This window comes from Vicia villosa, linkage group LG3 (assembly GCF_029867415.1).
Source record: "Vicia villosa cultivar HV-30 ecotype Madison, WI linkage group LG3, Vvil1.0, whole genome shotgun sequence".
Classification (NCBI taxonomy): domain Eukaryota; kingdom Viridiplantae; phylum Streptophyta; class Magnoliopsida; order Fabales; family Fabaceae; genus Vicia; species Vicia villosa.
In genome coordinates, this window is record NC_081182.1 from 182,281,065 (window position 1) to 182,353,153 (window position 72,089).

A 72,089-nucleotide genomic window follows, 5' to 3' on the forward strand; every position below is an offset into this window, starting at 1 on the left:
CTCAGACAGAGTTCTAAATAGTGTATATACAGTTTATATTTGACAGTAATTTAAATGAAAGATGTAAATTGAAAGCTGTAAAGCCTAACCTGGATGAAGAGGAGGCCTTTGAAAGATGTATGTACAAAAAGGGGTTGGGACTTAGACTCAAGGAGAGGCCCATGTGAAATTGATTTGAAATTGAAGTTGTTTTGGAAACAGATTGAGAGTTGATTGAAAACAGTTGAATTGTTTATTGAAAACAGTTTTGAAGTTTTTGTTTTGAAAACAGAAGAAGTGAAGATGGACACTAGGTCACATAGGTATATGAAGAGTTTCACCAGGAATAATGCCCTTCATTACCGAGAAGAAAGTTTTGAAAAATAGATGAGGAGTTTACTGTTTATTTAAAAAGGGATTTAAAAACTGTATGTACAGAAAAAGATGTTGGGACTTAGACTCAAGGAGAGGCCCAAAAATATTTGAATTGATTATTGTTATGAAAACAGTTGATTAAAAAAGAAATTGAATGTATTAAAAAAAGGGTTGGGTCTTACACTCTATTAGAGGCCCAAATGATTTTGAATTATTGAAAATTATAGTAACACACGATCAATGTCAAACTGGATGTTATGACATCCACAATTACGTAGCACAGATAGTAGTAACAGAACATCATAAAAACAATAAAGAACACACAGAATTGTTTATCCAGTTTGGTTCAAACAACCTACTCTGAGGGCTACCAAGCCAGGGATGAAGTCCATTATTAGTAGTATCAATTCAAAGTTAAACTCCCCCGTTTACAACTTCTCACTTAATCACTACCCAATGACCCTTCTACCTAGGTTCTCCCTAGATATGGAATATCTCCATTCCACTCCCCCTCAATCACAACAGTGATTACACATAAACAAATAACAATTACAGAGAGAAGACACTCTCCAAAAACACACCTTAATCTGCTTAAAAGCTTCAATCAAGAGACACACACTCGTGCTTAAAAGCTTAGAATGACATTACACATACACACCTTATTCCAACGCAATCATCAAGGAAACCTGCTTGGATCACACGAGATAGCTACAGAACAACAGTTCTTCACAATACAAAATCTTCTGCCTGTGTTCCAAAATAGGATTGTAGTCCTTTTATATGCAGTCTTGGGCCTTGTGCTTTTTAAGAAACAAATTAGGGTTAACCAAGTTAACCTAATTCACACGCCATCTGTCTGTTACAAAATGTGCTGTCAGCAGGATCTTCTGGACGAAATATTCAGCACTCAATAAAGGGTTTCCTAAACTGATAATTGAGATAAATCAGGAAACACATTTAATAAATAATAACAGCTCCTGCTGTCACACACAGATGTCATGATATCAATCATGACATTCACTACAAAACCTGTATTAGCTTCACACATATGCAACCTGCATAATACAATATCAACCAGGTATGTTTTACCATTAATGCAGCCAATCATGAAAACACCTTCAATCTCCCTCTTTGGCAAATTTTTGGCTAAAACAACCTGTCACACCATACCAGAGAAATACTTGTGAAGGATAGAAAAACACTTAGAAAGGGGGGGGGGTTTGAATAAGTGTAGCTTTAAAAACTTGACAGATAAAAATAAATTGCACAGTTATTTTTATCCTGGTTCGTTGTTAACTAAACTACTCCAGTCCACCCCCGCAGAGATGATTTACCTCAACTGAGGATTTAATCCACTAATCGCACGGATTACAATGGTTCTCCACTTAGTCAGCAACTAAGTCTTCCAGAGTCTTCTGATCACACACTGATCACTCCAGGAACAACTGCTTAGATACCCTCTAAGACTTTTCTAGAGTATACTGATCCACACGATCACTCTAGTTACAACCTGCTTAGATAACCTCTAAGACTTCCTAGAGTATACTGATCCACACGATCACTCTAGTTCCTTACAACTTAATGTAATCAATTCTAAGAGTATTACAAATGCTTCTTAAAAGCTATAATCACAAACTGTGATATTTCTCTTAACGTTTAAGCTTAATCTCACTAATATATTACAACAGCAATGTAGTGAGCTTTGATGAAGATGAAGATTCTGAGCTTTGATTTGAACAGCGTTTCAGCAAGTTTAATATGAGTTGTTTTGGTGTAGAATCGTTAACCTTGCTTCTCATCAGAACTTCATATTTATAGGCGTTGGAGAAGATGACCGTTGAGTGCATTTAATGCTTTGCGTGTTCCGTACAGCATCGCATTTAATGTTATACGCTTTTGTCAACTACCTCGAGCCTTGTTCACGCTGTGTCTACTGACGTAGCCTTTAGTAGCTTTTAACGTTCCTTTTGTCAGTCAGCGTAGCTTGCCACTTGTACTTTCTTCTGATCTGATGTTTGTGAATACAACGTTTGAATATCATCAGAGTCAAACAGCTTGGTGCAAAGCATCTTCTGATCTTCTGACCTTGAAGTGCTTCTGAGCGTGATACCATCAGAACTTCAGTGCTTCTGTTCTCTTGTTCTTCTGATGCTTCCATAGACCCATGTTCTGATTCTGCTTCGACCATCTTCTGATGTCTTGCCAGACCATGTTCTGATGTTGCATGCTGAACCCTTTGAGACAAAGCTTCTGAGCGCTGAATTATGCGTACTCTTTATATATTTCCTGAAAGGGAAATTGCATTGGATTAGAGTACCATATTATCTTAAGCAAAATTCATATTATTGTTATCATCAAAACTAAGATAATTGATCAGAACAAATCTTGTTCTAACAATCTCCCCCTTTTTGATGATGACAAAAACATATATAAATGATATGAATTTGCGATCAGAAAGAACAGACGGCAAAAGACAAATTACACAGCTATAGCATAAGCATATGAATATGTCTCCCCCTGAGATTAACAATCTCCCCCTGAGATAAATAATCTCCCCCTGAAATAAATACTCGAAGAACTTTAATAAAAGACTTCCCTGATTATTTCGGTAGAGACGATCATATAAGCTTCTGTCTTTAGAGAATTCATAGCTTCTGACTTCTGGTTCCATTGGACAGCTTCAGAGCTAGAATTTCCTTAGATCCCTAGAACACTCACAGCTTCTGATTCCTGCTTCCATCTAGGACAGCTTCAGAACTTGAATTTCTTTGATCTTCTGAACATTCACAGCTTCTGATTTCTGCTTCCATTCAGGACAGCTTCAGAACTTGAATTTCTTTGATTCTTCAGAACATTCACAGCTTCTGATTTCTGCTTCCATCTAGGACAGCTTCAGAACTTGAGTTTTCTGGATCTTTAGAACATTCGCAGCTTCTGATTTCTGCTTCCCTCGGATAGCTTCAGAGCTTTGAATTTCTACCAACATCACTTCATGCTAGATTTGTATCAGAACATTGTTGAATGTACCAGAGCATCATCAGAGCATCTCTACATCCTGAAATGTTACAGAACAAAAACTAAACGACAAAAGTCAGCATGAACGAGTTAGAACATAAAATATATATTCGAACACATTATATGTATCAGAGCCATATAGGCTAAAATAATGTATCAGAGCAAATAGAATTTTGTCAGAACAAATAGACAAATATGGATCAAATTCTACTATTAGTGCTTCTGATCTCTGAAGCTTGACAGCACTCAGCTTGCTTCAGTTTCCATGGTTTTGCTTCTTGTGTTTGCTTTGAAGATTCTCTATACTTCTTTATACCTGCAAAACACTTAAACCATATAGAACTTGCAGTTCTTGTTAGTGAATGTGTGGGAACTTTACCCAGCAACTGATAGATTAATCAAATCATTTATCATTTATCTTCTCCCCCTTTTTGTCATATCATCAAAACGCAAAAAAGATTCAGAGACAAACAAAACGAAACACACGGAGGAAGAAGATGATTTCATTGAAGTTCAAACAGCAGGTACGGAAGTACATGAAGATAAGAAAGATCAGATGCACAAAGACAGATGCAACGAAAAGAAAGAAACAACACAGACTCAATCTAAGATGGCCCTAGTCTTGACAAGATCTTGGTCAGCATCTCTTGAACCTTATTGTTGTGTCCTTCTTGCCTCACCATGAAAGCGCTATACTCAGCATTGAGTGAGCTTTGCTCATCCCGTCTCTTCTGAATTTCTTCCAGAGTCCTTGCAAGACGAGAAGATTCATCAGAAGAAGCTTCACCGCTTTCAACCACAGGAATAGCAACTTGATCTGTAGCTTCCATGGATAGATCATTTGCAGGGATTTCCTCAACAGGATCTGATTCAGCAACATGATCTTCAGCATCTGCTTCTTGCATAGAAGCATCTCCATATTCTGCAGCAGGAATTTCCGAGTCTCCATTCTCAAGTGCCTGAAGAATGGCAGCTAGATTCCTGGGAGCAGAAGGACCTTCAACTTCTGGTGGGTCAACAACTTCTGGAATGACCAAGCTTGGGTCTTTCTCAGACGGGTTTTCCCTCAGATAGTCAAAGAGAGTCTTGAAGTCTCCTAGCAGAACAGGATAATTAGGAACAAAGATAACAATATCCCTGCATGGATTTGCTTCCATTTCAGCAGCCAGTCTTAATTGTTCCATCTCATCCAAGAAGGGCTTCTCTTCCAACAGATGTCTTCCCTTGAGACTAGCAAACCAGAAGTCTTCATAATTCCTCAGAATTCCACGAGGCCGTGGGGCAGTAGCTACACAGGCTTCCTGAAGTTCTAAAAACAGAGCATCTGATTCTCTGCGAAAGATCCTCCAGAAGTTCCGCATAGCAACATCATTCAATCCAGAACTTTCAGCAATTCTGAGAGTATCAAAGGTACTTCTGAGATTCCTCTTTATGTTTTCAAAAACTACACCAATAGGATATACAGGGCGGAATTTTATTTGGGTTTTTGAAAAGGCAGGGTTGGAAGTGAAGTACAGATGAGGTTCTCTATCCAACCTATAAAAAGATTCTGCTTCAGTATCAGAATCTAACACTATCACTTCAGCTTCAGGATGAGGCTTGGGAGTGTAGTTGCAATCACGGAGCAGCTGCTCATGTGATGCAGAGGTTGGAAGAGGAGAATCACAAAGATTGTTTTGAGAGGTGGAGGGAGTATGTTCAAGAGTGGCATTGAGAGAAGGTTGAGATGGAAAGAGAGTTTGAAGGGGGGGTATATCCAGAACAGGATTTATGGTAGGTGGAGAGGAAGGAATGGTTATAGGAGAAGATGGAGGTGTAAGAACATGGACAAAGACAGGTGATTCTGATGTGGCTTTTTCTGGTTCAGGTGTAGGGACAACCTCTATTGGTGCAGCTTCTGAACAAACAGCAGGAACAGAATCAGGTTCAGAAATGCATATACCTTTGGAACCTCTCAGAAAAGCTTTGGCCACATCCTCAGTCTTCTTCTGCTTCTTACTCTTCGGCTCTTCAATGATCTTTGTTTTGCCGCTAGCGATTTCTTTCCTTCTGACATATGCCAGAACTTCTGGTTGATTCTCAGCCTCTTGAGAGATATTTTCTTCATCAGATTCTTGAAGAATCATCTTTCTTTTTCTGATTTTCTTCTTCTCAACAACTTCAACAATCTCAGCATTGTTATTTGACTTCTTCTTCTTTTTCTCAGCTTCCTTCTTTTTCTTCTCAAAATCAGCAGAGACAGCCTTAGCAACCTTTGCAATGACTTCTTCTGGGACCACTTCTTTATTGGTGGTAGCAGCAGGATGATCAAACTTTCTTTTGGTCCTTTCTTCCTTCTTACGATTCACTTTAATAGGAGCACCTTTGTCTTGATCTTTAAGACTCTTATCCTCTTTTTGTGACTTCAGATACTTAGTTCTGACTTCAGGTACCTCACTATTGAAGAAGGTTTCAAAGTCAGCTAGTACTGGTTTTCTTCTGATTCTTGTTCCAGCTAGAGGTTGAGGAACTTTGAGGATAGTGTCAATTATTTTTATCTTCTTTAAAGAAAAAGCATTCAGACAGGCTCCAGAGGTGACAACAAGGTTTTTGATAATACCTTCAGACTCCAGACTCTCAACAATCTTGGAATGCACCAGAAGGTTTGTAATAATTCTACCAAAAGGAATGATTGTTCCACCATTTTCTTTTCTGAAAGCGTTTCTGGAATCCTTTACTGCTTTCCACATATGGTTGAAGATAATGTAAATTGCATCAACCTTCTTCTGAGTGGCAATGCAATAAAGAATATACCTTTGATCATTACTGATGAAATCCGAGGCATGTGTTGCTTTCCTATGGTAGAAACACCCAAGAAGGATCTTTGTCCAGATTCTGTAGACATCTTTCAAATCCTTGACGTGTTTTGTTTTCTTGACATTTAGATAGAGAGTGGATAGAACATCTCCCAAATCTGCCCTTTGATCAAACTCATAAACCCCTTCAGGGTTTTTCAGATCAAACATCATTCTTAGGATGTTTTCAGTAATAACAACAAACTTTCCATGGACGAAAGAAAGTATAGATTTTGGAGCAACCACAGCATGTGCCCAGAACTCCTTGACAAGATCCGGATAAACTGGACCAACGAACTCAGCAAACAACGAGGTCCATCCTTGAAAGATGATGTCTTCTTTAAGGTGAAATTGGTTTTCTTCAATGTTGTCAAAGTCAACCATGAGTTCACACAGAACTTCCAATTCATCTTTAGGAATGGAGCATGCAACAACAGGAGTGAGTTGCAAAGTTTCTTCTTGGAGATGATGAGGAACAGATGACTCAGCATTTTGGGATGAGAAGGCAGCCATGGATGCAGAATGAACAAAAACGAACAAGAAAAGCGAACTGGGTTTTCGATTAGGGTTTTTAGAAAACGGCTAAGAACTTTTCAAACGAGAGAATGCAAGGAGAGAGAGAGACAAGGGAGCGAAAAAGATGTAAGATATGATTTGAAAAGAATATATAGAGACGGATTTGAAAAGGAAAATAATAAGAAATATAAACTGAACAGTTCCAGAATCAAAAGAAATCAATTTTATTAAATGATGAGTGACGTAAGGAGAGAGAACGTGGTAAATGAAATGATTTAAAACAGTTACCTAGGTCGGCGTCTTTTCAACTGCACGCTTTGTAAAAACCGTACAGACACGTGTTCACCATCAGATAATAGATGACAGCTGTAAATTTTAGAATAGACTTTACACCTTCAGATTCAGATCACTGCTTCTGATCTGATCAAGTTTCTCTTCAGGAAACACTCCTTCTGAAGTGTGCTGATATAAATCTGAATGATCTTCTGATCCATTACTTCTGATATACACAGCTTCTGGAGGTTCACTTCTTTGTTCTGCAGCTTCTGATAAGACAAAACTGTATCTGCAGAAATTCTTAAGCGCTTTGTTTCATTAGAAACAAGTTTATCATCAAACCAGATATTTATTGATTCGTCCACAATCAATGTTTCAATATTGTATATTCTATAGCATTTAGAGCATTCGGAATAATCAAGAACGAAACATCAATGCTTTAGAGACAAACAAAACAGATGGTTCCAAGACTAATAAACTTTCTTTTCTGATTTCCTACGAACATAGTTTCTTCAACAGATTTAAGAACCAGAACTTGAAAGACAATCTTTCTTCCCTTCAAGTGTTGAGACCAACTTGAGTCCAGGAGACATGTCATGTTGACTTTTATCTTCTTTGTCGCCAAGAGAATCTGCAAAAGAAATAGTCTCTTTCTTTGGTACCCACATTTTCTTGGGTCCTTTCTTGTTAGTTCTCCTCAAGTTCTGATTGAACTTAGGTTTAACATTGTAAGCAGAAGGAGGAACAGCATGATAATTTTTAATGTGAGTTTCATGATATTTCCTAGGTTGTGTCACATGCTTTTTGGTGTGTGTTATGTGAAAACTTTGAGCATGTGAAGTGTGCCTAATATCATGGGAGTGGCCATACTTGAACTGATCATACAATGGCTTGTATGTGAATTTCATTTCATCAACAGGTTCAAGTTTGTATGGGGTTTCACCCTCAAAACCAATGCCGACTCTTTTGTTTCCAGACACAGCATATATCATAGAAGCTAGCTGACTTCTGCCAATACTTCTAGATAAGAACTTCCTGAAACTTAAATCATATTCTTTCAGAATATGGTTTAGACTAGGAGTGGATTTTTCTGAATCAGAAGGAGATCCAACATTATTGGATAATTTTAAAAGTTTTTCTTTTAATTCAGAATTCTCCAACTCAAGCTTCTTTGTTTCAAATTCAAATAGCTTTTTCAGCTTTTTGTATTTGAGACTAATCTGAGACTTGAGTTCCAGAAGTTCAGTTAGACCGGAAACTAACTCATCTCTAGTAAGTTCAGAAAATACCTCTTCAGAATCTGATTCTGATGTAGATTCTGATCCGTCATCTTCTGTCGCCATCAGCGCACAGTTAGCCTGCTCATCTTCAGAGTCTGAATCCTCTTCTGACTCATCCCAGGTTGCCATAAGACCTTTCTTCTTATGAAACTTCTTCTTGGGATTTTCCTTCTGAAGATTTGGACATTCATTCTTGAAGTGTCCAGGCTCATTGCATTCATAGCACATGACCTTCTTCTTGTCAAATCTTCTGTCATCAGAAGATTCTCCACGTTCAAATTTCTTTGAACTTCTGAAGCCTCTGAACTTCCTTTGCTTGGTCCTCCAGAGTTGATTTAGCCTTCTGGAGATCAGGGACAGTTCATCTTCTTCTTCAGATTCTGATTCTTCAGGATCTTCTTCTCTAGCCTGAAAAGCGTTAGTGCATTTCTTGATATTGGATTTTAATGCAATAGACTTACCTTTCTTTTGAGGCTCATTTGCGTCCAGCTCTATTTCATGACTCCTCAAGGCACTGATAAGCTCTTCCAGAGAAACTTCATTCAGATTCTTTGCAATCTTGAATGCAGTCACCATAGGACCCCATCTTCTGGGTAAGCTTCTGATAATCTTCTTTACGTGATCAGCCTTGGTGTATCCCTTGTCAAGAACTCTCAATCCAGCAGTAAGAGTTTGAAATCTTGAAAACATCTTTTCAATGTCTTCATCATCCTCCATCTTGAAGGCTTCATACTTCTGGATTAAAGCTAGAGCTTTAGTCTCCTTGACTTGAGCATCTCCTTCATGAGTCATTTTCAAGGACTCATATATGTCATAGGCCGTTTCCCTGTCAGATATCTTCTCATACTCAGCATGAGAGATAGCATTCAGCAAAACAGTTCTGCATTTATGATGATTCCTGAAAAGCTTTTTCTGATCATCATTCATTTCTTGCCTTGTCAGCTTTACGCCTCTGGCATTTACTGGATGTTTGTAACCATCCATCAGAAGATCCCATAGATCACCATCTAGACCAAGAAAGTAACTTTCCAGTTTATCTTTCCAGTATTCAAAGTTTTCACCATCAAATACCGGCGGTCTGGTATAACCATTGTTACCGTTGTATTGCTCAGCAGAGCCAGATGTAGATGCAGGTGTAGACTTTTCACTTTCATCAACCATCTTTTACTGAAGCGTTTTTCTCTTCCTGAATCTTTTCTAAACACGGTTAAGTGCTTGCACCTTAGAACCGGCGCTCTGATGCCAATTGAAGGATAGAAAAACACTTAGAAAGGGGGGGGGGGGGGTTTGAATAAGTGTAGCTTTAAAAACTTGACAGATAAAAATAAATTGCACAGTTATTTTTATCCTGGTTCGTTGTTAACTAAACTACTCCAGTCCACCCCCGCAGAGATGATTTACCTCAACTGAGGATTTAATCCACTAATCGCACGGATTACAATGGTTCTCCACTTAGTCAGCAACTAAGTCTTCCAAAGTCTTCTGATCACACACTGATCACTCCAGGAACAACTGCTTAGATACCCTCTAAGACTTTTCTAGAGTATACTGATCCACACGATCACTCTAGTTACAACCTGCTTAGATAACCTCTAAGACTTCCTAGAGTATACTGATCCACACGATCACTCTAGTTCCTTACAACTTAATGTAATCAATTCTAAGAGTATTACAAATGCTTCTTAAAAGCTATAATCACAAACTGTGATATTTCTCTTAACGTTTAAGCTTAATCTCACTAATATATTACAACAGCAATGTAGTGAGCTTTGATGAAGATGAAGATTCTGAGCTTTGATTTGAACAGCGTTTCAGCAAGTTTAATATGAGTTGTTTTGGTGTAGAATCGTTAACCTTGCTTCTCATCAGAACTTCATATTTATAGGCGTTGGAGAAGATGACCGTTGAGTGCATTTAATGCTTTGCGTGTTCCGTACAGCATCGCATTTAATGTTATACGCTTTTGTCAACTACCTCGAGCCTTGTTCACGCTGTGTCTACTGACGTAGCCTTTAGTAGCTTTTAACGTTCCTTTTGTCAGTCAGCGTAGCTTGCCACTTGTACTTTCTTCTGATCTGATGTTTGTGAATACAACGTTTGAATATCATCAGAGTCAAACAGCTTGGTGCAAAGCATCTTCTGATCTTCTGACCTTGAAGTGCTTCTGAGCGTGATACCATCAGAACTTCAGTGCTTCTGTTCTCTTGTTCTTCTGATGCTTCCATAGACCCATGTTCTGATTCTGCTTCGACCATCTTCTGATGTCTTGCCAGACCATGTTCTGATGTTGCATGCTGAACCCTTTGAGACAAAGCTTCTGAGCGCTGAATTATGCGTACTCTTTATATATTTCCTGAAAGGGAAATTGCATTGGATTAGAGTACCATATTATCTTAAGCAAAATTCATATTATTGTTATCATCAAAACTAAGATAATTGATCAGAACAAATCTTGTTCTAACAACTTGCAACGGACACAAGATAACCAAAACACAATAAAAACAAGCTAATACATAACAGACAGTATACATCACCAGTATGCACACAGTGCTTAGACAAACCAGACAAACAGCCACAAGAGTAGCACAGGCACAAACAGATCAACACAAAAATAAGCAAATTAGTATTGTTGATCACACATGTAACAACCCGAATTTAATTAACTGACTAATTAAATTAAATAAGGATTTATTTACTTAATTTGGACGAAGTTTGATAATTAATTGGATCGTCGGTGTTATTGAGAAACGTGTTCGGATTATTAAGTGAAGTTGGAATTTATTTGGTTAATCGAAGAATTAATAAAGTGGAATATGTAGAGAAATAATATTAGAAATAATATTATTATTGGATTTTTATTTAATTGAGATAAAGTCGGATTTAATTGGATTAATCAGAAAATAATATTAAGGGTAATAATATTATTTGTTGGAGCATAATTATTTATTTGACTACTCTATTTTATCAATTGGGCCTAATTAGTTAGGAAGTGGAATTATATGGGGTAATCCCAATAGGAATAATATAGTAAAGGGTAGAATGAGAGAGAGGAGTATCATTTTTCATTTTGCTGAGTTTTTTTCAAAAGAAGGAAAAGAGGAGAAGAGGAGCAAAAAGGGGAAGAACAACAAGGGGCAAAAGCTAGGGTTTGAAGCATATTGAAGAGGTAAGGGGGAGAATCCTTATTATTATAGGTTAGTATGGTTGGGTCAATGGGTAGATTAACATGATTAGGTTTGTTGTTGGTTGAAATCCATAAAATAAAATTGATGTTAGAAATATATTTTGATATTAGTAATTGATACATTGGTGAAATTAGGGGTTGATTGAGAATCACTAATTAACATATATTGATTCTATAACAATATAGATACTGTAGCGAGAGAGTAAATGCTCATTTACGGAGCTGCGTTTTATGTTCATTCACGGTAGCTGTGCTTTATGTTCAATTTCTATAGCCATGTATTGTTTTTCATATATTGTAGCACATACCATGAAGAAATGAGTACCATGTATTTATTTTTCACTTACTTACTGTAGCGATACAACAATGGTGTGGCTTGTTTACTATATCCACTTCTCTGTAGCTTGTTTTTCTATACTGTAGCGTGGAAATTGAAAACAGAGTAGAAAATGAGATATTTGTTTTCCTTCTAGTCATTGTAGCGGTATATAAATAAATGAAAATTGAAACATATTTTAGGAATGAAATAAAATACAAAACAGCCCTGTTTGATCAAATAGCCGAATTAAACGGTTTAATTAGTTGTCCGGAATTTGATGAAAATTTACGTGGTAGCTAAGTTTAATTAGTAGATTAACGTGGTGATGTTATTTTGTTGAAATTGTGATTTTCACGAATCGACCGAAATTGTGTCTTATTTAAATATTCTTTATAAATAAATTTTAACAATTTAATAGAGTTGTCAATAGAGTTATTAAAGTTGTCAATAGAGTTGTTAGAGTTGACAATAAAGTTGTTAGAGTTGTTTTGAATTATTAAGAGTCATACTTTTGTTGTTTCGAGTAATTCTGACATGTTTAGAGTTGTCAGTGTATAATGTCGGTGTTTGCTTTTCATTGGAACTTTAACAATTCATATATTTTAAACCGTAACTCCGTTTGAGTCTCCGTTCAAGGCGTTAGAAAGCTAGCGCCATATTCTTTTCAATAAAAAAATGGTATTGAGCAATAGAATGCTAGAAATTGGAAATGGAGTAGAAATAGAAGTGAATTAAATTAATATAGTGTGATTATTAATTGGTTAATTAAATTAATAGTTGAATTAATTTTAATAAGACTATTTATTTGGAATATACTTGGACTTGGATAAATTATTCGGTTATCGGTAAATTACGGTATTTTGGGAATCTGTCCGTAATTGTGTTTTGGCTTGAATATGTTTATGTTGAGAATAAATATATGTATATGCCATGATGTTTTGCTAATATTGATTCTCTATGAGTAGTTGGATAGCATTAATTCTAATAATTAATTGTTCGATGTGGAAAGTGTGTGTTCATGTATAATTGACAAAAAATGAGAATTAACATGAGATAGTATGGTTACTAGTGTTAATTGGATTGTGTGAATCGTAATTGATTAATTGACCTCTCATATGTGAATGATGTGTGTGTGTTGTGAATGCTGTGTACAATTGGTGGATAATTCATAGAGTTGAATTATTGTGATATGCGGAAAGTTAAGATGGTAGAGATGATCTTAATTGCATATATTTGTGATATTGTACATACATTCATATCATAGTGTGTCTTGAAACACAGGTGGATTTGCTTTGAAACACAAGCGGGCTTGGATTCTAGAGTGAATCGGAAGCCGTAAACTATATGTTTACAATTGGTGGACTTTGGTCTTGTCCGGATCGGAAGTGTGGCTTAGATTCTAGAGATATGAATCGGAGGCCGGTGAAACTTAGAATTTCACATTGGTACCACATGCATAGTGTCACATGTTTCATTGAGTCACATTAGAGTTATGTGATAGTTGACTATGTGCCTTATGTTGTCATGATATGTGCATGATTGTGATAATTGATTACGTGCATTATGTTGTTGTAATAACTGTACGAGTGAACAATTGATTATGTGCATTGATGTCGTAATGCTATGTGTATGAGTTTGGTAATTGATTATGTACACTTGGTGTTGTAGTGATATTTGTATTAGTTGATAATTGAGAATGGGTGATGTTTGAATACGTAATTGGTTAAATGCGGGAATATGTGATAATTATGGCTATGTGTATAATTGAGAAAAATAGTATTGAGATATTATACTCTTATACTTGGTGTATGCTTAATATATGTGAATTATGATTAGCATTAATTTTATGATTACGCAAGTGTAATGCATTCCTATAATTGTTGATTTAACCATTGTATCTCATTATACTTTCTTCATAATGGTTTGTATTCTCACCCTTCTGTTTTAATGTTGCCCTCGTTTGGCGACATGCAGGTTCTGGAGTTTAATAGCTCGTGCGTAATCTAGTCGGAGATTCTTTCGTGTTTGTAGGAGATTAGGTAGTGAGTCGATGCTCTGGTCATGTAACACTGGGTAGATTAGTCGTGTTGAAACTCATGTTTCTATTTGGTTATGTATTATGTTTATGACTTGAGAACTTGTTATTTGTCTACTTGTTGTTTGAGAGGCTTTCAAGCCAAATATTCTGAATTATGTTTTAATTTATATTGATATGATTATTGAGACTTGATCATGGTATGGGACATGGATTATTTTATGAAACACATGAGTATTTAGTAGTTTCTGCTGTGAATGCATATTCTGGATAAAATATGATTAATTGAGAAGTGTTATTTGAAATGACCAGGTGTATCATATACTGTAAGTAAATGCTGTCGGTTTTTAAAGGCTTTTGGTTTTTGAAAACATCGATGTGACGCCCTTTTATTATATGCATGTTTATTCTCTGATTATATGCTTATTTATTTTGGGGTATAAAAGGGGTGTTACAACACACATCCACCATTCTTGTTGTTCTGGGGTGACATGTATTACTTCTCCCCCTGTTTGGCCACAAAAGTTGCCAAAGCCAACAGAAATATCTTCTCCCACAACAAGTTTAAATAAGTTCAACAAAAATTTAAACTGAACTAAAGCAAATAAAACAGACGGAACTAACTGAAAGAGAACAAATCAAACAAAAACAAAACAAAACAAATAGGACTCCAGCTGCAATTACTGCCCAGATTCAGACCCACTTGAGGTGTCTGAAGAACTTTCTTTCTCAGAGTCATCAGCCGGAATGGCACTTTCTTCTTCAAATTCTTGTTTATCTTTATCTTCCTTCTCTTCAGTATCTGCAAATTCATCATTCTCATCCATTTCCAGAGTACGTATCATTTTTTCAAGATATATTTTTCTAGATTCCAGTTCTTTGCAAGTCTCTTTTAGCGTTGCTATGACTTCTGCTTTGCTGATTGATGCTCCAGATTTGGAAGTTTCAGCTGATGTCATGACAATGTCTGGAACATGCTTACCCTGAAACAGTTTGTAATGGAAGGCCAAGGGACTTTCTCTTTTGCACACTACATCATGTTCATTGAGAATGTTTGGGTACTGATGCAGAATTATACCACACAAGAGGGATGGAAAAGCAATTGGACCCTTAATATTGAAGCTTCCAGCATGCTTCATGGTTTGGTCAAAAATATATGCTCCATAATCAAACTTCTCCTTTGTCCCTACAACATATATAAATCTCCCAAGTACAGTTGAAATAGTGGACTTGTGATTTGTTGGCACCCAATTAGATGCTCCTATCTTGTGAAGCATTGCATACTTGATGCTCAGCTTACTTGAAGTTAGCTTCTCTTTTAGAGGCCAGCTATTTACTTGCTTGGCTGTGATCAGTTGACAAACTTTGTTGTCTGTTACTTCAAGCTCAGTTTGAGCTTCATCCGTTCTTTCCAAGAAATTATTAATCACAAACGGAGAGAATGAGACACACTTACCTCTCATAAACATTTTTCTGAAGTCCACACTTCTGCTGTTGCCACATTCTTCAGATAAGTTTACCACGAACTCTTTAACGAGCTTCTCATAACACTTGGGCAGTTTGCAGACAGTTTTCAGAAGTCCAGCTTCTTGAATTAGCTCTAAGACCTCCTTGTTCTCAAGGGCATTTGGAGCAAATTCCCTTTCAACAGCCAATCTCTTTTGGAGTACATACTTCCATCTGCTGGCACTAGAGGCATAGTGGAATGACACATTATCAATGGGAACTTCAGGAATACTAGCAGCAAGCTTGCTGGTTGTAGGCTTCTTCCTCGGTGGAATGTCAAGGACATTCACTTCAACATCAGATTCAGGTTCAACAATTTCCCGCTCCTTTCTTTTCTTTGGAATGACCTTGCTCCAAGATTTTGATGGACCAACCCCTTTACTCTTGGTTACAGCTTTGCTCTTGATAGGACCTGCATAAGTACTCATCTTCTTGACAGCGTCTTTGGCAGGGTTGTTCACTTGAGTGCTCTTTTTAGGTGATCTTTGGACAACAACTTTGCCTTTTTATCTTGTCATTAGCCTGTTGGCTACACTAGGATTCAAGAAGGTAAGTAATTCATTGTCGGAGTACTCATCTAAATCTACCACATTAGTATCAGTTTCATCATTGGCCTTAGGGTGCTCATTATCGTCGATGTCATTGACATCCTCAGTAACATTGGTATTCTTAGCAATCCCTTGTTCATCCTTGTTAATTTCCTCTTCAGCTAGGTCACTATCAACGGTGTGAACAGCTTCAGCCTTACTGGTGTTTTAGAGGGGATCAGTCATTATGGTTTGAAGAGGAATAGATATTCCAGGCACTTGATGATTTTCCTTCAGAATGCGAGTAACAATCCTGGTAATTGCACTATCGACATATTTGGATCCTTCTTTAGTAAGTTCCTCCATGATAGCAGATGAAGAGGGTTTGGTTCCCTTGCTATGAATACCCTCTTTGGGCCGCTTTGCATGTGTCATTTTAGGCTTTGTGGCCTTTACTCCGTCACTGCTAATCGTCCTTAAAGGGACAACCTTCAGAATCCTATTAGTGTTAGAGCACTCTTCCGGTGTTGCCGAGTCAGATACGGGAGATCCATCACTCGATTGCTGAGACATTTTGAAACTTTTAGAGCCAGAACCTGTGTCACGCTTGTGAGAACAATTTGAGTAGTTCAACCTCAGAGAGTAGCTAGCAGAACTAATAGGTAAGTTTGCCGTTTTTAGAATACTAGGAGATGGAGGGAGATTAATATGCACACTGAGTGAGGGAAATTTCAAACCATGGATTTTTACAAAGCCCAAAAAATATTCCCCCACGTAGGTTAATTGCTATAATATGTTTTGGTAGAAGATACCAAACATACCCTTTTCCTTCACAATGTCTTTAGATCTTGTTGAAACATTCTCCGTGACATTACTTTCAGATAGACTTTTAGGATCGTTGCTCACATTTGAGTTTTCTAGTTTTCTTTCCCGATCTGTTATGTCCATCACAAGGCTTACTCTTTCTTCTAGCAGAAATCTATTGATACTTCTGTACTCCCTTACTATTGCACATAGTTTCTTATTCATTAAATAGGTCTCAATAAAACCAGTAGACAGTTTACTTATGGTGAGAGATCCAACATAGGATTCTTCATTAGATTCATCAGACTCATCAGATTCATCAGATTCTTGACGGTAGACTTTTAATTCTTCTTTGATCATGGAGTAGTCAGAGGGGTGGACAGGTGTGTTAGGCTTCCATAGATAGCAATTATCCTTAGACCTAAATCCCTTCATGACTTCCTCATTTTCTTCATTAGGGATGATGCACTCCTCTTTGGTGAACCTGACATTAAATCCTTCATCACACAGTTGACTGATGCTTATAAGGTTTGCAGCCAGTCCCTGTACAAGTAGAACATTGTTTAGATTAGGGATACCCTGCCCTTCTGTCTTCCCAACACCTTTGACTTCTCTTATTTCTCCATCACCCAGAGTTACATAGTTGTTTCCTTTCCAATTTGAGGTCTCCTAGAGAGTTCTTCCTCCCGGTCATATGATTTGAGCAACCACTGTCAAGGTACCAATCTTCTTTTGCTGGCATCCTTAGAGAAGTGTGTGCTACCAAAGCAACATTCTTAGCTGTCCACCGTTGCTTTCTGTTGTTGGTATTAAATTCAGGTTTGGCTTGATGAGTTTGGTCTAGATATCCAACTAGTCTGAAGCAGAACGCTTTTATGTGACCAAATCTCCCACAGTGATGACACTTCCATTTTTGGAATTTCTTCTTTGAAAGCCTCCTTCTTCTGTTGTCTTGAAGTTGTGACATTGGTGCTGACATCTGGTCGGTCACACAAGTCTCAGACTTTTCTCTCCTGAAACCAGAGATGAGTTCCTCTTTAGCCACAAATCCCACTCCAGACATGTCTCCTATTCTTTGTCCAGATTCCAGAATTTCTTCTAGAGTATCAGAGCCATTGTTTAGCATTTTGAATGACTTGGTCATTTGATCAAGTTTTTAGTTCAACATGCTTACTTCACTACCGAGGGAGTCTACGGTTGCAAGATGTTCATTCTTCTCAGTTTCTAGCTCTCTTATGATTATCTCTTGCTTCACCACTTGTTTGCAGACTTTAGCATTCTTCATACACAACTTCTTGTACGAGGCAACTAGTTCATCAAAGGTTAGCTCATCATCACTGGAATCATCACCAGATTCATAGATTATTGATGAAACTGTGACATGTCTTGTAGTTTCTTCTTCTGAATCTGAGTCTTCATCAGACCAAGTAACAGTTGGTCCTTTCTTTTGCTCCTTGTGGTAGGTAGGACATTCAGCTCTTATGTGTCAGAATCCTTCACATCCATGACACTAAACCCATTTCCCTCGATTGGGCTTCTCCTCAGCTTTGAATCTTTTTCTTGAGTCATAGGTCTAAATGATGTCATTGGAAGTGTTCTTGACATTGGGTCTGGACTTCTGATAAACTCTTTTAATAAGTCTATTGAATTGTTTTCCAAGCATGGCTATGGCGTCGGATAAATTCTCATCACTTCCACCATTGCTTTCTTTTGAATTATCACCTGCGTTGGTGACAAAAGCGATGCTTTTGTTCTTCTTTTCAACAGGCTCACAGATGCTTGACTCAAAGGTTTGTAGAGAACCAATAAGTTCGTCCAGCTTCATGTTGTTGATGTCTTGAGCTTCCTCTATGGCAGTTACCTTCATATCAAATCGCTTAGGCAGTGATCTGAGGATCTTCCTTACCAGTTTTTCTTCAGTCATTTTTTCTCCTAAGGCTGCTGAGTTGTTTGAAATCTCGCGGACAGTCATGTAGAATTCATAAATGGTTTCATCCTCTTTCATCTTGAGATTTTCAAACTTAGTGGTATGTATTTGAAGTCTCGACATTTTTACCTTGGACGTGCCTTCATGTGCTATTTTGAGAATATCCCAAGCTTCTTTAGCCAGCTCACAGTGTTACACAAGTCTGAATATGTTCTTGTCAATACAATTGAATAGTGCACTTAGGGCCTTGGAATTGCCCAAAGCTAACTCTTCTTCAGATTTGCTCCATTGAGTTTCAGGAATTAGAACAGTGGTTCCATCTTCCATAATTTTCTCAGGATGTTTCCATCCGCTTTCAACAGCTCTCTAGGCCTTGCTGTCCACTGACTTAATAACTGCTACCATACGAGGTTTCCAGTAGTCATAATTAGAGCCATCCAGGATAGGTGGTCTGTTTCCAAACACTAACAAATCCTTCTCTATAGTACCAGAATTTTGTCATCCCTAGATCTCACCCAAATGTAAACAGGAAGGGTGCCTGCTCCGATGCCAATTGAAAATTCTAGTAACACATGCTCGATGTCAAACTGGATGTTATGACATTCACAATTACGCAGCACAAATAGTAATCACAGAATAGCATAAAAAAAATAAAGAACACACAAAATTGTTTACCCAGATCGGTTCAAACAACCTACTATGGGGGCTAGCAAGCCAAGGATGAAGTCCACTATTAGTAGTATCAATTCAAAGTTAAACTCCCCCGTTTACAACTTCTCACTTAATCACTACCCAATGACCCTTCTACCTAGGCTCTCCCTAGATATGGAATATCTCCATTCCACTCCCCCTCAATCACAGCAGTGATTACACATAAACAAATAACAATTACAGAGAGAAGACACTCTCCAAAAACACACCTTGATCTGCTTAAAAGCTTCAATCAAGAGACACACACTCGTGCTTAAAAGCTTAGAGTGACATTACGCATACACAACTTATTCCAACACAATCATCAAGGACAATTGCTTGGATCACACGAGACAGCTACAGAACAACAGTTCTTCACAATACAAAATCTTTTGTCTGCGTTCCAGAATAGGATTGCAGTCCTTTTATATGCAGTCTTGGGCCTTGGGATTTTTAAGAAACAAATTAGGGTTAACCAAGTTAACCTAATTCACACGCCATCTGTCTGTTACAAAATGTGCTTTCAGCAGGATCTTCTGGACGAAATATTCAGCACTCAATAAAAGGTTTCCTAAACTGATAATTGAGATAAATCAGGTAACACATTTAATAAATAATAACAGCTCCTGCTGTCACACACGGATGTCATGACATCGGTCATGACATTCACTATAAAACCTGTATTAGCTTCACACATATGCAACCTGCATAATACAATACCAACCAGGTTTGTTTTACCATTAATGCAACCAATCATGAAAACACCTTCAATTATGAACAAAGTTTGATCACAAAATATTTACAAAGTGATTAGGTTTGAAAAATATAAAGAAAACTATATTTTAAAAGTATTAAAAATACTTAAAAATACACCATTTTAAACCTAATAAAAATATATCAAATAAATAATATTTTTGTGATTTTTTTAGATATTCATAAAATAGGTATGATAAATGAAAAGTGTGTAAAAATCAAGTGAAAATGATTAATTTTGATAGGTGAAATGATTGAGTGAAGTTGTGAAAAAAATGAGGAAAAATAGCATAAATGGTTGATTTTGTTGGTAGCATGCAATTCATTAAAAGAATGCATTAAAAGAATGCATCCATTTGATAATATGTGAAGAAAATGGGCTAAAATGCATTTTGGAAAATATGGAAAATAAAAGGTCTGAGGGGGGATCGAACCCCAGACCTTGGGAATGGCAAGACTTTGGACGCGCGCTATAACCACTGGGACACTATGATGAATTCGTAAATAACACGCGCATCATTCAAAATATAACAAACTTTGCCCTGAGAATTTGAAAATGGCGTGCCATGGCCGTCATCGTCTTCAACCTCTCATCACTCAACCTATGAAAATGAAGATCGAGTGCTATGATGGAGAGCTCCCAGCTATGATTTGATGATTGCAGAAGCTTCCAGGGACTTTGTTGATGCTATCTGGGCACTTAGTTTGATTGGAAAACCTAAGAATTGTTCTACTCGACTCCTCTTGCTTGAGCTTCAAGTGAAAATGGAGGATGATGATTATGCACTTACAAAAGTGTTGTAGGCATCTGGATAGCTTCCCTACACCCCAAGGAACATGTTGGAATGTTTATATTGAATAGACACCCTTTGAATTGCTCTACACGACTCTACTTGCTTAAGCTCCAAGTTGAAAGTGGATATGGTGATCCTCCACTTTCAGAAGTGTTCCAGGTGCTTGGGTCACTTCTAATGAACCTCCTTGATATGTTAGAAGGCTTACTTTCAAAGGAAGAGCTTTGGTTTGAAGAATTCAATTCTTCTTGCCAAAGAGCCTAAGAAAACGATAAGCAAGAGGGAAAGAAGGAGAAAGCAAGAATTGTAGTTGCTTTAGTGTGATTAATACTGAGGTATGCACTTCTATTTATAGGCAAAGTGATCAGAGTAGTTGAGGGAGTGAGCTAACTTAGTGAAGTCATTTTGAGTTACTTGGTCATGAAGAAATTCAAAGAATATCCAAAATGCAATGATAAAAATTTTGATTCCACTTGATCAACTCCCTAGCCATCGATATTGTATTATCTTAGGGGACAATTCTGTTGCAGAAGTGAGCTCCAATTGGTTGGGTAGAGATTCCTTTGATGATTCACTCATTTTCCATAAATTCCCAAATGTAATCATTACATAATCACATGTCTTTATTTTTTGAGAATATTCTTCAATCCTTATGCAATGATGAAAATGAATACATGGAATCTCCACTGATGTATTAGGTGTCATGTAGAACCATTTAGTAGAAGAATTTGCATAAAATTGGTAAGATGCAAATATTGGCCATGGCTTGAAACAACTTCAAATGCCCAACTTTGAACATGCATAACTTTCTGCTCAAAATGAATTTGGAGATGGTTGAGCATAATTTGGAAAGCCCTTGGTATATACTTCAATTCATTAGTTTGGCGCTTCTTCAGAATCACTTGGGAAATTTGTGAAAACTGGCCCTGAAGTTGGAAGAAAAACTAGGTTTAAAACACTTAAATTTCTCTAAGTGTTTTGAACATAAACCTTCCAAATCTAAAATCTCTCAAAATAATCATTTTTAGCCAAAAGTTGCATTGTGATAAGTTGTTTATTTTGTCAAGATCTACAACTTTCATGTTGGGAGATTGTTGAGTGTGTAGGCAAAATTTTGAGTTCCCAAAATGCCCTTAAAAACCCTAACTTTGACTTTTGTTGACTTTTTGATTCTTGATTGATTTTTCTTGATTTTCCTTGGTCATGTAGATGTTTTTATATTGGCTATATTTTGTGGCAAAACATTCCTGTGATATGGGTGTGGAAGCATGCAGGATTGTTCGTTTGAGCTAGTACAGGTTTTGTTGGATGTCATGCTCGATGTCATGACATCTGTGTCTGACAGCAGTAGTTGTTACTTTTTAAGTTGTGATGTTTCCTTATTTATCTCAGGCTATTATTTAGGAAACTATATATTGTGTGATGTATGATTTGTGCTAAATTATCTCGGTTTACAGCTTATGAGAACACCTAGTTGATGTGGAAATTAAGTTAACTTAGTTAATCCTAATTTATGTGTGGAAGGCCCATGGCCCAAGTCCTGCTGCCTGCTGACTATAAAACGACTGCAAATCCTACTTTCAGAGGCAGAGTTTTGGAGCATGAAGATCATTATACTCTCTGTGTTTCCACCGTGTGTGTGGTTGTTGTTACTTGTGATCCAAACAATTATCACGTAGATGATTGCTTTGGAGTAGTATATATTTGAGGTGTTTTTATTAATTGTCACTCTAAGCTTTTAAGCACGAGTGTGTGTCTCTTGATTGAAGCTTTTAAGCAGATCAAGGTGTGTTTTGAAGTGTGTTTTCTCTCTGAATTTGTTTAATATTTATTTGTAATCACTATTGTGATTGAGGGGGAGTGAGTGGAGATAATCAGGTCTAGGAATAGATTAGAATTACATTGGGTAGATTTTAAGTAAGGAGTTGTAAACGGGGGAGTTTAACTCTGAATTAATTCTGCTTTTATTGGATTCCTTCCCTGGCTTGGTAGCCCCTAGAGTAGGTTGTTTGAACCGAACTGGGTAAACAATTCTATGTGTTCGTTATTGTTTTTATGCGTTTCTGTCTTAATTATTTGTGCTGTGTAATTGTGGATGTAATAACATCCAGTACGACATTAAGCGTGAGTGTCATACCCCAAAATTTGCCCACTATATTTCAAGCTTTGATTCACAAAACAACTCAAATGGTCAACAGTCGACTGATTTGACCTAAAAGTCAACTATGGTTAAACTACAATCAAAATTCCTGATTTTTGGTCAACATCCTCATTTTGAAGTATCATTCATCATTTGATCAAGGATTGATCATAATTCGTCAAGGAAAGTTCAGAAATCAACAAAACCTAAAGTTTCTAAATTAGGGTTTTTGACCTAAAAGTCAGCTGAACTTTGACCAGCCATAACTTTCACATGGAACATCAGAAATTCTTCACCCAAAGCCTATTTTGAAGGAAATTGAATTCTTTACAAATTTGACTCTCACATGCCAAGGCTAAAAATGCTTCATTTTAGAGATATGGATCAAAAGATTACAGGTCATTTTTGAAAGCCAACCAAAAGCAGTTTTTTTTTCAAAGCCCATATCATCAAGATAAAATCCTCAAATGGACAAAAGGTTCCAAAGTGGCCTGTAGAGGACATCTTGAGCTTTCCAAAAAGTCCTATAACTCATCCATATCTTAAAAAATGAGGGAGATATGACTTGTCAAAGTTGGCGATTTTGAGAGGAAAAATGTGAAATAAAAGGCTCCAAAATGAATTTTTTTTCAAAGCAACCCAATCTTTCTTGGCCCAATCTTCATCCTCATGATATCCAAGATTCAAAATACAAGTTCCATGAATTTATGAGTTTTATTTGATTTTATAGTAATTTTTGTTCATTAAAAAAATGATTTAAATCAAATATTCAAAGAATTACGGAAGAGAATTGATGTGGATTTGATTTCCAATAAAAATTCAATCAATTAAACATCATATATTCAATATAATTTCGTGAAAAACAAGATTGGTGTGAAAAGATTGAGATTGGACATTTTTAGAAAGAATTGAAAATCAAATTTCCAACAAAATTGCAATCTTTGATTGAACAAGATTTGCCCAAGTTTTAGTGACCTAAATTGCTCTCCTATAAATACACAAGACATTCAGATCACAAGGACGAACTCTCTGCCTCCAAGAACCCTAACCAAGATTCAAAAATTTCAAGAAGAGCATACTTTCGTTTTAGGGTTTGCAGCCACCCTCAAGCTTTTCTAATGGTCTCAATCAGTTACTGAGTGAATAAAGAGTAAGAATACATCACTGAGAAAGTCCCATAACACTCAGAACATCCATTCACGTTCTTCATATCCATTCATGGTTAGTTTTTCGTTTTATACATATCCATGTGTTTTAATATAATCTAACAATTCCTTTGAGTTCATGACATGATTTTAGTAAGGTATGGATCATTAGAACAAGGTTTTGACGCATGGAACCGGGTATGCCATTACTACGGCATAAAGGAATGCAAGCTTCATGTTCATACATCCATGGGGTTTTAGTCCAATCCAATACCACCATTGAACTCAGGGCGGCTGGTTTGGGTAATCTGGGCATTTGTTTCATATTGCTAACGTATTATTGTTGAGTTTTCATGTTGCAGAAAAAACAGAGAAAATTCCGCAAGTATACTCGCAGCTAAAGCCATGACTAAATCCGCAGGTAATCCAAAGGTTTTCTCAACAAGGCAACGGTAGGGATGATGAACAGTGGATGGGCCCAATCATCCACGCGTGTCATGCTTGTACTCGTGGGTCAGCGAAGCGCTCCCTCTCTCCAATCCTTATTGGCCAGTCAAAAGTCAAAGGCTCCATCTCTCTCTTCTCATTGGTCTACGCAGGCACTAAGGGGCCCACATTGACTCCTTTTTTGAATTAATTACTGACCAAGCGTTTTCTTATAAATATTTCATAGCTTGATTTACTTTCAGCGTAATCACCCAGTCCAGATGGCAAAAGGCGCGTGGCTAATGACTAAAGGGGAACGTGTTCGATCCTTAGCATCTCCCCTTTATTTTTCGTTAATTTGTTTGGGTCTTGCAGCTTTCAAATCCCATGTGTTCCATAGACAAGCTTGCACCATATATCTTCGCTCCTCACCATGCGATTATTTGAAGCGTAAATCTGAAGGGCGTAGAAGCAACACTCCACAGTGCACTGTCAAAGACTCACCACACAGGATTAGAAGCGTTGCTGGAGCTATTGTTGGGCCTATGATGTTAGAACAAGATTTGTTCTGATCAATATTCTTAGTTTTGATGATAACAAGGATATGAATTTTGTGTGAGATAATGTGGTACTCTAATACATTGCAATTTCCTTTTCAGGAAATATATAAAGAGTATGCACAAATCAGCGCTCAGAAGCTTTGACTCAGAAGGTTCAGCATGCAACATCAGAACATGGTCTAGCAAGACATCAGAAGATGGTCGAAGCAGAATCAGAACATGGGTCTATGGAAGCATCAGAAGAACTTGAGATCAGAAGCAGAAGCACTGAAGTTCTCATGGTATCACGCTCAGAAGCACTTCAAGGTCAGAAGACAAGAAGATGCTATGCACCAAGCTATTTGACTTTGATGATATTCAAATGTTGTATACACAAACATCAGATCAGAAGAAAGTACAGGTGGCAGGCTACGCTGACTAACAAAAGGAACGTTGGAAGCTATTAAAGGCAACGTCAGTAGACACAGCGTGAACAAGGCTCGAGGTAGTTGACAAAAGCGTGAAACATTAAATGCAATGCTGTACGGAATACGCAAAGCATTAAATGCTCCCAACGGTTATCTTCTCAAGTGCCTATAAATATGAAGTTCTGATGAGAAGCAAGGTTACCAATTCTTGACGATTTCTGTGAATATTAACTTGCTGAAACGCTGTTCAAATCAAAGCTCAGAAACTTCATCTTCATCAAAGCTCACTACATTGCTGTTGTAATATATTAGTGAGATTAAGCTTAAACGTTAAGAGAAATATCATTGTTGTGATTATAGCTTTTCAGAAGCATTTGTAATACTCTTAGAATTGATTACATTAATTTGTAAGTAACTAGAGTGATCAAGTGTTGATCAGGATACTCTAGGAAGTCTTAGCTTGTGTCTAAGCAGTTATAATTAGAGTGATCACGTGGTGGTCAGGATACTCTAAGAAAGTCTTAGCTTGTGTCTAAGCATTTATTCCTAGAGTGATCAGGTTGTGATCAGGATACTCTAGAAGACTTAGTCGCGGACTAAGTGGAAAACCATTGTAATCTGTTGCGATTAGTGGATTAAATCCTCAGGTGAGGTAAGTCACTCCGTGGGGGTGGACTGGAGTAGTTTAGTTAACAACGAACCAGGATAAAAATAACTGTACAAATTGTTTTTATCGTTCAAGTTTTTAGACTACACTTATTCAAACCCCCCTTTCTAAGTGTTTTTCTATCCTTCAATTGGCATCAGAGCGCCGGTTCTAAGGTGCAAGCACTTAACCGTGTTTAGAAAAGATTCAGGAAGAGAAAAACGCTTCAGTAAAAGATGGCTGGTGAAATTCCAACAGATCCACCTGCATCTACATCTGGCTCTGCTGAGCAATACAATGGTAACAATGGTTATACTAGACCACCAGTATTTGATGGTGAAAACTTTGAATACTGGAAAGATAAACTGGAAAGTTACTTTCTTGGTCTAGATGGTGAATTATGGGATCTTCTGATGGATGGTTACAAACATCCAGTGAAAGCCAGTGGCGTAAGGCTTACAAGGCAAGAAATGGATGATGATCAAAAGAAGCTTTTCAAGAATCATCATAAATGTAGGACTGTTTTGCTGAATGCTATCTCTCATGCTGAGTATGAGAAGATATCTAACAGGGAAACTGCCCATGATATATATGAGTCATTGAAAATGACCCATGAGGGAAATGCTCAAGTCAAGGAGACTAAAGCTCTTGCTCTAATCCAGAAATATGAAGCCTTCAAGATGGAGGATGATGAAGATATTGAGAAGATGTTCTCAAGATTTCAAACTCTAACTGCTGGATTGAGAGTTCTGGATAAAGGCTACACCAAGGCTGATCATGTAAAGAAGATCATCAGAAGCTTACCCAGAAGATGGGGTCCAATGGTGACTGCATTCAAGATTGCCAAGAATCTGAATGAAGTTTCGTTGGAAGAGCTTATCAGTGCCTTGAGAAGCCATGAAATAGAGCTGGATGCAAACGAGCCTCAGAAGAAAGGTAAGTCTATTGCATTAAAATCTACTGTTAAAAAATGCACTAACGCTTTTCAGGCTAGAGAAGAAGATCCTGAAGAATCAGAATCTGAAGAAGAAGATGAACTGTCCATGATCTCCAGAAGGGTAAACCAACTCTGGAAGAGCAAGCAAAGGAAGTTCAGAGGCTTCAGAAGTTCAAAGAGATTTGAACGAGGAGAATCTTCTGGTGACAGAAGATCTGACAAGAAGAAGGCTGTCTGCTATGAGTGCAATGAGCCTGGACATTACAAGAACGAGTGTCCAAAACTTCAGAAGGAGAATCCCAAGAAGAAGTTTCATAAGAAGAAAGGTCTTATGGCAACATGGGATGATTCTGAATCAGAATCAGAATCAGACTCTGAAGGAGAGCAGGCCAACTTTGCGTTGATGGCTACAGAAGATGATGGATCAGAATCTACATCAGAATCAGATTCTGAAGAGGTATTTTCTGAACTATCTAGAGAAGAGTTAGTTTCCAGTTTAACAGAACTTCTGGAACTCAAGGCTCATCTTAGTATCAAATACAAAAAGCTGAAAAAGCAGTTTGAATTTGAAACTAAGAAGCTGGAATTGGAAAATTCTGAACTGAAGGAAAAAATTTTAAATCTATCCAAAGATAGTGGATCTCCTTCTGAAACAGAAAAATCCATTCCTAGCATGAATCATATTCTGAAAGAATATGACTCGAGCTTCAGAAAGTTCTTATCTAGAAGTATTGGCAGAAGTCATCTTGCTTCTATGATATATGGTGTTTCTGGAAACAGAAGGTTTGGTTTTTGCTATGAGGGTGATACCTCGCATAAATTTGAACCTGGTGGAGAAGTCAAGTTTGGAGGAGATCAGAAGGGCAAAATCATTGGCTCTGGAACCATAAGTCTTGGTAACTCTCCTTCCATTACTAATGTACTTCTTGTAGAAGGATTAACGGATAACTTATTGTCCATAAGTCAATTAAGTGACAATGGTTATGATATAATCTTCAATCAAAAGTCTTGCAAGGCTGTAAGTCAGAAGGATGGCTCAATCCTATTTACAGGCAAGAGAAAGAACAACATTTATAAGATTGATCTTTCTGATCTTGAGAAGCAGAAGGTGACTTGTCTTATGTCTGTTTCTGAGGAGCAATGGGTCTGGCACAGAAGATTAGGACATGCTAGTTTGAGAAAGATCTCTCAGATTAATAAACTAAATCTGGTCAGAGGACTCCCAAATCTGAAATTCAAATCAGATGCTCTTTGTGAAGCATGTCAGAAGGGAAAGTTCTCCAGACCTGCATTCAAGTCTAAGAATGTTGTTTCTACCTCAAGGCCGTTAGAACTCTTGCACATTGATCTGTTTGGCCCAGTCAAAACAGCATCTGTCAGAGGGAAGAAATATGGATTAGTCATCGTAGATGATTATAGCCGCTGGACATGGGTAAAGTTCTTAAAACACAAGGATGAGTCTCATTCAGTGTTCTTTGAATTCTGCACTCAGATCCAATCTGAGAAGGAGTGCAAGATCATAAAGGTCAGAAGTGATCATGGTGGCGAATTTGAGAACAGATTCTTTGAGGAATTCTTCAAAGAAAATGGTATTGCCCATGATTTCTCTTGTCCTAGAGCTCCACAGCAAAATGGAGTTGTAGAGCGAAAGAATAGGACTCTACAAGAAATGGCCAGAACCATGATCAATGAAACCAATATGGCTAAGCATTTCTGGGCAGAAGCAATAAACACTGCATGTTATATTCAGAATAGAATCTCTATAAGACCTATTCTAAATAAGACTCCTTATGAATTGTGGAAGAACAGAAAGCCCAACATTTCATATTTTCATCCTTTTGGATGTGTTTGTTTTATTCTGAATACTAAAGATCATCTTGGTAAGTTTGATTCTAAAGCACAAAAGTGTTTCCTTCTTGGATATTCTGAACGCTCTAAAGGCTACAGAGTATACAATACTGAAACATTGATTGTAGAAGAATCAATCAATATCAGGTTTGATGATAAGCTTGGTCTTGAAAAACCAAAGCAGTTTGAGAATTTTGCAGATTTTGATATTGATATATCAGAAGCAGTAGAACCAAGAAGCAAAGCTGCAGAAGCTGGCAGCCTCAGAAGCAATGGATCAGAAGATCAAGTTGCTGCATCCTTAGAGAATCTCAGGACTTCTGAAGAGCCAACAGTCAGAAGATCACCTAGACTTGCTTCAGCTCATTCAGAAGATGTGATCCTTGGGAAGAAAGATGATCCCATCAGAACAAGGGCATTCCTTAAGAACAATGCAGAATGTCAATTAGGTCTTGTTTCTTTGATCGAGCCAGCTTCTGTTGATCAAGCTCTAGAAGATCCAGACTGGATAATTGCCATGCAAGAAGAACTCAATCAATTTACTAGGAATGATGTATGGGACTTGGTTCCTAGACCCAAAGGATTTAACATCATCGTCACTAAGTGGGTATTCAGAAACAAGCTAAGCGAGAAGGGAGAAGTGGTAAGAAACAAAGCCAGACTGGTTGCTAAAGGTTATAGTCAGCAAGAAGGGATTGACTACACAGAAACCTTTGCACCAGTGGCCAGGTTAGAATCTATTCGTCTATTAATTTCTTTTGCCACTCAACACAACATCACTCTTTATCAGATGGATGTTAAGAGTGCCTTCTTAAATGGTTACATAGATGAAGAAGTTTATGTCCATCAACCTCCTGGTTTTGAAGACTCCATGTCTCCAAATCATGTTTTTAAATTAAAGAAATCATTATACGGATTGAAACAAGCTCCTAGAGCTTGGTATGAACGTTTGAGTTCTTTCCTTCTGGAAAATGGTTTCACTAGAGGAAAAGTGGACACTACTCTCTTCTGTAAAACATTTAAAAAGGATATTTTAATATGTCAAATATATGTTGATGATATCATCTTTGGAACATCTAATGCTACACTTGGAAAGGAGTTTGCTGAGTCTATGCAGGCTGAATTTGAAATGAGCTTGATGGGAGAACTCAAGTATTTCCTTGGGATTCAAATCAACCAAACTTCTGATGGAACATATGTTCATCAAACGAAGTATGTGAAAGAACTTCTGAAGAAGTTTAATCTTTCTGAAAGTAAAGAAGCCAAAACTCCTATGCATCCAACATGTGACCTAGGTAAGGATGAGGTAAGTAAGAAGGTAGATCAGAAGTTGTACAGAGGTATGATTGGATCTCTTCTATACCTAACTGCTTCTAGACCTGACATTCTCTTCAGTGTTTGTTTGTGTGCTAGATTCCAATCAGATCCGAGAGAATCTCATTTAACTGCGGTTAAGAGAATTCTGAGGTATCTGAAAGGTACTACTAATGTTGGTTTAGTTTACAGAAAATCCAAAGACTACAACTTAGTAGGATTCTGTAATGCTGACTATGCTGGAGATAGAATTGAAAGGAAGAGCACTTCTGGAAGTTGTCAATTTCTTGGAAGTCATCTGATCTCATGGTACAACAAGAAGCAAGCTACTATTGCCCTCTCAACAACAGAAGCAGAATATGTTGCTGCTGCTGGTTGTAGCACACAAATGCTCTGGATGAGAAGTCAGCTAGAAGATTATCAGATATATGAGAGTAACATTCCTATTTTCTGTGATAATACTTCTGCTATATGTTTATCTAAGAATCCTATCTTACATTCAAAAGCTAAACATATTGAGATTAAACATCATTTCATAAGGGACTATGTTCAGAAGGGTGTTATATCTTTAAACTTTGTGGATACAGACCATCAATGGGCTGATATCTTTACAAAACCCCTTGCTGAAGATAGGTTTAAGTTCATTCTGAAGAATATCAGTATGGATTTATGCCCAAAATGAGAAGATGAGAAGATCTTATGTATGAGTATCTTCTGAAATGAAATTGGATTAGTTTTTTTATAAGAAGTTCTGATTGTGATCAATTAGAAGTAGTGATTCTGTTATTACTAACGTTTCATTGTCTAAGTTGACTCAGAATCTCTTTAAAAGTAAAACAGCTGTAACTGGCTATCCAGATGGTAAACACGTGTTCACTAATTCTGGACAAGCGTGCGTGCAGTTGAGGGGACGCCTACTTAGGTAACTGTGCTAATCACTTCTGTTGTCATAGTTTCTCTCTCCTCTTGTCACGTAACATTAAATGCCATTCATCATTTCCTTTACTTTTCTTTTTCGTTTTATATTCTTCAAACGTTTCAGTTTTTCCCTCTTTCATTTCTCTCTCTCTTTGCGTTCAGTTTTTCATCGTTCACCATCTTTCTCTATCCTTCTGCATTGTTGCATAAATCCTAGTCTTATATCTTCGATCTAGCGTTCATCATGAATCTTTCGTCTAGTTCCCTTCATCAAAACTTTAAACCTGTTGAAGGAACTAAGACTCTAAGGTGGCTGATCTATTTGAATAGAACGGATGGAAGTGTTGTCTGGTTCCAGGTTGAGAAACAAATATCGGGGATCATTGACTTTGATTTCAAGACAGATCTCTCAAGATTCCAAGAAGTATCAAGTCTGATCTCTTCTGTGATGCTGTTATCAACATTTATCCAAAGGAAGAAGACTTTCTTGAGATACTGGATGAAGTTAAGGATCATGTTCTTGACTTCTATGTTAAGAGAAAGCCCCGTTTGCGACATTAGCTCTCTTTCTGTGAACTGTCTCTCACTTCCTCCTTGAACTCATGCATCTCTCCTACAGTGCAGGTTCTAGTCTGGACAAGCATGTAGAGAACGCCGCAGGGATTCATGATATGCTAGCTAAGATTATGACTAGGCTAGGGTTGTAGTCCTTAAGTCCTTGTAGTTTTCTTTGTTTGATTGCATCTGTTATTCTGCATACATCTTTTGTAATCCTGCTTGTTTAATCAATGAAAAGTTTAATTCTGTTTCTTTCTTTTGTCATTTTCTACATCTGAATCTTTTATATTCTTTTTTATGTTATGACAAAAAGGGGGAGAAAATATATGATAAATGATTTGATTAAATATTATCAGTTACCGGGTAAAAAGGCCCCACATTACTAACAGAACTTGCAAAGTTCTATGCTTTAAGTTGTGTTGTTGCAGGAATTGAAGATTCTCTTTAAAGATCAACATAAGAAGCAACAAGATGAATCAAGCTCTTGGATTCTTGAAGCAAGCTGAGTGCTATGAAGCTTCAGAATCAGAAGCAGGAAGGAAGAATGTTCAGATATTCTGATGATAGAATATGATCTGAAACATTATGTCTATGTGTTCTGACACATACCATATGGCTCAGATACATATTATGTGTTCTGAAACATATTCTATGTTTTTGACTCATTCATGCTGACTTTTGTCGTTTAGTTTTGTTCTGTAACATTTCAGGACGTAGAGATGCTCTGATGATGCTCTGGTACATTCAACAATGTTCTGATACAATCTAGCATGAAGTGATGTAAGAAGAAATTCAAGCTCTGAAGTTGTCCCAATGGAAGCAAGAATCAGAAGCTGTGGATGTTCTGAAGATCAAAGAAATTCAAGTTCTGAAGCTGTCCGATGGAAGCAGAAGTCAGAAGCTGTGAATGTTCTGAAGATCAAAGAAATTCAAGTTCTGAAGCTGTCCGATGGAAGCAGAAGTCAGAAGCTGTGAATGTTCTGAGGATCTAAAGAAATTCAATGTTCTGAAGCTGTCCTATGGAAGCAGAAATCAGAAGTCATGAATGTTCTATAGATCAAGCACTGTGAACGTCTCTACTGAAATACTCAGGGAAGTCTTTTATTTATAAAATTCTTCTAGTATTAATTTCAGGGGGAGATTATTCATCTCAGGGGGAGATTGTTAATCTCAGGGGGAGACACATTCACATGCTTATGCTATAGCTGTGTAAATTGTCTTTAGCCGTCTGCTCTTTCTGATCGCAAATTCATATCATTTATATATGTTTTTGTCATCATCAAAAAGGGGGAGATTGTTAGAACAAGATTTGTTCTGATCAATATTCTTAGTTTTGATGATAACAAGGATATGAATTTTTTTGTGAGATAATGTGGTACTCTAATACATTGCAATTTCCTTTTCAGGAAATATATAAAGAGTATGCACAAATCAGCGCTCAGAAGCTTTGACTCAGAAGGTTCAGCATGCAACATCAGAACATGGTCTGGCAAGACATCAGAAGATGGTCGAAGCAGAATCAGAACATGGGTCTATGGAAGCATTAGAAGAACTTGAGATCAGAAGCAGAAGCACTGAAGTTCTCATGGTATCACGCTCAGAAGAACTTCAAGGTCAGAAGACAAGAAGATGCTATGCACCAAGCTGTTTGACTCTGATGATATTCAAACGTTGTATACACAAACATCAGATCAGAAGAAAGTACTTGTCCCAAAGATGCTTATCCACTACCTCATATTCAAATACCCATGGCGATGTGTGACAAACAGTGCACAGCCTTCATGACCGAGTTGGGGAATTATTACTATAACATAATTCCCTTCGGCCTCCAAAACGCTGGGGCCACTTATCAGTGGATGATGAACAAAGTCTTCTGAGGAGAAATCAGAGACACCCTCGAAATGTACACGGACAACATGATCGTCAAGTCACGAGAGGAAACCGGCCACACCACCAACCTCGAATGCGTCTTCGACCAAGCGAGGAAGTTCAAAATGAGATTCAAACCAGAAAAATGCACCATCGGGGTACGAGCAAGAAAGTTCCTTGGATTCTGTGGACCGTCCTTTCGGGCCATACCCCTCCGTGGGTGGGATACGTGAACTGACTCTTTTTTGTCGATCGGACGCTTTCGCGTCACTTTTGAAAAAGTTTACAGAGTCGCCACCGACCTTTTATTTTATCCAATGAAGGAAAGGTTTATAAAAGAAACAGAAAAAAGACCTTTGAGAGATTCTGGGTAAGGGGGTAGGTTATACAAAGGGAAGGTGTTAGCACCCTTTGTATCCATGGTTATCCATGGGCTCTTTAGTTTGCTTAGCTCATTTGCTTTACTTTTCAATTGATTCGGAATGCTTTACCTGTGTTTTTGAAATACCTTTGCAAATAGAATTTGTAATGATCCTTGTGCGGATATATACAAATGCTTGTTTATCTTTCGAAAGATGTTTTGAAAAGATCGTTAATTTTGTAATGATCCGTGTTTGGATGTATACAAAATATTGTCTTTTGGAAAATTCGTTTTAAAAAACAACAGTGTATGAGAATTTTGTTTGTTTTGATTTTGAGCAAGCAAACTAGGAGGTCTACCCTGAGTTAGGAGGTCTTTATCCTTGTTCCCTTTAAAAATCTATCCATTCGTCGGATATAAACAAAAGGTTCGATTTTGTACTCGAAACAGTAGAAATGTAACTTTGATTTTGAAAAGAGTGAAAAGGGGTTACCCTAGGAGGTGCAAATGTGATTGTGATTGAATTCAGATATTTATCTTTGAAGTTAGTGATCTGACGGTTCAGTTTTATCTTTGACATACACGCAGTTTATATGGGTGCTGGAAATTAAAATGCGGAAATGTAAAGTGCAGAAAGTAAATCTACGCTATTACATCGATTGTGCGGGAAATGTAAACTAGCCTATTTACATGAATTTGACATCCTATACATTTATCTAGGAATTTTAAATTGCAAGAAATAAAAGGCATATTTTTGTATTTTTGTGATTTATTTTAAATATTATTAATGCATTATTAATTAATTTAAAATAAAGAAAAGATGGAAATATGATTAAACCTAGCAAATAAGTTTAAAAATATGTACAAAAGGTTTGTTAATTGATTTTAGAACAAAACTAATTTTTTTTTGGAATTTTTGAAATTTGTTTTTGGATATTTTAAGTTAATCAAAACATAATTATGCAAATAATTACACAAATAATTAAAACTTAAAGAGAAAATTATCCTAAATATGTACAAAATTAGTTTATGATATATAAACAATATTTAACACAAAGAACAATTTTTTTTTATGATTTTTTGACTAATTAAAATAATTAATAAGCAAATATACAAATACATACTAATTAATTATGAAAAATATTGAAATTTTGAAGAAAAATAAAATATTTTTGTTTCATAAAATAATATATTATTTTAGAAGTTTAAAATATTTTTTGTGGAATTTTTGGAAGTTTTTAACTATTTTTAATTAATTTATCAAAGAAACTAAAATAAAAATAGAAAATAAAATTAAAAATATAAGGATACTGATCTGGTGTGGCAATTAATGAAGGAGCATGGTGAGCTTGCATGTGTGAGGCGTTGGATTGGCTTTGAGATTGATCCAAGGGCACAGATTTGTAGGTGCATGGTATGATGGTGTACACTGAATCCAAGGGGATTCAAAGTCTTTGCAGGGGCCCACGCTGGATTGACCAGCGAATAAGATTTGAGGGAAGGGCCACCTTGGCGCGCTGAAAAGTCAGACGAACCACGCTTGGACGCGTGGTCGTCTTCAACCTCCAGAAGTGAGGTTTTCAGCTTCAAATAGCGGGGGTTTTTAACCTCCCCTATTTGGACGTTAAAATTCCAGTTTTTTAACAACCTATGAACCTGCAAAAAATACGAGTTAGCAATAGAAACAAGTGACCCAGATCCACTAATTAGAGTGTCCTGAATCCAAATATGTCATTTGTTTTAAGGTTTGAAGCTCCTAGCTATGGATACGAAGAAGATGAAGCTTAAACACTCATGGACTCGTTTTAATGGTGGAGCCTGATCCTCACGTTGGAACACTCATGCTAAGGCCCAGATCACACATATAGGTCCCCATAAGGATGTTAGGGTGGTTAGTTTGCAGTGAAATTAGTTGCATATACAAAAACGAAAATAAAACTCATATGTACATGAAGAGCTTTAAGTGCTTTATACGACTCTCATATGTCTATATTTAGAGCTCAATCTTACTCTATAATGTTTGAGGAGATGATTAGAAGTGTTTATTGGTATTGATATTGATTGGAAATTTGAATTTGAAAATTACAAAGTATATGCAAATTTTGAGAATTTTTGTGATATTTCTTGCTATACTCTTGCCCTATTTCGTGTGTCCCCCTTTTGCTGAAGTATGATGCTTCTTTTATAGCCCAAAGTTGCTTGGAACTCAAGCTAAGAAGCTTTGTTGTCTTTGTTGAAAGTTTGATTTTTAAAATATTAAAAATCTTTGAATTGTTGACCAAGCTTGACTCCATTCAATGCTCTTGTCTTGCTCTTCAATTCTTGCAGAAAAAATGAAGATTCCTTGAAGTGAGTCATACTTGGAGGCCAAGCAACCATTATCCATGCATTTTCCTTTTAATTTTAATCTTAAAGTAAGATAAAATTATGCAAAAAATAGCCAATAAAGATGTGGGCTTTGTCTTGGTCGTGGGAGGCCCATAGTAACATGGCAAAGATGTTTGGACCATAAAAACTTGGACTCATTTGGAAAAAAAACATTTTTGAGCAATGTTGATTTCATGCATTTTCCCAAAATTTAGCCAACTTCAACAAGGTGTAAATCCTTCAATTTTTGTCATATGAAGGAGATCTTGCACTTTTTGGAAACCTCAAAGAGTCCTCTAACCAATGTCTTTGGTCTCATATCAAAATGATTTTTGGTTCTCCTTGTGTGTCCATTTGAAAAAAGTGTCTTTTTGTTGACTTTGAAAATGACCTGTAATGTCTTTGGCCATATTTTCCAAATGGTGAATGCTATGACCATGGGATCAATTGCATTTGAAAGATAATTGAATTTCCTTCAAAATGAGCTTTGGTTGACATTTTTTGGATGAAGGATGAGAGAGTTATGATCAGTCAAAGTTGAGTTGACTTTTCAGGCAAAAACCCTAATTTTGAATCTTAGGGTTTTGTTGATTTTTGATCTTTCCTTGATGAATTGTGATCATCCAATGATCAAATGTTGAATCCTTTGACAAAATATGGACTTTGACAAAAAATTTCATTTTTGACTGTCAGTTGACTTTTTTGGTCAAACGGGTCGTCTGTTGACTGTTTGAGCTGCTGACGGTGCGTCTGAGTGAATTGAAGTTTGAAAATTTGTATGATGGTACTTTGAGATGTATGGATGTATATGAAATCCATTTGAGCTCTCAAAACTTGTTGCTCCTGTTAAAACAAGAAAAACCCTGATTAGGGACTGTCTGTATAGGAGGCAGTTAAGCGTACCTGATTTTTGTGCAGTGTTGAGTTTCTGCTAATCATGTGATATTCAGAAGACTTCTAACACAAAAATCTTGGAAATTTGAATTGTGAATGATTGATTTGATTGATTGTACAAATCACTGTGAATTGTACTGTCTGCAGTTTGTCTGTCAACCGACTGTTCGTGTACTGAAGCAGCAGTTAAAGTGAAAAATCAACCGTCAAAGTTAATTTTCTTTTTTTTTTTTTTGTTGTTATTTTTGTTTTTGTTTGGTGTGAAGCATGAAAATTTATTTACATGACTTGTTAGAAAACAGAAACATAATAAATAACTGATATTTACGGTATGCGGGCAAAATTACCGATAATAACCTGAAAATTATTTAATGCACAGAAATAGAAATATTTGACTGGCAGAAAATACACAAAATATTATCTTAGTAATTAAGCAATATTATGACAACTAGTACAACATTTAATACTGACAGTATAAATATTACATACTATATTGAACAGTACGACGAATAAACGGTACGTTTAAGAAATAAGAAATACGGCAAATTTTAAGAATGACGATTGATGACCCATGCTATGAACAATAGCATGTAGATGATTGGGAGCATAACCATTGCAGGTCCACACTCCTCAGGACTGTGCAGGCAGAAGAAAGTCATGATCACCGTAGCAATGGTGATGACTGTAAGAGACAGTGTCTCTATCCATTTTGCCATTTTTGTTAGGGAAGAAGAGAAAATGGATTATGAAGTGGAAATTTGAGAAATGAATTAGAATTTGATGTGAGATTTTATGGAAGAATGAGAAGTATTTATAGAATGGAAAGAAGGAAAGAGACGTTGGGGAATGATGTGATTCCGTACAAAAGGAAATTTGAGTGGTAGTGAGATTTGAAAGAAAGTGTAAGGTATTGTTGGGAAAAGAGAGATGGATAGAATAAAGTTGAGATTTGAATTTGAAAGGATAGATTTGAAAAGATTTTGAAAATAATGGAATATAGCACAAAAGTTAGTGGGAAAACAAAAACAATTGTTACCAGTACAGTGTGAGTTTCCTGCTTTTGCGCCTGCAAAAAGATTTAACCCTGCATGAACTGTGTTAGTACTATTTATCTGTAAAATAAATAAATAGTATTTGTGAAGTAAAGAACAGTATTTGGCGTTTGCGTAAGAATAAATTCCACTGTAAGCCAAGTTACTGTGTAAGAAAAATTCTGAAAACCAAGTTCTTCATATGTCAGGATATTTTGAAAAAATCCATGTTTATATGAGACTCTTAATTTTCATATTGAAACTTTCCTGAAAAAAGAAGTGGGCAAATTTTTGGGGTATAACAGTTGCCCCTATTCAATCTTCTTAAACCTGAAGAGATTGTCTGAAATCTGAGGGTAGAAGATGATTGAATAAATAGATGCCCTGAAAATTTGCACTTACCTTGATCAGCAGAGATGTTGGAAGTTGCATTTGAATGTTGTCTGTGAAATATTGTTGGCAGATTGAAACATTACCTGAGATGGGCTTTCGGATGCCACCTGGACAATGTGTTGATGGTTTGTTCATCAGAATGAATCTGTTGATTATATCTTGATGAAGGATTTGAAAGTTGATCATTGTGGAACCGTTTGAGGTATCACTTTAGATCTGCAATGTTAGATCGTCCTGGAACCGTCTGAGGTTTCGCCTTAGATCTGAAATGCTAGATCGTTCTGGAACCGTCGGAGGTATCGCCTTAGATCTGAAATGCTAGATCGTTCTGGAACCGTCTGAGGTATCGCCTTAGATCTGAAATGCTAGATCGTTCTGGAACCGTCTGAGGTATCGCTTTAGACTAGCAATGTTAGATGATAAATGAGTTGAGAATGAGAGTTCTTCAGAGTGAATCTTTGGTTTGATTGTATCTGAAAGGACTGCTTGTCTGAATAAGATTCAGGATGAACACTGCATGTGAGTGAGAACATCTTTGCTGAAGACATCTGTCTACCTGAAAAATCAAGTTAATAATATGCGATGTCTATGATGCATGTATGATATGAGATCCTCGAGCTAGAGGAGAAATATGCAAGTTATGTTGTGTATGAATATGCGTATGATGCATGATTGTGAATGTGAATATGAGTGTGAATGTGATGCATGGTTTATGCAGCTTAGAGCGTGTCAAGCTCCTGATTGGGAAAATAAATCCCAGCTTAATCGTCAAGAAATGAAGGCATTGTGATTGGGAAAATAAATCCCTGCTAGCCATTTGGAAGTGAAGGCATCGTGGTTGTTGATGATCTTCTGTCTCGCTTGAGTACCCTGGGTTGGGGAAATTCTTTGAGAACCAGGATGTTCTATTGAAGGATCTTTGATTACTGCTCGGGGATGAACAGTAGTTTTGAGAGTTCGGACTGTGACGCCCTTTGGAGTGGGAATGAGGAAGATGCATAATCCTCCGATGCACTATCTGACCAAGTTTGGGTGCGGAGATCACACCTTCTGAAGACAGTAATCTGGAACAACCCTGCTGGGGAATAAGACTTCTTTCGAAAGAAAAATCTTTTTGAGGGATTTGTTGAGGAATGTGTCTCCATTGGGGAAACTTCCTTCTGATGCTGGTTTAGGATAATGTCCAAATAATTGGGACATGTCCGGAATGCTATTCCTGTTTTTCCTGGTAAACATCAATCATATGCATATGTTCATTCAAAATATCATTGGGATGCTCGCGTATTCAAAACAGAAAAAATGAAAATGTTAGTTATAAGCTGCATTGATTTTTGAAAAGGTGCCGTGATAGGCGGATTAGTATAGGGAGACAACAATCCTAGAAGTAGGAAATTGTCAGAAAGTTTTGAAAAGTATTTATGAAAAGAAATAGCTATGTGAGAACGATCCAGTCAAGTTTCAATTCTGCTATTGCCAATCTGTCTTCGAGCATCTCATCCCTCACTTGTTGGAAGAAAGTGATTGGACTGATCGGTGTCTTTGAGGTGTTGAACCTTGTCGGTGAGTAGGCAGCTGAGCGGGACATAGTTGTATGCTTTATTCCCTAATTTTTGCCTAGGCTGCCCTTTCAGGTTTTCAGCCTACCGGGATTGTATTTGTTTTGTCTCTAATTTTTGCCTGGATCGCCCTTTCGGGTTTTCAATCCACCGAGACGCTCATTTTTGCCTAAGTTGCCCTTTCAGGTTTTCAACTTAGCGAGCTGTATTTTTTTTTTAAGCAAAGTACTTTTTGACTATGTCCGCATTCACAGGGTGTAGGAAATCCTCGCCATCCATGGTGGTAAGCAACATGGCACCGCCGGAGAATATTTTCTTGATTATGAATGGTCCCTCGTAGGTGGGGGTCCATTTGCCTCTGGGATCACCTTGTGGTAAGATGATGCGTTTGATAACCAAGCCACCAGTTTGGTATGCTTGACTTTTGACTTTCTTGTTGAATGCTTTGATCATGCGCTTTTGGTATAGCTGGCCATGACAGATAGCTGCAAGTCTTTTCTCATCGATCAAGTGTATTTGGTCGAATCGAGTTTGAATCCAATCGTCTTCGTCTAGATCGGCTTCTTTCATGATCCTTAAGGAAGGAATCTGGATTTCGATTGGGAGAACTGCTTCCATACCGTAGACTAACGAGAATGGAGTTGCCCCTGTTGAAGTACGCGCAGATGTGCGATAACCATGAAGAGCAAAAGGTAACATCTCATGCCAGTCTTTGTAGGTTACTGTCATCTTTTGTATGATTTTCTTGATGTTTTTGTTGGCGGCTTCGACAGCGCCGTTCATCTTTGGTCGATATGGAGAAGAATTATGATGTTTGATCTGGAACTGCGTGCAGAGTTCAGTAATCATTTTGTTGTTTAGATTCGTGCCATTGTCAGTGATGATCCTTTCGGGGATGCCGTACCGACAAATGAGATTGTGCTTGATAAACCTGGCTACCACATTCTTGGTGACAGAAGCATATGAAGCTGCCTCTACCCACTTTGTGAAGTAGTCAATAGCGACCAGGATAAAGCGATGTCCGTTGGAAGCAGTAGGTTTGATTTCTCCAATCATATCAATACCCCACATTGCGAAAGGCCAAGGAGCCGTCAGAACGTTTAATGGAACTGGAGGTACATGCACTTTGTCGGCATATATCTGGCATTTGTGACAAGTTTTGGAATGATGATGGCAATCTGTCTCCATGGTAGACCAGTAGTAACCTGCTCTCAAGATCTTTTTAGCCATTGTATGTCCGTTGGAATGAGTACCGAAGGTACCATTGTGTATGTCTTCCATGATTTGTTCTGCTTCCTTCTTGTTTACGCAACGAAGTAAAGTCGAGTCATGGTTGCGCTTGTACAAAGTTCCATTGCTTAGGAAGAATTTGGAGGCAAATCTCCTTAGAAACTTTCTGTCGTTAATAGATGCCCCTTCAGGGTACTCCTGGGTTTCGAGATACCTTTGTATTTCATGGAACCATGATTTGTCTTCCATTTGTTTGGTATCGATCTCATTGCAATAGGCTGGTTCGTCTTGCCTGTAAATGGTGATCATAGGAGCTTCGTCGTCCCAATTGACTTTGAACATGGATGACATGGTAGCTAAGGCATCAGCTAGTTGATTTTCTTCGCGTGGGATGTGTTCGAAAGTGATCTCCTCGAAGTAAGGAATCAAACTCAACACATGTTCTTTGTATGGAATTAGATTTGGGTGCTTTGTGTCCCATTCCCCTTTGACTTGGTAGATTACCAAGGCCGAGTCTCCGTAGACTTCAAGGAATTTGATTTTTAGATCAATTGCAGCTTTGAGACCCAGAATGCATGCTTCGTATTCGGCTATATTGTTGGTGCAATTGAAACACAATCTGGCGGTGAAGGGTGTATGACCTCCTGTGGGGGAAATGATCACAGCTCCGATGCCATTGCCGAGCGCATTAGAAGCTCCGTCAAAAACCATAGTCCATCGGGATCCTGGTTGTTTGTAGTCATTGACTAGCATAATGTCTTCGTCTGGGAAGTCAAAGTTCAATGCCTGATAATCATCTACTGCTTGATGAGCTAAATGATCAGCTACCACACTTCCTTTGATTGCTTTTTGCGAAGTGTATTGAATGTCATATTCTGTTAGGATCATTTGCCATCTTGCAATCCTTCCAGAGAGAGCAGGTTTTTCGAACACGTATTTGATTGGATCCATCTTGGAGATCAGGAAAGTGGTGTGATTTAGCATATACTGTCTTAGTCGGCGAGCCGCCCATGCTAAGGCACAGCAAGTTTTTTCGAGTAGTGAGTATCTTGTTTCACAATCGGTAAACTTTTTGCTAAGATAGTAGATTGCGTGCTCCTTTCGACCGGAATCGTCATGTTGTCCGAGTACACACCCCATTGAATCTTCTAACACAGTTAGGTACATTATCAGAGGTCTGCCTTCCACAGGAGGTAACAAGATTGGCGGTTTTTGAAGGTATTCTTTGATTTTATCAAAGGCTAACTGGCATTTGTCATTCCATCTTTCCACTTGATCTTTCTTCAGTAATTTGAAGATTGGCACACAAGTAGGAGTCATATGGGCAATGAATCTGGCTATGTAGTTTAGACGTCCCAAGAATCCTCTGACTTGTTTCTCGGTACGGGGTATAGGCATTTCTTGAATGGCTTTGACCTTGGCAGGATCAACCTCAATACCTTTACTGCTGACGATGAAACCTAAGAGTTTACCGGATCTTACTCCAAAGGTACACTTGTTCGGGTTCAGTCGCAATCTGTATTTCTTGAGTCTGTCAAACAGCTTGTGTAAATGACTCAAATGTTCTTCTTCGGTGTTGGATTTTGCGATCATGTCATCGACATACACCTCTATTTCCTGATGAATCATATCATGAAATAGTGTTACCATTGCTCGTTGGTAGGTAGCTCCAGCATTTTTTAGACCAAAGGGCATTACTTTGTAACAAAAGGTTCCCCAGGGAGTTGTGAAGGTTGTTTTTTCCATGTCTTCGGGTGCCATCTTGATTTGATTGTACCCTGAGAATCCGTCCATAAAGGAGAATACCTTGCATTGTGCGGTATTGTCAACTAGTACATCGATGTGCGGTAAAGGGAAATCATCTTTAGGGCTTGCCCGGTTCAGATCTCTGTAGTCTACACACATTCTGACTTTCCCGTCTTTTTTGGGTACAGGCACGATGTTAGCTATCCAAGGAGGATAACTTACAACTTTTAGGAATCCGGCATTGAATTGTTTTTCAACCTCGTCTTTGATCTTTTTTGACATATCAGGCTTACTCCTTCGCAGTCTCTGTTTGACCGGAGTGCTTCCTTCTTTGATTGGCAGGCGATGAACTACAATGTCCGTGTCAAGGCCAGGCATATCTTGATAAGACCAGGCGAATATCTCGGCGTAGTCTTGCAACAATTGAATCAGTCTTTGCTTGACACTGTTTTCTAAGTCAGCCCCAATTCTGACCTCTTTCTTTTCTTCGTCACTGCCCAAGTTGATGACCTCAATCGGCTCCTCATGAGGCTGTATGGCTTTTTCTTCTTGTTCTAGAAGTCTTGCAATTTCTCTTGGCACTTCACAATCTTCCTCACTTTCGTCCTCAGTTTGGTAGATCGGATTTTCAAAGTCATGACGGGCAATAGCAGAGTCGTTATTGACTGGATCCAGCGTGTATGTGAATCTGCATGGTAGATATGTGAGTGTGTATGAAGAGAAAAACATAGCTATTTGAAAGCGAATAAAGAAAGAAAAAGGATCACAAAATTTTGAACATGCAAGCATCCCATGATTTTATTGAATGCACATAATCATGATATGACAAACCCTTTTTGTAGAAGGACCGTTGTGCTAAGGCACACGGCTTTCAAGCTCATGGTTCGATTGTTCAGGAACCACTTTTATCTTTGCACAATATACACAAAGAAAACAGGAAATGGCATTTACTCCTGATCAAAGGAGATCACATCCTCTGCTTTCCAGTTGTTCAATCCACCGTTGTTAGCAGGGAGCACCCAGCTGTTCCAGTTGCAGTTGTTCTTTTCGTCTTCCGTAGCATTGATTCCGCTAGTGGGAAAATGCGTAGGTAATTCTTCAGGATAAGTTGGATGATTTGTTGGATATGAGAATCCAGGTGGAGGTCCCTCTATTGGCTGAGCGAGATGCTCGATAAGGCCGTCCCATGCAGTAGGAATGATGTTTTGAATAGAGACTTGTGCATCCTGATAAGGAGTGTACTGTGACAGAAAATAACCTTCGTTGTTTGGCATCTTCCTGGCTTCTTCAAGAGCGAAGTTGTCGTCGTACTGTTCGTCCCATCCAGTCGGGACAATGTCTTTGATGGGAGTTGAAAAGCTCGGAGGAGCGGAATATTTCACCATATAGTCGTATTTGCCGCTGGGTTCTCCTAGCGTGTCCCATACTTCTTTGGGTGGATTTTGATATTGCTGAGTGACGGGACTTGTGATGCTTCCGTCATTTTGATTACCCTCTTCTGTTGGAGTAAGATCTTCCAGAGCAATGTAAGAATTCTGAGGTGTGATATACTGGTAGTTGTAACCGTCATTTGGTCCTCCCACAGCATCCCACATTCCCATGGTAATGGGTGGAATTTCGTCTGGATATGGCTGAATGATGTGGTTCAAGTATGTCCCTTCATCATCAATGGCGTTTACTTCTTGGCTGGCGAAGTGTGATATTAACCCTTCAGAGCGAGGATTTTGATCATTCTTTTGATTTTCACCATTATAGCCCAGACCTAGCTTGTCGGACTTGTAGGGTATATCAGGGAGTTGTCCCCATACTGTGCGATCACCCTGTTCAATCTTTGGCATCTTTGAGAGAAGCCATAGTTGTAGCTGGAGTAGCAGGAATATGCTTGGTGGTAGAGATATCTGGAGATACAACCTCAAAAGCTTGATACGGAGTTTCGATGGATTCGCCCTCCATCTCAACATACTTGTCGTTGCTCAAGTGACTGACCATATATTCTTCTTCGCCATAGACTGTGACAACCTTTCCTTTTACTGGGTATTTTAACTTCTGATGCAGGGTAGAAGTTACAGCGTTTGCCCCATGTATCCAAGGGCGTCCTAGTAAACAGGAGTATGTTGGAAGAACGTCTATTACGGAAAAGATAACATCGAAAGTTTGAGAGCCCACTCTGATTGGGAGCTTAACTTCTCCGTACACCGTTCTTGTTGACCCATCGAAGGCTCTTACAACCACATCACTTGGTGTCATACCCCAATTTTTGACCCTAAGATCACACATCATTTGCATACCAATCACCAATCAAGAAATTTAAACCTAGATCTCTGCTTGCAATGTTGTGCTCAATTCATCTGCAAAGGAATCATCGAGCACCCATGTTTTAGTTTGTGTATATTGTTTTACTAACCAAAATACCAAAAATATTGCCTTGTGCTCTTGTATGTTTGTGTTTTGTAGGTACCAAGTCAAAATACCCATCAAAGGAGCATTTTTCAACATTTTCACTGTGTAAATCGATTTGCATAAGGTGTAAATCGATTTACACAACTGTTTCTGCACCAGATTTGCTTCTGCCATCAGTGCAAATCGATTTGCATAAGACAGCAATCGATTTGCATAACTGTTTTTGCCCCAGATTTTGCCTTTTTTCAGCCATGTAAATAGATTTGCATAATGTGCAAATCGATTGCACCAGCACGAATTTGAAAAAATGAAGGCAAATTTCAGCTTTTTGAAGTGTTGACATCATTTGCAAGCATGGGAAGCATGACTTGGTTCTTACATTTGATTTCCTACATCATCTAATCATGTACCCTCATGTGATTGCATCAAGACCATTGGATTTCATTTTTGGCTCCAAATCACTTTTCCAAGCCTAATTCTATTTTCCAATCCTAACTCCAAGCCACAAAATTTCCCAAGCCTAAGTGCTATAAATTGAGGCACTCCCCTCTTCATTTTTCAAGCTTTGATAGCCAAGAAACTTATTGCAAATTCTCTCCTCACCTCTTCCAAACCCATCACTCAAAGCTCTTTTTCTTCCACACAAATTAGTGAGTCACATCTTGAACCTCACTAATTTAGAGCTAAACCTCAACATAAACACTACTTTTCTTCATCAATTGTGATAGATCAAGGCTTGTGGTTGTGTGTTCTTGAAGAAGATTCAAAGTTTGTGAAAGATTTGGTAAAATTCTAGATCCAATCCATAATTCAAGATGTGATCCATTGTTGTTTATGCTTGATGCACCTTTGGTGCTACATTGATGAGATTTGCTTGCTTAATTGATACATTTTCGTGCACAAATTGATCCAAGATCACAAGGTGTTTGGTTTTATGTTTAAACAAAGTTTCTTCTCTTTATTTGCTGTTTTTTTTGAAAACTGTGTTGTGCAAATCGATTTACATCTTGTGCAAATCGATTTACATAACTGAAAACTGCGCAGATTTTGAAAACAGAGTTATGCAAATCGATTTACACTCTGTGCGAATCGATTTACATCTGGGCAGAATGCTTATTTTTGTGGTTTTTGACTTGTTTTTGGTTCTAACTCATCTTCTACTCCATTCTTTTGATATTTTCTTTGAATCACAAGTTAGAGGCCTAATTTCTCTCTAATTTCAATGGACTTAGGGCGTTGATAGGATGAGAATCCAAATCCGCAATATTAAGTGATTGAAATTATGGATGAAAGGAGCTTTTAATGTGGTTCCATCTTTTACTTCTTTTTATTTTGGTCGATGAAAGTCTTAATGCCTTGAGAATTCTTATGGATTCTTGGTAAAGACTAGATCACTCACCTATTTTCTTTTCGTGCGGTATTGCTTTCGGAAGGCGATCTACATATCGCTCTTCTCGCATGCATTAGCACATAAAGTTTTGACCGGCCTCGTTGTAGGGTGATTTCTATATAAATCACTTGGCGATCTGCTTAACATAGCGCAATATTTCGTGTCCCGAATAAAAAAAGATCAAATATGGAAGAGAATTGTATGCGGTTGATTTAAGACTTGTGGAGGTTTTTATCGTGTAGTCGCTATGATTTTATCAAGCTTCTGATAAGCCCCATTGACTTTAAATCCGAGTACATCATTCACTCACCATTGATCTCCTACTAACTTTGATAACATACTTGACAAGCTTCAAGATGGTTATCTTTAACATTTAACAACTAACTTTAATTTCCGCACCTTTACTATATCGTTCTTTATATTACCGCTCTTTATATTACCGCTCTTTATATTTCTCGCTTTATCGCTTTATTTTATCATTTCATCATATTTACTTTCTGTCATTTTCTCTTTGTCCACTTGGACCATACTTTATTTTTTCGCTAAAACACTAATAAATAATCAAAAATCTAAAAAATACATAAGGTTCTCTTTGGACTATCAGTTACTATCCCTAGCAATTTGGAGATTCGGACTTATGGACCTAGTACCTTTGGACTCATTCTATTACTATCCTGTGATTGTTCTGTCTGTCTGGCATTGTTCTGTTGTATGTTTATGTGTGCAGGTATTTCCTTGAAAGCCCTTGATGGTTAATTCCAAGGCATTGAGATAAGGATTTTACCCAAAAAACAGCCGTTACTCTGCCCAATTTTTGTCAGAATCTTAATGTGCTTAATGAAAAAATGGTGCTAAGACAATAAGTTCATCTGGATCCCCAAGTGTTAATGTGTTGGTATTGATAAATCCAAAGGATGGGAAAATTACCTTGGCTCTTAATGTCAAGTGTTGGCTTCTTATTCGGTTAGACCGTTTCTTTCCTTAGCTTTTATTTTATGCATTAGGTTAGCCTCTTCATCTCCTCCCATTCTTAAATTTTCAAAATCTTCTCCCTTTTTCCAAAATATTCTTATGTTTGCAAATCTTTTCAAAACCTTTTTCTTAAAAATATCTTTCGCCCTTAGTGGCTTTTCTTCAAAAGTTTAGACACCGTTAACTGTCGAAACGAGTGGTTATACCCCACGATTTTGAAATTGATTGATAATAACGAGATCTTTTCCGCGTGAGAGAGCTAGTGGCATGCTCGTTGATTTTATCCGAGTTGGAGCCCTTCTTTCATTTGCGATGCAAAGAACTTGTTTGTTCTCATGCTCAAAATCAATGGCTGAGTATTTCTCTCTAACGACACCAAAGTGTTTATTCGTTTTTAAAACGTTTTTCCCAAAAGCGGAACTACATTAGCTCTGACTTCTCCATTGCACCGAGGAGGTATGTAGGCACAAGGCTTAACGCTTTGCCGAGCTTATTTTAAAAATAAAACAAACCGTTTTTTTAGCACACACACAACACAGATTTTCAAAAAGGTTCCTGTGGAGTACCACAGATATGAGGGGTGCTTTAAACCTTCCCCTCATATAATCAACACCCGTACCTGAGATCTCTTTCTTGTTTTAAAAACAAAACTTTGGGTTTTACGTTCTTTTCCCTTTTCCTTTGAAAAAAATAAAGCGCGGTGGCGATTTCAAACGGAATATTGATTCGAGTCAATCCCATGGCTTCGATATCAGATTTTCCCCGCTACAGAAAAATGGCGACTTCACTGGGGATCCAGTTTTAAGTGTGTTAAGCCTATTTTTGTTTATCTGTGTGTTTTTACCTGTATATATTGTTGTGTGCTTTGTTTGTTTATCTTCTTTTTTTTTCTTTTTGGTGCTCGATGGTTCCTCTGTGATGAGATAAAGTTCTAAACCGGACTTTGGTGAGTAACTTGAGATAGGAGGTGGTAAGACCAATAGTCGCATGTCAGGAGCAATCCTTACCATGAGCGTCATATGGTGGAACCCCAATCAGTGGAGGCCTCATGGAAGGTAGTAGAGGTTGTTACGAACCATCGTGATAACGCTATTACTTTCAATAGTGAGTGTCCGTAGAAGCTGAATGGCCTAGAACCCTTTTTAACCAATCTAAGCCTTTTTAGGATGTAGTGCAGAAACAAGATCAAGTACCAATTTGAGCTTGTTGTCATGCGATACTACGCTCAGACGAGGTCTTTTTAGGCATATTATTGGCGCCCATGAGCAATTGTGCGTGCCGGTAATATCCGATAGAAGATTGAAAACTCTGGGAACCTTTGTAGAACCCGATTGGCAGGTACAAACTTCCCTAGATCACTCCTTGTGGGATGGGTAGACCCATGGCTCCATGCTCGTGACGTCGAACCTTTGAACCTGGACTGTATGATTTTGTGTGATTTGATGTGATCTTGTGTGTTCTTGATTGTGATTGGTGCATAAACCATGCATTCATGCATTCATAAAAAGTAACATTCACAAATGGTTTTCAAGGAACTTAGAGACATTTTTTGTAAACATAACAGGTACCATGGATCAAAAGAGAAGCATCAAGAAGTACACTTTCAGAAATTCAAGTGCAAAGGAATTGAAAGAGCTAGCAACTTTGGTTCCTAATCTTGACAACTTCAAAAGTCGTTATGGGAAATTGATTTCTATTTTGAAGACTAAAGTGGAAAAAGGGATTCTTGAGACTCTTGTGCAGTTTTATGACCCGGTTTATCATTGTTTCACCTTTCCTGATTATCAGCTTATGCCCACTTTGGAGGAGTATTCTTATTGGATTGGTTTACCGGTTACGGATGACATACCGTTTAGTGGTTTGGAGAAAGAGCCTCAGGTTGATGAGATAGCAGAACTCCTTCATTTAAAAATATCAGATGTAAAAGCAAACATGACCAAAAAAGGAGGAATTTGGGGGTTGACTTCTAAGTTCTTGATTGGAAAGGCTTCTATGTTGGCTAGTAAAGGAAGTATGATTGCTTTTGAGACATTTCTGGCCTTGCTCATCTATGGTTTGATACTCTTTCCCAACATTGACAACTTTGTCGATGTTAATGCTATTCGGATTTTCATGATTGGGAATCCTGTGCCTACTTTGCTTGGGGATACTTATCATTCCATTCACCATAGGAATGATAAGAAAGGTGGACTTATCAATTGTTGCACTCCTTTGCTCTATAAGTGGTTTATTTCTCACTTACCTCAAGCTAAGAGTTTCCTGAACAATCCTGATGGTCTCTCATGGTCTCAGAAAATCATGCCTCTTACTAATGGGAATATCCATTGGTACAATCCTGCTTATGACATTGGTGAGATTATTGATAGTTGTGGAGAATTCCCTAATGTACCTCTTCTTGGTATACAAGGAGGAATTACCTACAACCCCATTCTTGCAAGGCGTCAATTTTGTTACCCCATGAAGGAGCGACCTGCTAGCATCCTTGTGTCAGGAATCTTCTATCTTAATCAAGATGGAAATTCGGATATGAGAAATCGGTTTGTGCGTGCTTGGCACCATGTTGATAGGAAGAGACATTTGGGAACGAAACAATGTGTTGCTCTCAAAGACTACACTGATTGGGTTCAAGCTAGAGCTCATACTTTTCAGATGCCTTATTTACTCGAGGAGCCTTCTCTACCCATTGCTCCACCATTGTCTCTCACTACTCCTGTTGAAAGTAGTGAAGAACATCTAGAGCTCGTGGCTAAGTTGAGAGCGGAAAGAGATGCTTTGGAGTTTGAGAACAAAGAGTTGAAGATACACTTGAAAGAAAAAGATGAAATGCTTGATATCCAAGATGGTTGGTTGATGGAAAAGGAAGATCAGATTCGTCATCAAGAAGAGTTGCTTCAACAACATGGTGAAAAGCGAAAGAGACCACAAGAAGATTCAGTTGCATGGAAAGAAGTTGCTGATAAGCTGCTGGTCGAGAATGCTCATTTGAAAGCCTTTTATGAAGATGAATTGGAGAAGCTCCGTAGGAAGCTGCAGAGAGGAGTTGGATCTTCATCAGAAGTGTTCCCTTCTAGTTTTTAGCTTTTTCCTTTGTTTTGTAATTTTGGATCTTTGAATCCTTTTGTATACTTTTCCATGACTAATGAAAGAATATTGTTATGTTTTATGATGTTTTTGCTAATGTTTACAATTAATGTCTTAAAAGTTCCTGGAAAACCAAAATAATGATCATTTGCATTGCATTTCATGCATCATTCTGCATTTTGGTCCTGCTTCCGAAAGTATTCCCGAGGTCTTATTCAGTGTTCTTCATACAGAATCAAGCTGTCTCACCGGTATAATACTCGAGCTAACTGCAAGAAGAAGATGGAAGGTCTTGAACAAGAGAATCGTGAGCTACGTGAAGAGGTTGTTACTTTGAGATCTGGTGTGGATCGTCTCACTGCTCTGGTTGAGACATTGATGGCTGCTCAGAATCAAACTCAGAATCAGAATCAGGTTCTTCCTCCCAATGCCCAAGCTCAGGGTCAGACCACTGTGATTTCTGACATTGCTGCTACAACCATTCCTGCTATTCCTGTTGGTGCTACTCAGCAACGAATGCCTAATGGATATCCCTGGGGCATGCCTGAAGGTTATTTGTCTGTTCCTGAGATGACTCGCCCGTTGACTCCTGTTATGGTCAACACCTCTCCTATTGTTCATACTGGTCCTTTTGTCCCAGAGCCCATTTATGATGCTGCTCCAAGTGAAATTCATGATAGAATGGATGGTTTCCAAGATCAGTTTGAAGAACTGCAAAAAGAGATGAAAGCCTTGCGTGGGAAAGAACTGTTTGGAAAGAATGTGCATGATCTCTGCCTTGTTCCTAATGTGAAAGTACCTGCTAAGTTCAAGCTTCCTGAATTTGAGAAGTACAAAGGAAACTCCTGTCCTCAGGCGCACCTGGTGATGTATATAAGGAAGATGTCCACTCATACTGATGATCAACGTCTGTTGATCCATTATTTCCAAGACAGTTTGACTGGAGCTGCTTCTAAGTGGTATATGGGCCTTGATAGCACCCATATTCGCACTTTCAATGACTTGGCTGAAGCGTTTGTGAAGCAATACAAATATAATGTGGACATGGCTCCTGATAGGGATCAATTGCGAGCTATGATGCAGAAAGAGAAGGAATCCTTCAAGGAATATGCTCAGAGATGGCGTGAGGTTGCCGCCCAAGTGATTCCTCCGATGGAAGAAAAAGAGATGACTAAGATTTTTCTGAAGACTCTTGGTCCGTTTTATTATGAGAAGATGATTGCTAGTGCTCCTGTAGACTTCACCGAAATGGTGGGTATGGGTGTCAGATTAGAAGAAGCTGTGCGAGAAGGTCGTTTGGTTCGAAATGAAAATTCATCTGGTGGTGCGAAGAAGTACGGTTCTTCATTCCAAAAGAAGAAAGAGTCAGATGCCAATGCTGTTTCTCATGGGAGGAATAGTCGAGTCAGGAATCAATCTCAACAAGTGGCGTCAGTAACTCCTGTTGTGAATTCAGTGCCTGTAGCTCCTGTTAATCAACAACCAGCAAGGCGGAATCCGTATCCTCGAGTTAATGTTGATCCTATTCCTATGACATACACTGAACTGTATCCTGCTCTAATTCATAAGAAGCTGGTTCAACCAAGGTCACCACCTCCTGTTCCAGAGAAACTCCCTTGGTGGTACAAGGCTGATGCCACTTGTGCTTTTCATCAGAATGCTCCTGGGCATGATTTGGAAAACTGTTGGCCCCTGAAGAATGAAGTTCAGAGATTGGTCCGTTCTGGAATGCTTTCTTTCCGTGATATTGGTCCAAATGTGAAGAACAATCCGTTGCCAACTCATGAAGCGTCTGCTGTGAATATGGTGTATGGATGCCCTGGGAAGTATAAGATTTATCGTGTGGAACACATCAGAGGATCATTGGTAGAGATGCATGCCACTCTGTGTGAATACAGTCATTATGAGCATAATCATGCTGCTTGTAGGATTTGCTCAGTTAATCCTCGAGGATGTTACGTTGTGAGAAGAGACTTGCAAGAGATGATAGATCAAAGGCTCATTGAGATTTTGAGGGATAGAGATGAAGATGATGTCAATGTGATTGAACCATGCTTTGAAATCCCGGAATGTGTAGAGATTGGTTATTATGGCAAAGCTGCTGTGGAACCTCTTGTGATATGTTTGCCTGGATCTGTACCTTATAGTTCTGATAAAGCTGTACCTTACAGATACAATGCCACCATGCTGGAAGCTGGAAAAGAAGTCGAGATTAAGTCTCTGTCTTCTGTTGAGAATATAGCAGATGTTAGTAGAGTGACTAGAAGCGGACGAGTTTTTACTCAGCCCCAAACAGTTGTGGATGTCCAGAGGAATGTTACTCAAGTGCCTGTGAACAACAATGATGCGACAAAAGTGAATGCTGGGTCATCTTCAGGAAAGGAGATGGATGAGATTTTGAAGCTCATCAAGATGAGTGATTATAAGATCGTGGATCAGCTGCATCGCACTCCGTACAAGATTTCCATAATGGAGCTGCTGGCGAATTCTCCTGCTCATAGGGATTCTCTGATGAAAATACTTGATCAAGCCTTTGTGGATCATGATGTGACGCTGGATCAGTTTAATGGGGTTGTGAGCAATATCACTGCATGTAACAATTTGAGCTTCAGTGATGAAGATTTGCCTGAGGAAGGAAGAAATCATAATTTGGCTTTGCATATCTCTGTCAATTGCAAAGAGGACTCAATGTCCAATGTGTTGATCGATACTGGATCATCTCTGAATGTCATGCCGAAGTCCACTCTTGCTAAGCTGTCTTATGGTGGCACACCAATGAGATTTAGCAATGTGATTGTCAAGGCTTTTGATGGATCGAAGAAATCAGTGGTTGGAGAGGTTGATCTGCCTATTGGTATTGGACCATTTGTCTTCAAGATTACTTTTCAAGTGATGGATATTTTCCCTGCATACAGTTGCCTATTGGGACGCCCGTGGATCCATGAGGCTGGGGCAGTCACTTCAACTCTTCACCAAAAGTTGAAATTTGTGAAAGATGGAAAGATGGTCGTTGTGAATGGAGAACAAGCTTTGCTGATTAGTCATCTCTCTTCGTTCCATACCATAGAAGCTGATGAAGTGGTCATTGGAACTGCATTCCAAGCCCTGTCTGTTAATGATGAATTCAAAAAGGATGAAGCTTCCATTGCCTCCTTCAAAGATGCTCAACTGGTGGTTCAGAATGGACATTCAGGAGTCTGGGGACAAGTGGTGAGTCTTCAAGAGAACAGGAATAGAGCTGGCCTGGGATTTTCTGCCTCAGACAAGTCTGTGATGAAGTCTGAATCTGCTTTTCGTCCTTATCAAGAGATGTTTCATAGTGCTGGGTTTCTACATCCGACTCTTCCAGAGGTGAACGCTATTGTTGAAGATGAACCAGAGCCAGAAGTGCCAAGCTTTGTGACCCATGGAAAGATGATTAAGAACTGGATCACCATTGACATTCCTGAGTGTACTCATGTCTCAAAGTAATTTGCTTTTATGTTTTTCAAAATCCTTTCATTCTGCCCAAGATGAAAGTGAAGTTGTTGGGGCTGTTTTCTGTTTGTTTTAAACATTAAAATCATCAATAAAAGTCATTTTGTTTCTGCATATAAATGCTTTTTATCTTTTTGCTTTTTCTGGAAAGTGGTAACACAAAAAACCTTAAAAAATGTTTTCATTTTCCATAATCTGCACGATTACATGTTGCATATATCTTTCCTTTTCCTGAAATAATAATCATTTGTGCAGATTAATCAATAAAACCGTTGAAAGTAATGACCCTGCGCCCTCTCCTAACTTCGAGTGTCCTGTGTATGAGGCGGAAGAAGAGAGTGATGAATGTATTCCTGATGAGATTTCCCGACTGCTTGAGCACGAGGAAGACACCATTCAGCCGTATAAAGAGCCATTAGAAGTCATCAACTTGGGTTCTGAAGAGGATAAAAAGGAAGTCAAGATTGGGGCACTGCTTGGTCAAGATGTTAAGAAGAGGATGGTAGAGCTTCTTAAAGAGTATGTTGACATTTTTGCGTGGTCCTACCAAGATATGCCTGGGTTGGACACCGATATTGTGGAGCATCGTTTGCCGTTGAAACCAGAATGTCCTCCTGTCAAGCAAAAGTTGAGGAGAAGTCATCCTGATATGGCAGAAAAGATTAAGAATGAGGTCTTGAAACAGATAGATGCAGGTTTCCTTGTCACTTCTGTATATCCTCAATGGATTGCCAATATTGTGCCTGTTCCGAAGAAAGACGGAAAAGTTCGCATGTGTGTGGATTACAGAGATTTGAATAAAGCCAGTCCGAAAGATGATTTTCCTCTACCTCACATTGATATGTTGGTAGATAGCACTGCAAAGTTTGAAGTTTTCTCCTTTATGGATGGTTTTTCAGGATATAACCAGATTAAGATGGCACCTGAAGACATGGAAAAAACAACTTTTATCACGCCATGGGGGACATTCTGTTACAAAGTGATGCCTTTTGGGTTGAAGAATGCTGGTGCGACATATCAGAGGGCCATGACTACTCTTTTTCATGATATGATGCACAAAGAAATTGAGGTTTATGTGGATGACATGATTGCCAAGTCCCAATCAGAGGAGGGGCACATGGAGGATCTTTTAAAGTTGTTTCAGCGTTTGAGAAAGTATCGTCTCCGCTTAAATCCAAACAAATGCACTTTTGGTGTCCGTTCTGGAAAGTTATTGGGTTTTGTTGTCAGTCAGAGAGGAATTGAAGTAGATCCTGATAAAGTCAAAGCAATTCAGGAAATGCCAGCACCAAAGACTGAAAAACAAGTGAGAGGTTTCCTCGGACGTCTGAATTATATCTCCAGGTTCATTTCCAATATGACTGCTACCTGTGAGCCGATTTTCAAGCTTTTAAAGAAAAATCAGGGATGTGTGTGGAATGAAGATTGTCAGAAAGCTTTTGACAACATCAAAGAATATCTGCTTGAACCTCCCATTTTGCTCCCTCCAGTTGAGGGAAGACCTCTAATTATGTACCTCACAGTGCTTGAAAACTCAATGGGATGTGTGTTGGGTCAGCATGACGAGTCTGGTCGAAAAGAGTATGCAATATACTACCTTAGCAAAAAGTTTACCGAGTGCGAAACAAGATACTCGCTGCTTGAGAAAACTTGCTGTGCTTTGGTGTGGGCTGCTCGCCGACTAAGACAGTATATGTTGAACCACACCACCCTATTGATCTCCAAAATGGATCCAATTAAGTATGTATTTGAGAAACCTGCATTAACTGGAAGGATTGCTCGCTGGCAAATGTTGCTATCAGAATATGATATTGAATATCGAGCTCAGAAAGCTGTGAAAGGAAGTGTGTTGGCAGAGTACCTCGCTCACCAACCAATTGATGAGCATCAGTCTATCAAGATGGACTTCCCAGATGAAGATATAATGTATTTGAGATCTCAAGATTGGGATGAACCATTGCCAGAAGAAGGGCCGGATCCTGAATCCAAATGGGGTTTGATTTTTGATGGAGCTTCTAATATTCATGGCCATGGAATTGGCGCCATTATCATCACTCCACATGGATCACATGTTCCTTTTACTGCAAGGATATGTTTTGACTGTACAAACAATATTGCTGAGTATGAAGCTTGCATCATGGGACTTGAAGAGGCCATTAATCTGAGAATTAAGATTCTTGATGTTTATGGAGACTCTGCGCTTGTGATTAATCAGATTAAAGGAGAATGGGAAACTCGTCATCCTGGTTTAATTCCTTACAAAGATTACGCCAGAAGGCTATTGACATTCTTCAACAAAGTTGAATTCCACCACATCCCTCGAGATGAGAATCAGATGGCTGATGCATTAGCCACATTGTCTTCCATGTACAAAGTGAATTTCCATAATGAGGAACCTCAGATTACAATCAGGCGTCTTGATAGACCTGCTCATGTATTTGTAGTTGAGGAAGCAACAGATGAAAAGCCTTGGTATTTCGATATTAAGCACTTCCTTCAGACTCAAGAGTACCCACTTGGGGCATCAAATAAAGACAAGAAAACTTTGAGGAGATTGGCTGGCAGTTTCTTCATCAATGCTGATGTTTTGTATAAAAGAAATTATGACATGGTTTTGCTCAGATGCGTGGATAGACACGAAGCAGACATGTTGATGCATGAAATTCATGAAGGTTCTTTTGGTACCCATGCCAATGGACATTCGATGGCTAAAAAGATGCTTAGAGCAGGTTACTATTGGTTGACAATGGAATCTGATTGCTACAAGTTTGTAAAGAAGTGTCACAAATGTCAAGTGTATGCTGACAAGATTCATGTGCCTCCGACACTTCTCAATGTTATTTCCTCTCCATGGCCTTTCTCTATGTGGGGTATTGATATGATTGGCATGATTGAACCCAAGGCTTCGAATGGACATCGATTCATCCTGGTAGCAATCGATTACTTCACCAAGTGGGTAGAAGCTGCTTCATATGCTAATGTAACAAAGCAAGTTGTGGTCAGATTTATCAAGAACAACATCATCTGCAGATATGGTGTACCGAGCAAGATCATTACTGATAATGGCTCGAATCTGAACAATAGCATGATGAGAGAATTGTGTGAAAGCTTCAAGATTGAACATCACAACTCTTCGCCTTATAGGCCAAAGATGAATGGAGCTGTTGAAGCAGCAAATAAGAACATTAAGAAAATAGTGCAAAAGATGGTTGTCACGTACAAGGACTGGCATGAGATGCTCCCATTTGCTTTGCATGGGTACCGTACATCTGTCCGTACTTCAACAGGGGCAACTCCCTTTTCTTTGGTTTATGGTATGGAAGCAGTGCTCCCTATTGAGGTTGAGATTCCATCATTGAGAGTTTTAATGGAAGCCAAGTTATCTGAGGCTGAATGGTGTCAGGGCAGGTTTGATCAATTGAATTTGATAGAAGAAAAGAGAATGACGGCTTTATGCCATGGTCAGTTATATCAGAAAAGAATGAAGAAAGCATTTGATAGGAAGGTTCGACCTCGTGTATTCAGAGAAGGCGACCTCGTGCTCAAAAGGATCTTATCTTTCACCTCTGATTCAAGGGGCAAGTGGACTCCTAATTTTGAAGGACCATATGTTGTTAAGAAAGCCTTCTCTGACGGTGCATTAATTCTTGCAACTATGGATGGAGAGGAGCTCCCACGTCCCGTGAATGCTGATGTAGTCAAGAAATACTTCGCCTAAATAATAAAAGAACAGCTCGCTAAGTTGAAAACCCGAAAGGGCGGCTTAGGCAAAAAAGAGCGTCTCGGTGGATTGAAAACCCGAAAGGGCGGTCCAGGCAAAAATTAGAGACATAAACAGAATAAAATACCCGGTGGACTGAAAACCCGAAAGGGCGGTCCAGGCAAAAGTTAGGGATTCATGGCAAGTAACTACATCAGACAAGACTTGATCATCAGCAGTCATCTGTTTATCATGAAGAAGTTCAACACTTTTCAACGGAAGCCTTTGCTCAGGAATTCCCAGTTGAGAGAGAGGATGGGGTCATTACATTTCAATGTACCTTTTCCATAAAATTACCACTTTCCAAACTTTGTATTAATCCATGGGGTCTTGCCTTTTGCAGGCTACCATTCTATTAAGAAAGTTTGAGCCTTTACCTTTTCATTTGGCAATCTTATTTCTTTCATATCTCTCAAAATGTCATTTATTGTTGATAGTAATTTTTGAAACAAAGAGAAAATTGATTTCAACAAAATCCTTTTGAAAATTATAAAAGAATTTTTACTTTGATTCATGAGTGCATTACAAGGAATGGATATGTTGATGTATTCATATGCAGAAGAACGTATTACACTCAATATACCTTTGGCCTGGTTCGAGTTTGGTTTAGAACTCAACTACGGTGTTCTCTCAGCTTCAATGTTCCCTAGTGTTGGGTATCATATATTTTTGAAGCCATCAAAAATTGATAGCAGTTTCTGCTCTGGTGTTCAGTTTGGGACATGCTTGATTATGTCATCTTTGTACACCATCTCTTTTATATCATCAGTGGTACGGTGGTATGCCTTCTTCATACCTTCAGTGGAACGTGGGTATGTGTTATCGTTAGTGGTACGGCGATACATCTCTTTCTACCTCCAGTGGGACGTTGGTAGTTCACCTCCAGTGGAACGTTGGTGTATTTTGTCATCTTCATCGTCAGTGGTACGTCGATGTATATCTCTTTCTACCTCCAGTGGGACGTTGGTAGTTCACCTCCAGTGGAACGTTGGTGTATTTTGTTATCTTCATCGTCAGTGGTACGTCGATGTATATCTCTTTCTACCTCCAGTGGGACGTTGGTAGTTCACCTCCAGTGGAACGTTGGTGTATTTTGTTATCTTCATCGTCAGTGGTACGTCGATGTATATCTCTTTCTACCTCCAGTGGGACGTTGGTAGTTCACCTCCAGTGGAACGTTGGTGTATTTTGTTATCTTCATCGTCAGTGGTACGTCGATGTATATCTCTTTCTACCTCCAGTGGGACGTTGGTAGTTCACCTCCAGTGGAACGTTGGTGTATTTTGTTATCTTCATCGTCAGTGGTACGTCGATGTATATCTCTTTCTACCTCCAGTGGGACGTTGGTAGTTCACCTCCAGTGGAACGTTGGTGTATTTTGTTATCTTCATCGTCAGTGGTACGTCGATGTATATCTCTTTCTACCTCCAGTGGGACGTTGGTAGTTCACCTCCAGTGGAACGTTGGTGTATTTTGTTATCTTCATCGTCAGTGGTACGTCGATGTATATCTCTTTCTACCTCCAGTGGGACGTTGGTAGTTCACCTCCAGTGGAACGTTGGTGTATTTTGTTATCTTCATCGTCAGTGGTACGTCGATGTATATCTCTTTCTACCTCCAGTGGGACGTTGGTAGTTCACCTCCAGTGGAACGTTGGTGTATTTTGTTATCTTCATCGTCAGTGGTACGTCGATGTACATCTCCTTCTACCTCCAGTGGGACGTTGGTAGTTCACCTTCAGTGGAACGTGGGTATGTGTTATCATCAGTGGTACGGTGGTATATCTCTTTTCATGACATCAGTGGTACGGTAGTGTATTTCTCTTCAATGCCTCCATTGGAACGTTGGTATGTGTTATCGTCAGTGGTACGGCGGTACATCTCTTTATCAGTGGTACGATGATCTGATTTCTGTTAACAGATGATGGGTATTCAGATGCATACTTTCTCATCCCCAGTGAAAGAGGATGACCCCTTTTCTCATCCCCAGTAAAAGAGGATGCTATAACCTCTCTGACGCGAAATGTTTTCCCCAGAGAAGTTTCTGTTCCCCACTAAAGTTCTGTCTCCAACAAAGTCTTGCCTTCCCCAGAGGAGTTCCTACTTGCAAGACATTTGTTTCCCCAGCGGAGTTATATCAAGACATTTGTTTTCCCCAGTGGATCACCTGTTACTCCCCAGTGTTGTCATGCTTTATTATCATCACATGCATTCATTGACATTGCATTGCATCTTAGGCTCAAAAATTGTGCTTTATATATTTAAGTCTCTTCGATTTTTGTCAAAACGAAGATTTCCAATCATCGTATCTCCAAATCGAAGAAACTTAAATAGGGGCATCTGTCATACCCCAATTTTTGACCCTAAGATCACACATCATTTGCATACCAATCACCAATCAAGAAATTTAAACCTAGATCTCTGCTTGCAATGTTGTGCTCAATTCATCTGCAAAGGAATCATCGAGCACCCATGTTTTAGTTTGTGTATATTGTTTTACTAACCAAAATACCAAAAATATTGCCTTGTGCTCTTGTATGTTTGTGTTTTGTAGGTACCAAGTCAAAATACCCATCAAAGGAGCATTTTTCAACATTTTCACTGTGTAAATCGATTTGCATAAGGTGTAAATCGATTTACACAACTGTTTCTGCACCAGATTTGCTTCTGCCATCAGTGCAAATCGATTTGCATAAGACAGCAATCGATTTGCATAACTGTTTTTGCCCCAGATTTTGCCTTTTTTCAGCCATGTAAATAGATTTGCATAATGTGCAAATCGATTGCACCAGCACGAATTTGAAAAAATGAAGGCAAATTTCAGCTTTTTGAAGTGTTGACATCATTTGCAAGCATGGGAAGCATGACTTGGTTCTTACATTTGATTTCCTACATCATCTAATCATGTACCCTCATGTGATTGCATCAAGACCATTGGATTTCATTTTTGGCTCCAAATCACTTTTCCAAGCCTAATTCTATTTTCCAATCCTAACTCCAAGCCACAAAATTTCCCAAGCCTAAGTGCTATAAATTGAGGCACTCCCCTCTTCATTTTTCAAGCTTTGATAGCCAAGAAACTTATTGCAAATTCTCTCCTCACCTCTTCCAAACCCATCACTCAAAGCTCTTTTTCTTCCACACAAATTAGTGAGTCACATCTTGAACCTCACTAATTTAGAGCTAAACCTCAACATAAACACTACTTTTCTTCATCAATTGTGATAGATCAAGGCTTGTGGTTGTGTGTTCTTGAAGAAGATTCAAAGTTTGTGAAAGATTTGGTAAAATTCTAGATCCAATCCATAATTCAAGATGTGATCCATTGTTGTTTATGCTTGATGCACCTTTGGTGCTACATTGATGAGATTTGCTTGCTTAATTGATACATTTTCGTGCACAAATTGATCCAAGATCACAAGGTGTTTGGTTTTATGTTTAAACAAAGTTTCTTCTCTTTATTTGCTGTTTTTTTTGAAAACTGTGTTGTGCAAATCGATTTACATCTTGTGCAAATCGATTTACATAACTGAAAACTGCGCAGATTTTGAAAACAGAGTTATGCAAATCGATTTACACTCTGTGCGAATCGATTTACATCTGGGCAGAATGCTTATTTTTGTGGTTTTTGACTTGTTTTTGGTTCTAACTCATCTTCTACTCCATTCTTTTGATATTTTCTTTGAATCACAAGTTAGAGGCCTAATTTCTCTCTAATTTCAATGGACTTAGGGCGTTGATAGGATGAGAATCCAAATCCGCAATATTAAGTGATTGAAATTATGGATGAAAGGAGCTTTTAATGTGGTTCCATCTTTTACTTCTTTTTATTTTGGTCGATGAAAGTCTTAATGCCTTGAGAATTCTTATGGATTCTTGGTAAAGACTAGATCACTCACCTATTTTCTTTTCGTGCGGTATTGCTTTCGGAAGGCGATCTACATATCGCTCTTCTCGCATGCATTAGCACATAAAGTTTTGACCGGCCTCGTTGTAGGGTGATTTCTATATAAATCACTTGGCGATCTGCTTAACATAGCGCAATATTTCGTGTCCCGAATAAAAAAAGATCAAATATGGAAGAGAATTGTATGCGGTTGATTTAAGACTTGTGGAGGTTTTTATCGTGTAGTCGCTATGATTTTATCAAGCTTCTGATAAGCCCCATTGACTTTAAATCCGAGTACATCATTCACTCACCATTGATCTCCTACTAACTTTGATAACATACTTGACAAGCTTCAAGATGGTTATCTTTAACATTTAACAACTAACTTTAATTTCCGCACCTTTACTATATCGTTCTTTATATTACCGCTCTTTATATTACCGCTCTTTATATTTCTCGCTTTATCGCTTTATTTTATCATTTCATCATATTTACTTTCTGTCATTTTCTCTTTGTCCACTTGGACCATACTTTATTTTTTCGCTAAAACACTAATAAATAATCAAAAATCTAAAAAATACATAAGGTTCTCTTTGGACTATCAGTTACTATCCCTAGCAATTTGGAGATTCGGACTTATGGACCTAGTACCTTTGGACTCATTCTATTACTATCCTGTGATTGTTCTGTCTGTCTGGCATTGTTCTGTTGTATGTTTATGTGTGCAGGTATTTCCTTGAAAGCCCTTGATGGTTAATTCCAAGGCATTGAGATAAGGATTTTACCCAAAAAACAGCCGTTACTCTGCCCAATTTTTGTCAGAATCTTAATGTGCTTAATGAAAAAATGGTGCTAAGACAATAAGTTCATCTGGATCCCCAAGTGTTAATGTGTTGGTATTGATAAATCCAAAGGATGGGAAAATTACCTTGGCTCTTAATGTCAAGTGTTGGCTTCTTATTCGGTTAGACCGTTTCTTTCCTTAGCTTTTATTTTATGCATTAGGTTAGCCTCTTCATCTCCTCCCATTCTTAAATTTTCAAAATCTTCTCCCTTTTTCCAAAATATTCTTATGTTTGCAAATCTTTTCAAAACCTTTTTCTTAAAAATATCTTTCGCCCTTAGTGGCTTTTCTTCAAAAGTTTAGACACCGTTAACTGTCGAAACGAGTGGTTATACCCCACGATTTTGAAATTGATTGATAATAACGAGATCTTTTCCGCGTGAGAGAGCTAGTGGCATGCTCGTTGATTTTATCCGAGTTGGAGCCCTTCTTTCATTTGCGATGCAAAGAACTTGTTTGTTCTCATGCTCAAAATCAATGGCTGAGTATTTCTCTCTAACGACACCAAAGTGTTTATTCGTTTTTAAAACGTTTTTCCCAAAAGCGGAACTACATTAGCTCTGACTTCTCCATTGCACCGAGGAGGTATGTAGGCACAAGGCTTAACGCTTTGCCGAGCTTATTTTAAAAATAAAACAAACCGTTTTTTTAGCACACACACAACACAGATTTTCAAAAAGGTTCCTGTGGAGTACCACAGATATGAGGGGTGCTTTAAACCTTCCCCTCATATAATCAACACCCGTACCTGAGATCTCTTTCTTGTTTTAAAAACAAAACTTTGGGTTTTACGTTCTTTTCCCTTTTCCTTTGAAAAAAATAAAGCGCGGTGGCGATTTCAAACGGAATATTGATTCGAGTCAATCCCATGGCTTCGATATCAGATTTTCCCCGCTACACTTGGTTGTAGCACAACTCCTTTGAAGTCAAGTTTTTCCAGTATTACTTTTGGTAACACGTTTAGAGAGGAACCATTGTCTATTAGCACATGAGACAGAGTGGTGCCGTTGCATTCGATAGAGATGTGCAGGGCCTTGTTGTGATTTCTTCCAGCAGGGGTTAGATCCACATCAGAGAAACCAAGACCATTGGGCACTGTAAGACTGGCGACACAATTCTCAAATTGGTCGATTGGGATTTCTTGAGGCACATGCGCAGCTTGAAGGAACTTCATTAGAGCTTTAGCATGAGCTTCTGAATATTTTAGCAGAGATAACATTGAGATTTTTGAAGCAGTATGCCCCAGTTGCTCGACAATATTGTAATCACTTTTGCAGATGATTTTCAATATTTCGTCCATCTCTTGCTTTGATGGATCCTCAGCAGTGATCTCTACCGGATTTTGAACTGGTTCGATCAGTGGCTCTTTGCCTCGAGTGTTGATATCTGGAATAGGAATTGGAACCTGGATTGGACTAGCAGCAATATTTGGAGAAATTTCTGGTGAAAAGATTCTTCCACTTCTCGTGATCTTGCTAGTGCCTGCAATGTTACTTACAGCTGAAGTAGTTAGTGTTGCGTCCTCTTTAGTCGAGGGATCCTGCTTAACTCCATGAATGTAAACATTAGTGTCATATCCCCATGGGACAGCTTTGTCTGAGGAGTATGGAAATGGAGTTGGTCTAGCAATGACTACTGATGCCACTTTGAGTGTAGCAGAAAGTTTGAATGGAGCCTTGGTAGAGATTTTGAATGGTAAGCTGGAGATCACTGAGACGTCTTCCATTCTTATCCCGTTGGCAAAGACTTTGCCCAACATGTCCATAGAAGGGAGCCTCTCAAACATAATGATACGGCGATCCATGTGTTTTTGAATTCCCATCTTTAGATTTTCACAACCATTGGGTTGGCGTGAGCAATAAAAGCAGTCGGGATCACAACCTGGAAAGTAACCAGCTTGGATGAACTTTCTTTTGACTTCGAGGAGTGGAATTGATACTTCGTTCACATCATAAATGTAAACTGTGTCTATGATAGCATTAACAGTTTTGTCATGCTTTGGCATAGGTGCTGTGATGACATTTGGAGTTTCTGGAGGATCGAACTCAATTTCTCCAGCATCTATCATGTCTTGGATTTTATTTTTCAGGGCCCAGCAGGGATCTGCGTCATGTCCTGGACAGTTTGAATGATAGGCACATGTTGCATCAGGGCGATAATTCAGAGAAGAAGTATTGACATTCTTCGGAGGACCCCTTAATGTGATCAGATCCGCTTTAAGCAAGTGCTGCAATGCCTGAGAGATTGGCATGTTGATTTTGGTGAAAGTTCTTCTTGGTGCATCTGGTCGATGCGTATATTTTGGCTGTTGATCTTTTTGAGGTGCAGATGCGGAGATCATAACTGCCCCTACAGATTGATGCTGATCACTTTTGTGACTTGTCTGAATTTGCGCTGTATTGACCTCATTTCTGATGGGCCTTTTTGTAGTACCAGAGGAGGATCCTACTTGAATTTTTCCATTTCGAATGCCACTTTCGACACGTTCTCCGGTCAGTATTAGGTCAGTGAAACCTGATGATGAACTTCCCAGCAAATGGCTATAGAATGGGCCAGTTAAAGTGCCCATGAACATGTCGACTAGTTCGCGATCAGATAAGGGTGGTTGAACCCTTCCAGCCATATCTCTCCACTTTTGTGCATACTCTTTGAAACTTTCTTTTGATCCCATAGACATGCCTCGCAATTGAGTACGAGTGGGTGTAAGATCAGCATTGTATTGGTACTGTTTGTAAAAAGCAGCAGCTAATTCTTCCCAAGTATGAACCTTGGTATTTTCTAGCTGGTAGTACCATTCGAGTTGTGTACCTGACAGACTTTCTTGGAAAAAGTGAATCCACAATTTGTTATCTGTTGTATGAGGTTGTATCTTCCTCACATAAGATCTCAAATGTAGTTTTGGACAAGAAACTCCATCATACTTTGCAAAGGTTGGAACTTTGAATTTTGGAGGGATGACAACATCCGACACGAGTCCCAGATCATTGAAATCTAAGCCAGGTATTTTTTGTATTTCCATAGCTTTCATACGATCCTCCAACTGTTGGTATTTGTCATCATCCTGTTCGTCTCCAGAATGATCTTCTTCTTCATTTGAAGAGAGAGAGGGTTTAGCAGAACCCTGGTTGCTTTGATTATCTTCTTGTTCACCATCACCGACTATTTCAGGGATTGGTGGCTTTTTGATCTTTTTGACAGGGATCTTGATCTTCCTTCTCAGGTAACTCAAGCCTGCAGATTCTTTGGGCTTCTTCTTCTTCTTGAGTACCAGGGCTTTCAGCTCTTGTTGCCCCTTTGCCAGTTCCAGAATTGCCACTTGAACTTGGGCATTCTGTACTTCGAGATTCTTGATGCTTGCCTCAGATTCCATCTCTTCTGACTGAAATAAACAGCGAAGAGATGAGAAACCCGTCATGAGAACCTGTTATGAAATGTGTATGACTGGATGCCATGTATGCAATGTGTATGCAATGTATATGAATGCAATGTATGAAATGCAATGTATGAAATGCAATGTGTATGCAATGCATGTGAATGCATGTGTGCAATGTTTTCAAGGATCATAGAGTCTAGATTTGTTAAAGAAGCAACAAACGTTAGTTAATCAATTTATTCTTTTTTCTTTGCCTCATTTGGGCTTACAAGACAGAAAATAAAATAAATGATCTTTCAGGTCTCCCGTGGGCGCTTTTTCTTTGTCCCCAGGAATGCGTTGATTCTTTGTTCTTCTTGAAGCTGTCTGGTGAGCTCGAATAGCCTTCTCTCATAGTCCTGACAGTGTTCTTTGAAGGTGTCTCTTTCCTCTTTGAGTTGAACCCAGGATTTTTGCAACTCTTCCAAGTCAGTTGGCATATCCGGGTGTAGAATAACTTGAGGTTCGTAACCTTCGACTTCTGATTCGATAGTCACAGGTAGAACAGCGGGATAGGGCATCATGAGTTTTTGAGCATGAGTACGCACCCATCTGAGGTAAAGTTCCATAGGAATAGAATTCCATTGCCCCAGAGTTTTGCTTTCTATTCTATAGACACTGTCCCAAGCCTGTATGAATCTTCGTCGGTGTCTGTGAGAATCATTCTCGTAATCAAACACAATGCCACGGATAATCATGTCATGAGGACCGTTGCTTCTTGCATATCCGAATTGGCGTAGAGCTAGAGAGGGATTGTAAGTGATACCTCCTTTAATGCCAAGGAGTGGCACATTAGGGTATTCTCCACAATGATCAATGATAGTAATGTCTCTTTGAAAGAAGTTGTTCCATCGGATATCTGAATGAGATAAAGACATGATTCTGTAAGACCATTGTACTCTTTGTTCATTTCTCAGTACTGATCGGGGAAGATGACATGTAAACCACCTAGCCAGCAGTGGTATACAGCACATGAGAGTTCCTCGCTTCTTCGTGGTACGAATGTGTAGAGAGTGTAGGATGTCTCCCAGCAATGTTGGTACCGGGTTGCGAATTAGGAAAAGGTTGATGATGTGTACACTTATGAACTGGTCGGAATTAGGGAACAAAACCAACCCATAGATCAAAAGAGCCATAACTTCTTCAAAAGCTGGATAACTTTTGTTTTCTAGCAGTAGTCGAGCCTTTTCCAGTAAGAATTTGGCAAGCAAACCCTCAACTCCACTCTTTGTTTCCCAATTGGATTTGATTTCTGACTTTTGCAGATGTAAAGCAGCAGCAATGACTTCAGGTTTTGGTTTTCTTTCTAAACCAGTGAAAGGTAATTGATCTCGGATTGGTAATCCAATTAATTCAGAGAATTCTTCCAAAGTGGGTACCAACTGGTAATCAGGAAATGTGAAGCAATGATGTTCAGGGTCGAAGAACTGGAACAGGACCCGTATCATGTCTTCTTCAAACTTTGAGGTAACCAAATGGAGTAGGTGACCATGCTTTTCAGTGAATTGAGCATTCCTGGGGAATTCTGCTACCAAGACTTTGAGTTCAGATGGCACCGTTGAGATATTGATTCGGATGTAATCTCTGGTGGCGGGAGCCATTACCTGCAAAAACAAAAGTAAACTCTTTGATCCTTGAAATGTGTAGTGAAAAATGATGTGTTTATGATGCAAACATGTGGCACACAAAAACAAATCAAACAATAGCCTTAGGTTTAAAGGCTTGCATGAGGTTGATAGGTGATACCCTCCCCTCTGAAGTTGAGTTGGTTGAAAACCTGTCCTAGAATAGTATTCGGGTTCTATGATCCTTGGAGACAACATCTCAATACGGCGCTCGGACGGCCGATCAAGAATATTCCTCGAGGATAACTAGCTTCGATCAATTTCAAAGCTAGCCACTTAATAGGCCACAAGTCAAGTTCAACTAAAAGGTTCTAAGACAAATTAGTGTTAATGACACTTCGGAAGCCTAATATACTCCTTGATCGCTTTCAAGGGACATCAGTATAAACCAAAGTATCACACTAACGATGACTACCAGATCAACCGTATCGGTACATGCCGTACAGTTTCCTTGGTCTATTGTCATATACTTAAGGTATCTCGAGATTCGGGTTAGAATCTTTCACACAAGCAAAGTACCCAAGCAAACCTGTGAAAAGTAAAGCAATCAGATCAAACAATTGAAAACATCGAAATGATCTATACTCTAAAGGTAACCCCTTTTGAAAACATTTTGAATTTGTATTCCCCAGCAGAGTCGCCAGTTCTGTGGACCGTCCTTTCGGGCCATACCCCTCCGTGGGTGGGATACGTGAACTGACTCTTTTTTGTCGATCGGACGCTTTCGCGTCACTTTTGAAAAAGTTTACAGAGTCGCCACCGACCTTTTATTTTATCCAATGAAGGAAAGGTTTATAAAAGAAACAGAAAAAAGACCTTTGAGAGATTCTGGGTAAGGGGGTAGGTTATACAAAGGGAAGGTGTTAGCACCCTTTGTATCCATGGTTATCCATGGGCTCTTTAGTTTGCTTAGCTCATTTGCTTTACTTTTCAATTGATTCGGAATGCTTTACCTGTGTTTTTGAAATACCTTTGCAAATAGAATTTGTAATGATCCTTGTGCGGATATATACAAATGCTTGTTTATCTTTCGAAAGATGTTTTGAAAAGATCGTTAATTTTGTAATGATCCGTGTTTGGATGTATACAAAATATTGTCTTTTGGAAAATTCGTTTTAAAAAACAACAGTGTATGAGAATTTTGTTTGTTTTGATTTTGAGCAAGCAAACTAGGAGGTCTACCCTGAGTTAGGAGGTCTTTATCCTTGTTCCCTTTAAAAATCTATCCATTCGTCGGATATAAACAAAAGGTTCGATTTTGTACTCGAAACAGTAGAAATGTAACTTTGATTTTGAAAAGAGTGAAAAGGGGTTACCCTAGGAGGTGCAAATGTGATTGTGATTGAATTCAGATATTTATCTTTGAAGTTAGTGATCTGACGGTTCAGTTTTATCTTTGACATACACGCAGTTTATATGGGTGCTGGAAATTAAAATGCGGAAATGTAAAGTGCAGAAAGTAAATCTACGCTATTACATCGATTGTGTGGGAAATGTAAACTAGCCTATTTACATGAATTTGACATCCTATACATTTATCTAGGAATTTTAAATTGCAAGAAATAAAAGGCATATTTTTGTATTTTTGTGATTTATTTTAAATATAATTAATGCATTATTAATTAATTTAAAATAAAGAAAAGACGGAAATATGATTAAACCTAGCAAATAAGTTTAAGAATATGTACAAAATGTTTGTTAATTGATTTTAGAACAAAACTAATTTTTTTGGAATTTTTGAAATTTGTTTTTGGATATTTTAAGTTAATCAAAACATAATTATACAAATAATTACACAAATAATTAAAACTTAAAGAGAAAATTATCCTAAATATGTACAAAATTAGTTTATGATATATAAACAATATTTAACACAAAGAACAATTTTTTTTATGATTTTTTGACTAATTAAAATAATTAATAAGCAAATATACAAATACACACTAATTAATTATGAAAAATATTGAAATTTTGAAGAAAAATAAAATATTTTTGTTTCATAAAATAACATATTATTTTAGAATTTTAAAATATTTTTTGTGGAATTTTTGGAAGTTTTTAACTATTTTTAATTAATTTATCAAAGAAACTAAAATAAAAATAGAAAATAAAATTAAAAATATAAGGATACTGATCTGGTGTGGCAATTAATGAAGGAGCATGGTGAGCTTGCATGTGTGAGGCGTTGGATTGGCTTTGAGATTGATCCAAGGGCACAGATTTGTAGGTGCATGGTATGATGGTGTACACTGAATCCAAGGGGATTCAAAGTCTTTGCAGGGGCCCACGCTGGATTGACCAGCGAATAAGATTTGAGGGAAGGGCCACCTTGGCGCGCTGAAAAGTCAGACGAACCACGCTTGGACGCGTGGTCGTCTTCAACCTCCAGAAGTGAGGTTTTCAGCTTCAAATAGCGGGGGTTTTTAACCTCCCCTATTTGGACGTTAAAATTCCAGTTTTTTAACAACCTATGAACCTGCAAAAAATACGAGTTAGCAATAGAAACAAGTGACCCAGATCCACTAATTAGAGTGTCCTGAATCCAAATATGTCATTTGTTTTAAGGTTTGAAGCTCCTAGCTATGGATACGAAGAAGATGAAGCTTAAACACTCATGGACTCGTTTTAATGGTGGAGCCTGATCCTCACGTCGGAACACTCATGCTAAGGCCCAGATCACACATATAGGTCCCCATAAGGATGTTAGGGTGGTTAGTTTGCAGTGAAATTAGTTGCATATACAAAAACGAAAATAAAACTCATATGTACATGAAGAGCTTTAAGTGCTTTATACGACTCTCATATGTCTATATTTAGAGCTCAATCTTACTCTATAATGTTTGAGGAGATGATTAGAAGTGTTTATTGGTATTGATATTGATTGGAAATTTGAATTTGAAAATTACAAAGTATATGCAAATTTTGAGAATTTTTGTGATATTTCTTGCTATACTCTTGCCCTATTTCGTGTGTCTCTCTTTTGCTGAAGTATGATGCTTCTTTTATAGCCCAAAGTTGCTTGGAACTCAAGCTAAGAAGCTTTGTTGTCTTTGTTGAAAGTTTGATTTTTAAAATATTAAAAATCTTTGAATTGTTGACCAAGCTTGACTCCATTCAATGCTCTTGTCTTGCTCTTCAATTCTTGCAGAAAAAATGAAGATTCCTTGAAGTGAGTCATACTTGGAGGCCAAGCAACCATTATCCATGCATTTTCCTTTTAATTTTAATCTTAAAGTAAGATAAAATTATGCAAAAAAATGGCCAATAAAGATGTGGGCTTTGTCTTGGTCGTGGGAGGCCCATAGTAACATGGCAAAGATGTTTGGACCATAAAAACTTGGACTCATTTGGAAAAAAAACATTTTTGAGCAATGTTGATTTCATGCATTTTCCCAAAATTTAGCCAACTTCAACAAGGTGTAAATCCTTCAATTTTTGTCATATGAAGGAGATCTTGCACTTTTTGGAAACCTCAAAGAGTCCTCTAACCAATGTCTTTGGTCTCATATCAAAATGATTTTTGGTTCTCCTTGTGTGTCCATTTGAAAAAAGTGTCTTTTTGTTGACTTTGAAAATGACCTGTAATGTCTTTGGCCATATTTTTCAAATGGTGAATGCTATGACCATGGGATCAATTGCATTTGAAAGATAGTTGAATTTCCTTCAAAATGAGCTTTGGTTGACATTTTTTGGATGAAGGATGAGAGAGTTATGATTAGTCAAAGTTGAGTTGACTTTTCAGGCAAAAACCCTAATTTTGAATCTTAGGGTTTTGTTGATTTTTGATCTTTCCTTGATGAATTGTGATCATCCAATGATCAAATGTTGAATCTTTTGACAAAATATGGACTTTGACAAAAAATTTCATTTTTGACTGTCAGTTGACTTTTTTGGTCAAACGGGTCGTCTGTTGACTGTTTGAGCTGCTGACGGTGCGTCTGAGTGAATTGAAGTTTTGAAAATTTGTATGATGGTACTTTGAGATGTATGGATGTATATGAAATCCATTTGAGCTCTCAAAACTTGTTGCTCCTGTTAAAACAAGAAAAACCCTGATTAGGGACTGTCTGTATAGGAGGC

General features: G+C 38.2%; 1 protein-coding gene across 1 annotated transcript; it reads right to left on the reverse strand.

The window, feature by feature from the left end:
• Positions 1–14,493: 14,493 nt before the first annotated feature.
• On the reverse strand, positions 14,494–15,747 carry LOC131659486 (uncharacterized). The gene has a single exon (XM_058928671.1). It carries the CDS (start codon positions 15,745–15,747, stop codon positions 14,494–14,496), a length of 1,254 nt encoding a protein of 417 aa, XP_058784654.1.
• Between the last annotated feature and the right edge of the window lie 56,342 nt (positions 15,748–72,089).

What these genes read in the sequence shown, in the direction of transcription:
- LOC131659486 (XM_058928671.1), bottom strand. Translation starts at nt 15,747, where the DNA reads ATGAGTACTTATGCAGGTCCTATCAAGAGCAAAGCTGTAACCAAGAGT.